General features: G+C 51.0%; 2 protein-coding genes across 2 annotated transcripts; one reads left to right on the top strand and one right to left on the bottom strand.

Annotated features, from left to right (window-relative positions):
- Nucleotides 1-27,950: 27,950 nt before the first annotated feature.
- On the top strand, nucleotides 27,951-36,534 carry LOC138800058 (uncharacterized). The gene is made up of 4 exons (XM_069981864.1): nucleotides 27,951-28,037; nucleotides 31,082-31,176; nucleotides 32,668-32,814; nucleotides 35,646-36,534. Exons 1-4 carry the CDS (start codon nucleotides 27,951-27,953, stop codon nucleotides 36,532-36,534), a joined length of 1,218 nt encoding a protein of 405 aa, XP_069837965.1.
- A 4,009-nt stretch (nucleotides 36,535-40,543) lies between these two features.
- LOC138798699 (uncharacterized) lies at nucleotides 40,544-47,936 on the bottom strand. Its single transcript, XM_069979246.1, has 4 exons — nucleotides 47,736-47,936; nucleotides 43,085-43,226; nucleotides 42,140-42,290; nucleotides 40,544-41,481 (listed from the first exon to the last, which is right to left on the bottom strand). The coding sequence occupies exons 1-4, from the start codon at nucleotides 47,787-47,789 to the stop codon at nucleotides 40,749-40,751; spliced, it is 1,080 nt and encodes a 359-aa protein (XP_069835347.1). The 5' UTR covers nucleotides 47,790-47,936; the 3' UTR covers nucleotides 40,544-40,748.
- Between the last annotated feature and the right edge of the window lie 24,153 nt (nucleotides 47,937-72,089).

Below are 72,089 nucleotides of genomic sequence, written 5' to 3'. Positions count from 1 at the left end.
GTGCCCTGCTTCCATGGTAACACCAATGGTCATCGAGCTTTTGGCTGGGGTTACCATGTGACTTCCTGTGCTACCTCAGTCTATTCCCTGCCACAGAGGGGGTAGGTCGTGAGTCGAGTCTTGTCCTCCACCATCAGGAGACAAGTTGTGCTTTTGTCCTCTCTCTCCCTGCTAAAGAGAGAGGCCTCTGTGTGCTCTGCTGCTCCAGTCCACTGGCTGTGTTCCTGTCTCAAGTCTCAAGATTCTCATCTGGGTGTCGATTCTTCAGTCATTCTTCAATTCCTCTCATCATCATCTTCTCAAATCATCAACAGCAAGTATTTCATTCAAGTCTCATTCCACCCAGCATCTCAGCTTCAGTTTCACTACTACTCCCATCATTCAGCACGCTACTCTCACAGCCTATTGCAGCATCACCCATTACTCTGCTTTATCCAAGATTGCCTTATTCCCGGTTGCATCCGGAGAGACTGTTACTACTAGTTACCACCGTTACAATAAATATACAACTACCGTTGTTTCTGAACCTTGGCATTGGTGTGTTCATTGGTGCCCTGACTAAGGACAACGAAGAATCGCACGCCCAGTATTCCCGCATGGTCAGGAGCCCGGTTTCCAGCTGTATCACCCTCGTGCCTACACCGTGACCACACTACATCCTACAGCTGCCCCGGTTCCTGCACCCTCACAACATCTGCACTGCGGAAGTGGCCCCCAGGGGCCAGGGCGTAGCATCTGGCGTCACGAACAGGATTACGTTTGCATTGTGTGCCCCAAGACTGTGCCGCAGCCCCAAAAAGACTTTGCCATATCACCATGGGGGTAATGGAGGCACTCAGGGCCCTGAACTGTACACAAGATGGCAGCCGTCTTCTTCAATTTCTAACTGCGCCATACCCCGGAGAGGAGGGGGTTAATTGCCATGCTGCCAAAGCGCGGGAATCACCCGGCGCCATAGACTTTGCATTGACTGCTCCTGATTGGCTGCCTGCGCCAGATGACGTCACTGTTACCGGGCAGACTCTGGAACCTGATTCTCCAGCCCTCTGCTCCTCCCCTTCCTGCTACAAGATCCGGTCAGAGAGCAGCAAGATGGCGACCCGCGAGGACGGTGCGTGTGTGGTTGCTGCCGCTACTCTGCCTATGCGGCCTGCAAGTCTGCCTGAACTGGATCCGGCCTGCCTGCTGGTCCCACTCCCGTCCGATGACGACTCCAGCTGGGGGTCCGCCGCATCAGACACTGCCGGTCCCAGTCGAGCTCCCAGCCCAGAGCTCGGCCAGCAAAGCGAGGACTCCTCTCCGAACCTCAGCCTCTCCCCGGAGCTAGGGCGCTCCAGCGACTCGGACTTGGCCTTTTCGACTGGGGGATCCGCTTCGCCTGACTGCGATTTCAGAGTGAGTACTGACACTCCGTGGGCCCCTGTTCCCGTCCCTAGCAAGGGAAGAAACTCCAAGGCATCCTGCTTCACAAGCCCCTGGCGGCTCCCGGGATCTAGGTCACCTCCCTTACCTCAGTGGGTGTTTCGGGATGAGCCAGCCATCCTTAAGTTGGCCGAGGAGATCCGACAGGCGCTGTCCCTGCTGCCGTCTGTTACTAAAGCTGCGCCTGCTATGGCTACCCCGGCGCCTGCAGCAGCTACCACCGCCCGGCAGTTCACAGCAGCCCCTACTGCCGGTGATACCTTCTCTCCCCAACCCGGCCTAGCACCGGAACCACCTCCATCTGTGCCTTATCCAGATTATGCTCCGCTGTGGGGTCACCCATATACCCCCTATCTGGAATCTCACGCTGCATCTGAGCGGTTGTTCATCCGCAAGCTGGAAAAGCCCCGACCCGGTGCTGCCCCCCTAGAAAGGAGGAGAGGAACCGTGACCAAATTTGACAAGCGACGGGGGTATGGCCTGGTCATGGATTCGTACACCGGGTTATTAGTGCTGGTGAATAGACGAGCAGTAATGCGGGACTACCAACCCGCCTATCTCAATAATCTGGTTCCTGGAGAAGTGATAGAGTATACCCTGGTGGGATCGCCAAAGGGTCCATGGGCTGCAGCGGTTACCCAGCCTAAGAATCCGGTACAGCGGCCCTTCCTACCAACTCCCTCAGAGAACTGGAACGAAGATTGGCAGGATTTTAAACCGCTGGGTTCTATCACTGCTGCTTCCAGGGCTCCAGGTTCAGCTACCACCGCAGCCTGCTCTGTTGCCTCTGCCGCTGTGGCTAAAGCCGCTTGTTCCACCACTACAGTCACTTACCATGTGGCGCCCATCATCTCCCCCGTCACTACAGTGACCCCCAGCGTTGTGGTTACCACCGCATCTGCGGACGCCTCTGCTCCAGGGTCCCCACGTTTCTATTACCCGTGGGAGAAGGAAAAGCAGAGGAAGGAGAAGGGGCCTAATGAGGTTCCTCCTGTCTCTTCCCAGTAAGTGGTACCAAAGTCCTTAAACTGTTTTCCTTTTCTAGTTTTGTTCACTGTTTTGCAACGTTCAAGGTTCGTGCCTGGTCCCAGGGCCGGCGTTAGGGGGGGGGGCAGACAGGGCAAATGCCTAGGGCCCCCATCCCCCAGGGGCCCCCTGCCCCAGTTACAGTATGTGTCAGGGGCAGGAGTGCACAGACAGCGTCCTGCAGCCTCTGGCAGTGATCCCTGGCTACAGCTGATGGCTATCGGGTCACATAGAGGCTGCAGGACCCGCTCTGCTCCGGAGTGTGCTTCCTCCCCTCCCCCTCCCTCCAGCTTCACTGCACCTTGTGACTTCCTCTGTGTCACATGGTGTAATATTACAGCAGTCGGGACATGGAGGAGAGGGCTGCAGGCTGCAGTGTGAGGATCCCAACCTGCTGCTGCTGCATGGACATTAGAGGATGCACCATTACTCCCAGCATGCTGCTAGTGGTAGTAAGTATACTGTATATGTAGTGTGTGTATAAATGTAGGTGTATGAGGGGTGAATGTAGTGTGTGTTGCATGTCTGTGTACTGTATGGACTGTATGGTTTTGATTTGTATGTGTTTTCATGGATGTGTTAGTGTGTGTGTATATATATATATTGTATAGTGAGTGTGTGTGTATTAGCACTGCTGACTCCACTGTCCAGCAGAAGTGTAGCAGTGAATAGACTGTATATAGGAGCTGCAGCCATTGTCCGGCCTCATCCGTCCTATGTAATTGCTGCAGGTGACCGGTGATTGGCTGCAGCTCCTATGTATAGTGTATGATGATGTCACTAAGGCAATACGGTGTGTTTTATTGAGAAAAAAATAAGGTGGTATTCAGTCCTTAGGTGGTGGTCACTGTATGGGGGTAATATTAGTCTGTATATAGTGTATATAGAGTCATTACTGCCATAGACTGACCACCACATAATATAGTTCTGTATATAATGCATACATAGAGTCATTATGTGGCGGTCAATCTATGGCAGTAATATTGGTCTGTATATAGAATGTATAGTGTCATTATGTGGTGGTCAGTCTATGGTGGTAATATTGGTCCTTATATAGTGTATATAGAGTCGTTATGCAGTGGTCAGTCTATGGCAGTAATATTGGTCTGTATAGTGTATATAGAGTCATTATGCAGTGATCAGTCTATGGTGGTAATATTGGTCTGTATATAGTGTTTATATACAGTCATTACTGCCATAGAGTGACTGCCACATAATGACTCTATATACAGACCAATATTACCACCATAGACTGATCACTGCATAATGACTCTACAGTATATACAGACCAATATTAGCACCACACCATAACCGCCACATAATGACACTATACATTCTATATACAGACCAATATTACTGCCATAGAGTGACCGCCACATAATGACTCTATGTATGCATTATATACAGAACTATATTATGTGGTGGTCAGTCTATGGCAGTAATATTGGTCTGTATATAGAATGTATAGTGTCATTATGTGGCGGTTATGGTGTGGTGCTAATATTGGTCTGTATATAGAGTCATTATGTGGCGGTCAGTCTATGGTGGTAATATTGGTCTGTATATAGAGTCATTATGTGGTGGTCAGTCTATGGCGGTAATATTGGATTGTATATAGTGTATATAGAGTCATTATGTGGTGGTCAGTCTATGGCGGTAATATTGGTCTGTATATAGTGTATATAGAGTCATTATGTGGTGGTCAGTCTATGGTGGTAATATTGGTCTGTATATAGAGTCTTTATGTGGCGTCATGGTATGGTTCTAATATTGGTCTGTATATAGAGTCATTACGCTGTGGTCACTCTATGGTAGTAATATTGGTCTGTATATAGTGTGTTTTCTTCAATAACAGTTTGGAGGTAATATTTGGTCCTGATATAGTGATTTTTTTAAATTTATTTTTTAAAACAATTCATATAAATAGTTCTTGTGTTTACAACACTAGCGGCAGTCCTGGCATGTACAGTAGCGGCAGTCCTGGCATGTACAGTAGCGGCAGTCCCGGCATGTACAGTAGCGGCAGTCCCGGCATGTAGCGGCAGTCCTGGCATGTACAGTAGCGGCAGTCCCGGCATGTACAGTAGCGGCAGTCCCGGCATGTACAGTAGCGGCAGTCCTGGCATGTAACCTTCTGAACTGACTCAATGTGAATAAGGGCCCTAATACAAGGAGCGAAAATTGTTCGAATCCGGACGATATCGCTCTGTGTAATAAAGACAACAATCATCAACTGATCGTTTTCTTTTGGCAAGTTTAAAAATCATTGGCTGATGTGCATATAAAATAATAAAGCTGTTGCTTACCTGATCATGTTCCTGGTGTCCTCAGGCTTTGTCTGTTTGTTATGGCCAGTGATTGCCTGGGCGGCCTGTCACCTCAGAGAGGGGACTAGAAGTGAGAGCTGCAGCTGCGGTGACTGGAGGATCCCACAGACAAGGCCTGAGGACACTAGGGAACAAGATCAGGTAGTATATATATATCTTAATTATTTACTATATACAGCAAGGGCTGCACAGACATCACTAATGATAGATTATATATATATACAGCCTTTGCTGCACAATAATTGAGCCATGTGGTTGGCTCTGTAAGCGAGCTCCATTCTACTAGATTGGCGCTCACTTCTCCGGAATATCAGGCCGTGTAGTACGGCCCTTATACTGTCTGTACACTTTCAGTAGCTGCTGGCTGAACAATCCTTCAGCTGACAATTCTCTCTCCCATCCGGCCCTGTCCTCCCCATACACAGGAATGTTCGGCACAGATGAGTGTTCCTGTGTCCTCTATAAGAGGGATAAGCTATAGCCAGACAGATCTGATGGTGGCTTATCCAGGGGTGATTCTAGCCTCTCTGCTGCCCGAGGCGAACTATAGAATGACGCCCCCCCCCCCCCGTCAATCCGCCCACATTATAATCCACTACTGCCCCCCCCCCCCACTGCTGTCCCCAATAAACATAATGTTTGGTCCCTTGCTGCACAGAGGATGTCAGGAGAGGAGGAGGCTGACTTTATAGGAGAGGTCCCAGCAGCACAGAGGATGTCACGAGAGGAGGGGGCTAATCCTATAGGAGAGGTCCCAGCAGCACAGAGGATGTCAGGAGATGAGGGTGCTAATCGTATAGGAGAGGTCCCAGCAGCACAGAGGATGTCAGGAGAGGAGGGTGCTAATCCTATAGGAGAAGTCCCAGCAGCACAGAGGATGTCAGGAGAGGAGGGTGCTGATCTTTTAGGAGATGGTCCCCCTCTTCCCCCCTTATAGATGGTCCCCCTCTTCCCCCCTTATAGATGGTCCCCCTCTTCCCCCCCTTATAGATGGTCCCCTCTCCCTTATAGATGGTCCCCCTCTCCCCCCCTTATAGATGGTCCCCCTCTCCCCCCTCCCTTATAGATGGTCCCCCTCTCCCCCCTCCCTTATAGATGGTCCCCCTCTTTCCCCTCCCTTATAGATGGTCCCCCTCTTCCCCCCTTATAGATGGTCCCCCTCTTCCCCCCCCCTTATAGTTGGTCCCCCTCTTCCCTCTCTCCCCCCCTTATAGATGGTCCCCCTCTCCCCCCCCTTATAGATGGTCCCCCTCTTTCCCCCCCCTTATAGATGGTCCCCCTCTTCCCTCTCTCCCCCTCCCTTATAGATGGTCCCCTTTCCCTTATAGATGGTCCCCCTCCCCCCCTTATACATGGTCCCCCTCTCCCCCCTCCCTTATAGATGCCCCCTTATAGATGGTCCCCCTCTTTCCCCCTCCCTTATAGATGGTCCCCCTCTCCCCCTTATACATGGTCCCCCTCTTCCCCCCCCTTATAGACGGTCCCCCTCCCGCCCCTCCCTTATAGATGGTCCCCCTCTTTCCCCCCTCCCTTATAGATGGCCCCCCCCTTATAGATGGTCCCCCTCTTTCCCCCCTCCCTTATAGATGGCCCCCCCCTATAGATGGTCCCCCTCTTCCCTCTCCCCCTCCCTTATAGATGGTCCCCCCCCTTATAGATCGTCCCCCTCTTTCCCCCCTCCCTTATAGATCGTCCCCCTCTTTCCCCCCTCCCTTATAGATGGCCCCCTTCCCCCCCCTACCTTATAGATGGTCCCCCTCTCCCCCCCCCCTGCACAGCAGATAAAACAAAAACAAAAAACAGCACACAACTCACCTGCCCTCCGTTCCCCCGTCGAGCCTCTCTGGTCTGGTCCCGGCTGATGTGCGGCTGCCCGGGGTGTCCCGTCCTGTCCCCGGCAGCGCGCGCATCACAGAGCTCCCCGTGCGCCTGTGCCTGTCACGGGGAGCTCTCTGATGCGCGCGCTGCCGGGGACAGGATGGGACACCCCGGGCAGCCGCACATCAGCCGGGGGACTAAGGCTGCATTCCCACGTTCCGTGATCCTGACGGATCACGGACGTGGAATGCATGTACTGGAGCCCCCCCGCCCCCGGGAAGTATCTGTAATGAGATGCTGGGAGCGGGGGGGACTGTATTCATAAGCGCCGCGCTGTAGTATCAGCACCGCGCGGCTGATTTAGTACAGCGCGGCGCTTATGAATACAGTCTCCCCCGCTCACAGCATCTCATTACAGATACTGCCCGGGGGCGGGGGGGCTCCAGTACATGGTACAGTCAGGGCCGTTTTAATACATTGGTGGGCCCAGTGCACAGCCCTCAAGAGTGGGCCCCCCCTTACCTTTCTGCACATTGTATAATGTACTGAATTTGCCCCCACACTGTATCAAGAGCCCCAATACATACAGTAGTTACCTTATAACACTATTTCCACCATACAGTGATTACATATTACATAAAAACTGCACTAAACAAAACAGAAAGATATCACCATTGATACCATTACATAATACCGCCATACCATGACCCCTATCAGTACAAGCCTATAACAGAGTGAAGTTACATCCAGTGACTCACCGGAGGCGTCTTCTCCGATCAGAGTCTGTCACCTTTTCTTTTTCTCTCCATCCAGCGTGGGCCACCTTGAAGTCTTCTCCTGGCTGTGAATCTTCTCTCCAGAATCTGCCAGACAAATATTTTAGGCTCCAACACATACAGTAGTTAGGTCCCTTGTACCCCTATACAGTAGTTACACCCCTCTGTACTCCTACATAGTTACACCCCTCTGTGCCTCCATAGTTTTAAGGTGTCCCTGTAGTATATAGACCCTCATGTGCTCCTCCAGTTATATACAGCCCTCCTGTGCGCTCCCCCATTAGTATATAGCCCCCCTGTGCACTCTCCCCAGTAGTATATAGCCCCCTGTGCTCTCCCACAATAGTATATAGCCCCCCTGTGCTCTCCCCCAATAGTATATAGCCCCCCTGTGCTCTCCAATAGTATATAGACCGCTATGCTCTCCCACAATAGTATATAGCCCCCCTGTGCTCTCCCCCAATAGTATATAGCCCCCCTATGCTCTCCCACAATAGTATATAGCCCCCCTGTGCTCTCCCACAATAGTATATAGCCCCCCTGTGCTCTCCCACAATAGTATATAGCCCCCTGTGCTCTCCCCCAATAGTATATAGCCCCCCTGTGCTCTCCCACAATAGTATATAGCCCCCCTGTGCTCTTCCCCAATAGTATATAGCCCCCCTGTGCTCCCCCTCAATAGTATATAGCCCCCCTGTGCTCTCCATAATATATAGCCCCCTGTGCTCTCCCCCATAGTATATAGACCCCTGTGCTCCCCAATAGTATATAGCTCCCCTGTGCTCCCCAATAGTATATAGCCCCTGTGCTCCCCAATAGTATATAGCTAACCTGTGCTCCCCAATAGTATATAACCCCCTGTGCTCCCCCATAGTATATAGCCCCCTGTGCTCCCCCATAGTATATAGCCCCCTGTGCTCCCCATAGTATATAGCTCCCCTGTGCTCCCCCATAGTATATAGCTCCCCTGTGCTCCCCCATAGTATATAGCCCCCTGTGCTCCCCCAAAGTATATAGCTCCCCTGTGCTCCCCCATAGTATATAGCTCCCCTGTGCTCCCCAATAGTATATAGCCCCCTGTGCTTCCCAATAGTATATAGCTCCCCTGTGCTCCCCAATAGTATATAGCTCCCCTGTGCTCCCCCATAGTGTATAGCCCCCTGTGCTCCCCCATAGTATATAGCTCCCCTGTGCTCCCCCATAGTATATAGCCCCCTGTGCTCCCCCATAGTATATAGCCCCCTGTGCTCCCCAATAGTATATAGCCCCCGTTCTCCCCCATAGTGTATAGCCCCCTGTGCTCCCCCATAGTATATAGCTCCCCTGTGCTCCCCCATAGTATATAGCCCCCTGTGCTCCCCCATAGTATATAGCCCCCTGTGCTCCCCCATAGTATATAGCCCCCTGTGCTCCCCCAAAGTATATAGCTCCCCTGTGCTCCCCCATAGTATATAGCTCCCCTGTGCTCCCCAATAGTATATAGCCCCCTGTGCTTCCCAATAGTATATAGCTCCCCTGTGCTCCCCAATAGTATATAGCTCCCCTGTGCTCCCCCATAGTGTATAGCCCCCTGTGCTCCCCCATAGTATATAGCTCCCCTGTGCTCCCCCATAGTATATAGCCCCCTGTGCTCCCCCATAGTATATAGCCCCCTGTGCTCCCCAATAGTATATAGCCCCCGTTCTCCTTCATAGTATATAGCCCCCTGTGCTCCCCAATAGTATATAGCCCCCGTTCTCCCCCATAGTATATAGCCCCCCTGTGCTCCCTGATAGTATATAGCTCCCCCATAGTATATAGCTCCCCTGTGCTCCCCCATAGTATATAGCCCCCCTGTGCTCCCCAATAGTATATAGCCCCCGTTCTCCCCCATAGTATATAGCCCCCCTGTGCTCCCCAATAGTATATAGCCCCCGTTCTCCCCCATAGTATATAGCCCCCCGTTCTCCCCCATAGTATATAGCCCCCTGTGCCCCCCCATAGTATATAGCTCCCCCTGCTATATAACATTGAAAAAAACAAACACTTTTACTCACCTGGGTCCACGCGTTCCTCTTCTCTTCCCTCCTGTGGCCGCACTTCCTGTGGTCACAAGAGGCTGCACTCCCCTCACCCTCGCGCCGACGCTCCAGTGACGTCGGGCGCTAGAGGGAGAGCGCGGCCTCTTGTGACCGCAGGAAGTGCGGCCACAAGAGTGAGTGACTGACAGGGAGGGAGCCAATGGCTCTCTCTCTGTCAGTGTCGCTGCTGCGGCAGCGCTGACGCGCCGCAGCAGCAGCGGACGGGGGCAGCGGCGGACGGGGGGGCCCTGCAGGGGGCGCCATGGAGGGGTAAGTAGATTACCCATCCATGGCGCTCCCCCATGACAGGCTGGTGGCCGGAGCCCCTTTAACCAGTGGGCCCGGTGCACGTGCACCATGTGCCCTCTGGTTAAAGCGGCCCTGGGTACAGTCAGTGGCGGATTATAATGTGGGCGGCCGCCCGAACCGCTCATATTATAATCTGCCACTGAATGCCGCCCCCATGAAGATAGCTGGTGGCGCCGCCTGAGGCAGACGATTCAGGTCGCCTCATCATTGCGGCGCCCCTGGGCTTATCTCTCTGACAACAGAGAGGTTGGGTGTTGATTTTCCATCAAGTCCGACCCCCTATGTCCACTGATGTCATTTGTCAGACTGTCCAGAGAGCCCCATACACCTTACACTGATGGCCGAACCCACCACGAGCAGCAGTTACCACCAACAAAAGTGTAAAATGTATGGGGACCTTAAATTGTTGCTACAATATTTCAGCATATGGGGCCCCACCTTCAACTTTGCCCAGGGCCACATTTAGTCTAAAACCGGCCCTGCCTGGTCCTCCTGACCAAGTTCCCTTATTATCATCCAGCTATGTGCTGATGGACACTCATTGACCAAACTGTTCTCCAGTGCCCGTCCCAGAGCCTTTACATGGACGATGTTCTATATTGCCTAAAGAGACTCTACCACACAGAGACACTTATCCATTCCTTCCTAAAGCATTTTCCAGATTATGTGATTGTCAGAGGTTTATTATTGTACTTTAGTATTGCACTTCAGTATTGCACTTCAGCATTGCACTTCAGTAGTCAAAGGTCTATTTTCTTGTCAGAGTCATATATATATATATTTTCCTACCTCTGAGTAAGCAAAAAAGTCATCAGAGTAAAGTGTGTCTTTTAAAGAAGTATTTTTTTTTCTCACAGTGTATATTTTCATGTCAGAGACAGTTTCTTCCTCCTCTGAGTAAAGAAGTCAGTCTACATATTTATATCTATAGCCTCAGAGAAAGTGTATTTTCTAAAAAGTGTATTTTTCAGAAGCATCATCTATTTTCTCCATGCATAATCTCATTGTGTATTATTATCATATCTATAGCTGGAAAGATTTAGTTGAGCCAGTTCGTATGCAGATTTTCTTCAGATTTTCATTCAGATTTCTCTCAAGGTTTCCTTCAGAGTCATGTGAGCCAGTTCTCCTCAAGACCTTGCAGTATTTGTTGTCTTTTGTGTTTCCCTTCCTTTTTGTTTCCAGTGTTTGTTCACCTCTGTCTTGTCCCAACACAGTAGTTATCACACATAGTCATACCTAACATTCACCCTTGTCCATACATATTGCACCTTGGATACCTTTTCGTGTGTTTGGCCTATTGGATAATTGTGTTGTATGATTGACCGGTATGTAAGGGGCCCCCATGTATGTTTGCTTTTATTATTTTGTTCTTTTCTCTTTCAGGTGTCCAAGTCACTTCACACAGACACGCCATGGTAGTACACAGGTTTTCACAGTTTTCTTTCCAGTAGGGTAACTCATTTCCATTGGAAACCTACTGTCAAACTGACTGGAACAGGGCCGCCATCAGGAATTTCGGGGCCCCATACAACCAAAGTGTCTGGGCCCCCCACATTAATAAAAAAAAAAAAATTGTGTGTTCGACCCACGCCTTGCTGGGAGGTATAATTTGGTTCAGATCAATTCTAGAGAACTGGCTCATATACCCCATTTTCCCCAGTGGCTTAAAATGTAACCTCTGTTATACAGTTATAAAATTGTAGAAACTAAATGTGAACAAGGTGCAATTCAAATAGACACTTACTTGTATAGCTGCCTCTTGTGCTCTGTATGCAGTGCATTATATTCACCCCTGCAACGTACAATTTATAGCGTGTCTACAAGCCCAGCGGGGCTCATTATGATGGAGACTAAAACTTATACAAGAGTGGGGTAGGGGTTCCCCTGTATTCAGAATGCTGTTGAGTACTAGGCAATGCCCCGTTTGGGGTTATTGAATTTCGAGGGTCTGGGGGGCTGTTTGATTTGTATATGTTCACCAATATCCCCCCCGGTATGCTCACTAACATAGAATATGTTGATAAGGCTAATATAATGAGGCTGTTCCATGTTAGTGAGCATATACAAATCACCCCCCCCCCAGGCAGACTAGTTTAGCTCACCCAAGCCAGTGATAGCGAATACATGGCAGTGAGAACGCTTTCTAGGAGATCCTGTTTGTGCAGCAGAGGTGTCTTTATCCTGCTCTGCATAGACCCTCGTAATTCAATAATCCCAGACGGGGCATTGCCTAGCACTCACCAGCATTCTGAATACAGGGGAACCCCTACCCCACTCTTGTATAAGTTTTAGTCTCCATCATAATGAGCCCCGCTGGGCTTGTAGACACGCTATAAATGGTACATTGCAAGGGTGAATATAATGCACTGCATACAGAGCACAAGAGACAGCTATACAAGTAAGTGTCTCTTTGAATTGCACCTTGTTCACCTTTAGGTTCTACAATTTTATAACTGTATAACAGAGGTTACATTTTAAGCCACTGGGGAAAATGGGGCATATGAGCCAGTTCTCTAGAATTGATCTCACACACAGACACCAGCACACATGTATACAGACACCAGCACACATGTATACAGACACCAGCACACATGTATACAGACATACAGACACCAGCACACCAGGGCACGATGAAGTTTGAACTTCTGCAACCTGGAGAAATCACCTGATATCACCTGCAGTCCTATGTAACACCACATAACACAGTGGTATCTCTGAGTACAGATAATGTAGTAGATTTCACCTGCAGTCCTATGTAACAGCACAGATAACACAGTGATATCTCAGAGTATAGATCATGTAGTAGATGTCACCTGCAGTCCTATGTAACAGCACAGATAACACAGTGATATCCCTCTGAGTACAGATAATGTAGATGTCACCTGCAGTCCTATGTAACACCACAGATAACACAGTGATATCTCTGAGTACAGATAATGTAGTAGCTGTCACCTGCAGTCCTATGTAACACCACAGATAACACAGCGATATCTCTGAGTACAGATAATGTAGTAGTCACCTGCAGTCCTATGTAACACAACAGATAACACAGTGATATCTCTGAGTACAGATAATGTAGTAGCTGTCACCTCGGGGCGCCCCTACTAAATGATGTTCTACAAAATAAGAAAAGTGTCATACAGGGACTCACAGGTGATGTCTTCTTTGATCTGAGGCGTCACTTTCCCTTTTCCTCTCCATCCGGCCCAGACCTCCAGGATGATTCCTTCCAGATACGTTTCATCCCCTTAGAACCTGCGAGACAAACAATTTAGGCTCCGCACATTTCTAGCAACTTCCTTTCCTTTCTCCCCCCTGTAGGCTCCCAAAGTAACTGCGCTGTGTGGGATGCCCCCTGTATGTAGGATTCCCTGCTGTGCCCCCATGAGCTAATAATGCCCCTAGAGGTACCCCCATGAGCTAATAATGCCCCCAGAGGTGCCCCCATGAGCTAATAATGCCCCTAGAGGTGCCCCCATATACTAATAATGCCCCCAGAGGTGTCCCCATATACTAATAATGCCCCCAGAGGTGCCCCCATATACTAATAATGCCCCCAGAGGTGTCCCCATATACTAATAATGCCCCCAGAGGTGCCCCCATATACTAATAATGCCCCCAGAGGTGCTCCCATATACTAATAATGCCCCCAGAGATGCCCCCATGAGTTAATAATGCCCCCAGAGGTACCCCCATATACTAATAATGCCCCCAGAGGTTCCCCCCATGAGCTAATAATGCCCCCAGAGGTGCCCCCATACACTACTAATGCCCCCAGAGGTGCCCCCATACACTACTAATGCCCCCATACACTAATAATGCCCCCAGAGGTGCCCCCCATACACTAATAATGCCCCCAGAGGTGCCCCCATATACTAATAATGCCCCCAGAGGTGCCCCCATATACTAATAATGCCCCCAGAGGTGCCCCCATATACTAATAATGCCCCCAGAGGTGCCCCCATACACTAATAATGCCCCCAGAGGTGCCCCCATATACTAATAATGTCCCCAGAGGTGCCCCCATATACTAATACTGCCCCCAGAGGTGCCCCCATATACTAATAATGCCCCCAGAGGTGCCCCCATACACTAATAATGCCCCCAGAGGTGCCCCCATACACTAATAATGCCCCCAGGGGTGCCCCCCATATACTAATACTGCCCCCAGAGGTGCCCCCATATACTAATAATGCCCCCAGAGGTGCCCCCATACACTAATAATGCCCCCAGAGGTCCCCCCATATACTAATAATGCCCCCAGAGGTGCCCCCATATACTAATAATGCCCCCAGAGGTGCCCCCATACACTAATAATGCCCCCCGAGGTGCCCCCATATACTAATACTGCCCCCAGAGGTGCCCCCATATACTAATAATGCCCCCAGAGGTGCCCCCATACAATAATACTGCCCCCAGAGGTGCCCCCATATACTAATACTGCCCCCAGAGGTGCCCCCATACACTAATAATGCCCCCAGAGGTGCCCCCATATACTAATACTGCCCCCAGAGGTGCCCCCATATACTAATAATGCCCCCAGAGGTGCCCCCATATACTAATACTGCCCCCAGAGGTGCCCCCATATACTAATACTGCCCCCAGAGGTGCCCCCATACACTAATAATGCCCCCAGAGGTGCCCCCATACACTAATAATGCCCCCCGAGGTGCCCCCATACACTAATACTGCCCCCAGAGGTGCCCCCCATACACTAATAATGCCCCCAGAGGTGCCCCCATATACTAATAATGCCCCCAGAGGTGCCCCCATATACTAATAATGCCCCCAGAGGTGCCCCCATACACTAATAATGCCCCCAGAGGTTCCCCCATACACTAATAATGCCCCCAGAGGTGCCCCCATATACTAATAATGCCCCCAGAGGTGCCCCTAAAAAAACAAACATCCTACTCACCTAATCCGCGCTGTGGCTGCAGGCAGCAGCTCTCCTTCTCCTCTTCTGGCTCCATCTTGCGAGCCGCAGGGACGGGACTTCCGGCAGGCGTGATGACGTCACATGATCACGCCTGCCGGAGAGGTCACGTCCCGGCCTCCCATAGGCTGCTGGTATGAAGTGCCGGCAGCCTATGGGAGAGAATACAGGAGGAGGACGCTGACAGGTCCTTCTCCTGTATTCTGATCGCTTCAATGTTCCGCCCGCTCAATGTGCGGGCGGAACATCAAAGCGATCAATGCATCCGGAGAAGCTGCGCGGCCGCAGCTTCTCAGGATGCTCAGAAACAGGTGGCAAGGGGGGCCGTGCGGGCCCCCCTAGCGTAGCGGTGGGGGGCGGCGGCCGGCGGGCCCGCCGGGCCCCCCCCCGTGTCTCTTAGGGTCCGGGCCCCATACGGCAGTACCACTTGTACTGCCCTATCGGCGGCCCTGGACTGGAATATTGAGGGTCGCCCGCCAGCAGTTAAGTTGTCCTGCCTTCCATGTCAGATGGTCCACGCACTAACTACCTGTAACCAGAGTACGTTAGGCACCCCTAGGTGAAGTCCTGCCACTAGGGTTTTTCTTTCTCTCTCTCTCTTGTCACCTGTGCCTTGAGCGTGGGAAACACACATCTACATATTCACTCACACTAACATTCCTTCCTCTTGTCCTGTTGTCCTGGTCCTCTATGTTCATTCGGCCACATCTACCTCAGCTTGTGGTTCGCCGAGGTCGGCTCATTTCTAGTCGGGAGGTATGCAGTGTCCCAGAACAGCCATTCTTATGCTCATATTTTTATTATAACTAGTTCTGTTCTGGAAAGCTATGGTCCACTGCAAACTGCGTGTATTGTTTCACCCTTCTCAGTATTCAGGTCTGCCATTTCAGTCATTTATTGCATGTGTATTCAGGTATCAGTGTCTAAAGGTATTATGTCGCCTCCTAGTGTTCAACGATGGTACTCCTCATGTATATTTCTCTGTATATGCCTAATGGTGTGATGATGCAATGGCTGGATGTCACGTGACTGTGCCCTGCTTCCATGGTAACACCAATGGTCATCGAGCTTTTGGCTGGGGTTACCATGTGACTTCCTGTGCTACCTCAGTCTATTTCCTGCCACAGAGGGGGTAGGTCGTGAGTCGAGTCTTGTCCTCCACCATCAGGAGACACGTTGTGCTTTTGTCCTCTCTCTCCCTGCTAAAGAGAGAGGCCTCTGTGTGCTCTGCTGCTCCAGTCCACTGGCTGTGTTCCTGTCTCAAGTCTCAAGATTCTCATCTGGGTGTCGATTCTTCAGTCATTCTTCAATTCCTCTCATCATCATCTTCTCAAATCATCAACAGCAAGTATTTCATTCAAGTCTCATTCCACCCAGCATCTCAGCTTCAGTTTCACTACTACTCCCATCATTCAGCACGCTACTCTCACAGCCTATTGCAGCATCACCCATTACTCTGCTTTATCCAAGATTGCCTTATTCCCGGTTGCATCCGGAGAGACTGTTACTACTAGTTACCACCGTTACAATAAATATACAACTACCGTAGTTTCTGAACCTTGGAATTGGTGTGTTCATTGGTGCCTTGACTAAGGACAATGAAGAATCGCACGCCCAGTATTCCCGCATGGTCAGGAGCCCGGTTTCCAGCTGTATCACCCTTGTGCCTACACCGTGACCACACTACATCCTACAGCTGCCCCGGTTCCTGCACCCTCACAACATCTGCACTGCGGAAGTGGCCCCCAGGGGCCAGGGCGTAGCACCGCCACTTGCTCCTGGCTGTGTGAGCGCTCCTGAACCTCCCTATGTCCGGTCCCTTGCAATAGCGCTCACCTGCTGCTCGCTCCTGGGGAGGTGAGCGCTCCTGTCCCTCATCATCTAGTCGCCTGATCCCTTGCAGGAGCGCTCACCAGCCGCCCGGTCGTGGTGCGGTGACCACTCCTCCACCTTCTCCATGTGCACCAGTCCCCCCTCAGATGCCCTGCTGCTAATGCACAGCATAGAAGCTGGATCGGGCGCCGGGGAGCTGATCACTGAGGCGCAGCCAGGACAGACTCCGTGCCCCATTGCGCCTCAGTGATTAGCTCCCCGGCGCCCGGTCCAGCTCCTATGCTGTGCATCAGAAGCAGGGCATCTGAGGGAGGACTGGTGCACATGGAGAAGGTGCAGGAGTGCTCACCGCACCGCGACCGGGCGGCGGGTGAGCGCTCCTGCAAGGGACCAGGAGACTAGATGAGGAGGGGCAGGAGTGCTCACGCCGCCAGGAGTGAGCAGCGGGTGAGCGCTATTGCAAGGGACCGGACATAGGGAGGTGCAGGAGCCCTCACCCAGCCAGGAGCGAGCGACGGGTGACCGCTCCTGCACAGGACTGGGTGAGCTCAGAACTGTTTGGGGGGACTGCTGACCCAGCTGGGACCGGGCGGCGGGGGCCTCCGCAGCGGGGTGAGGGAACCGGGCAGAAGGTATAGTAGGACCGGGGAGGCAGGGAGAGAGACAGGCAGTGTGATGGGATGGAGGGAGAGGGTACATTAGAGCACTAGGCAGCACAGGGAGGGAGAAGGCACTGATTCAGCTACATAGATGCATACATGCGCCCCCTGCTGGACACTACACTTGAGACGTGACGTCACTTTTTTTTTTAAGGAAGTAAAGCCTGCCTGATCTACTAAATTGAGGGAAATAGCACTATATGTGCATTTCCCATAATTAGTGTATATTAGGGATTTGTATAACTTTCCTTATGTAATAACATATTAAAAATACATTTTCCCCTGAGTACCCAAATCTGAAATCCTGCTTTAGCTGTGACTCTAACCCGGGTCGCAAGGATAGGAAACATGCATGATACCCCTACACTACTAGCGCTTGGGTTCATGTGCACTTCTGAGGTCCTTTTGGCAGAACTCATTAGGAGAAAAACAAAAAGCTAGTATTAGTTATTTTGAAGGAAGAGAAGTGCTTGCATTTAAATGGTTGAAAGTCGCATTTCCCAAGGCTTGACCTTTGAGGTAAGACCGGGAATCGTGCACAATATCCCATCCACTATCTCACAGCATGTGTGGACCTTCCTAGCTCCTTTTGTTTAAATTCAGAAAATCTACAACCAGCAGTCACCCATGTGGGATGGGAAACTTTCGGGATACGTCTACATTACCAGTGCCTTTCCCCATCTTTCGATTCAACTAAGCAGGCTCTTTTTGACCAAATTGAGTAACTGGACCTAGGAGAAGCATTTCTCTTTGTGAGTTTTCACTTTAGGCTGGGTTCGCACTACGTATATTTCAGTCAGTATTGTGGTCCTCATATTGCAACCAAAACCAGGAGTGGATTAAAAACACAGAAAGGATCTGTTCACACAATGTTGAAATTGAGTGAATGGCCGTCATTTAATGGCAAATATTTGCTAGTATTTTAAAACAACGGCTGTTGTATTGAAATAATGGCCGTTATTTACTGTTATATGGCAGCCATCCACTCAATTTCACCATTGTGTGAACAGAGCCTTTCTGTGTTTTCAATCCACTGCGATCCCGCAGCTGACTCTCATTAACCCCTTAGTGACCACCGATACGTCGTCACTAATGGGCCGGCGCCGCCGCTGCCTTTCATCTCCCCCCACCGTAAACCCCATGGCGGGGGGAGATGAAATAAGTGAAATCAGACCCCAGATCAGCCCCCCTAGTGGGCGATCACTAACCCTCTCCCTCCCCCGGCGGCCATCAGATCCAAGATGGCCGCCACCATCGCTGTGAACAGACTATGTCTGTTCACAGCGATGGAAATGTAAAAATGAATCAAAGTGATCAGGGACCCCCCTGTGGGGTCCCGGTACAAGCGATCAGCGGTATATACTATATACCGCTGATCGCTTGTGCCATGTGCTGCCTGGCACTTTTTATCCCCTGTCACCATAAATGATTGGTGGCAGGGGATAAAAAGTGAAGTGTCCTGTCCCCCAAGTTGCCCCCCAGTCACCACCCGTCCCCCAGTCACCCCCCTACCCATTATAGTTACCTGATCCAGGGAGGTCCTTCCTCCTTGACGTCCTGACTGCTTCTGAAGTGCGCATGCGCTCCAGAACCAGTCATCTCTGAATTTGGTCTCTGTCACTGAACTATGATAGAAAATATCACAGTAATCATAGTAATATAGTGAAAATGACTATGTAAAGTACAAAAAGTGACAAACATACAAAAAAATAAAACACACACATTTTATTATAGTAATAATTGCAGTTTACTCCCAAATTACCCCTAACCCCCCCCAGATTACACGTAACCACCGCAGGTTGCCCGTAACCACCCCAGGTTGTCCGTAATCACACCAGATTGCACGTAACCACCGCACGTTGACCGTAACCACCGCATGTTGCCTCTAACCACCGCACGCTGCCAGTGACCCCCTCCAGATCGTCCGTTATCACCCCAGATTGCCTGTAACCACCCCAAATTACATGTACTCACCCCAGATTACCTATAAGCACTTCAGTTTATCCGTAACAATCCTAGATTGTCCGTAACCCCCCAGATTGCACGCAACCACCGCAAGTTGCCTCTGACCAACGCAGGTTGCCTCTTACCACCGCACATCGCCTTGGACCACCGCAGGTTGCCTCTGACCACCGCATGTTGCCTCTGACCACCGCACCTTGCCTCTGACCACCGCAGGTTGCCTCTGACCACCGCACCTTGCCTCTGACCACCGCAGGTTGCCTCTGACCACCGTAGGTTGCCTCTGACCACCGCAGGTTGCCTCTGACCACTGCACCTTGCCTATGACAACCGTACCTTGCCACTAACAACCGCACCTTGCCACTGACAACCGCACCTTGCCACTGACCACCGCACGTTGCCTCTAACCACCCCAAATTGCCAATGACCCCCTCCAGATTGCCCGTAACCACGCCAGATTACAGATACCCACCTCAGATTACCTATAAGCACTTCAGTTTATCCGTAACCACCCCAGATTGTCTGTAACCACCCCAGATTGTCCGTAACCAACCCAGATTGTCTGTAACCACCCCAAAATGCCCGTAACCCCACACGTTGCCCGTAACCACCCCATGTTTCCCGTAACCACAGCAGGTTGCCTGTAACCACCCTAGACTGTAACCACAGCAGGTTGTCCGTAATCACCCCACATTGCCTGTAACCACCCCAGGTTGCCCGCAACCACCCCAGATTTCCTGTAACTACCCCAGGTTGCTGTAACCACAGCAGGTTGCCTGTGATCACCCCATGTTGACCGTATCCACCCCAGATTACCCGTAACCACTCCAGGTTGCCCGTAACCACCTCCAGATTACCCAGAACCACCCCAGACTGTCCGTAACCACCCCACTTTACCTGTAATCTCATTTTTTTATTTTATTTTAGTAACTGCGCTATTCTAATAACTATTACTAGCTGCGGTTTTGCTCCAGCTAATTGGCACTCCTTCCCTTCTGAGCTCCGCTGTGTGCCCATACAGTGGTTTATGCCCACATATGGGGTACCCTTGTACTTAAGAGAACCTGCGTTACAGATTTTGGGATACATTTTTTTCCTCCTGTTCCTTGTGAAATTTAGAAATTTCAAACTAAACCAACATTTTATTGGAAAAATTCGAGTTTTTCATTTTTACTGGCCAATTTTGAATACTTTCCTCTAATACCTGTGCGGTCAAAATGCTCATCCTACCCCAAGATGAATTCTTTGAGGGGTGCACTTTCCAAAATGATGACTTTTGGGGGGATTCTATTCTGCTGACACTACAGGGGCGCTGCAAACGCACCTGGCGCTCAGAAACTTCTTCAGAAAAATCTGCACTGAAAATGCTAATTGGCGCTCCTTCCCTTCAGAGCTCGGCTGTGTGCCCATACAGTAGTTTATGCCCACATATGGGGTACCGTTCTACTCAGGAGAACCTCTGTTACAGATTTTGGGGTGAATTGTCTTGCCTGTTCCTCGTGAAATTGAGAAATTTCAAACTAAAGGAACATATTATTTGAAAAATTCGAGTTTTTAATTTTTACTGTCTACTTTTGAATACTTTCCTCTAATACCTATGGTGTCAAAATGCTCACCACACACCAAGATGAATTCTCTAAAGGGGTGCACTTTCCAAAATGGAGTGACTTATGGGGAGATTTTACTCCGCTGGCACTATAGGGGCACTGCAAACGCACCTGGCACTCAGAAACTTCTTCAGCAAAATCTGCATTGAAAAGGCTAATTGGCGCTCCTTTCCTTCTGAGCCCTGCTATGTGCACATACAGTGGTTTATACCGACATATAGGGTACAGTTGTACTCAAGAGAATCTGCGTTACAAATTTTGGCGTACTTCTTTTTTCTTGTTCCTCGTGAAATTAAGAAATTTCAAACTAAACGAACATATTATTGGAAAAATTTGAGTTTTTCATTTTTACCGTCTAATTTTGAATACTTTCCTCTAATACCTGTGGGGTCAAAATGCTCACCACACCCCAAAATGAATTCTTTGAGGGGTGCACTTTCCAAAATGGGGTGACTTATGGCGAGATTTTACTCCACTGGCACTACGGGGCACTGCAAACGCACATGGCGCTCAGAAACTTCTTCAGCAAAATCTGCATTGAAAAAGCTAATTGGCGCTCCTTTCCTTCTGAGCCCTGCTGTGTGCCCATGCAGTAGTTTATGCCCACATATGAGGTACCTTTTTACTCAGAAGAACCTGTGTTACAAATTTTAAGGGACATTTTTTCTCTTGTTCCTCGTGAAATTGAGAAATTTCAAACTAAATTACATATTAAATTATTATTATTGGAAAAATTCGAGTTTTTCATTTTTACTGTCTAATTTTGAATACTTTCCTCTAACAGCTGTGGGGTCAAAATGCTCATCCTACCCCAAGATGAATTCTTTGAGGGGTGTACTTTCCAAAATGCGGTGACTTATAAGGGTTTTTCTCTCTGCTTACACTACAGGGGCTCTGCAAACGCACCTGGCGCTCAGAAACTTCTTCAGCAAAATCTGCATTGGAAAAGCTATTTGGTTCTCCCTTCCTTCTGAGCCCTGCTGTGTGCCCATACAGTGGTTTACGCCCACATATGGGGTACCGTAGTACTCAAGAGAATCTGAGTTACAAGCTTTGGGGTGCTTTTTCTCTCATGTTCATTTTGAAAATAAGAAACTTTAATCTAAACGTATATAGTATTGGAAAATTAAAAATTTTTCATTTTTTTACGGCATAATGGTGAATACTTTCCTCCAGCCCCTGTAAGGTTAAAATGCCCATTATACCCCTAGATTAATTCTATAAGGAGTGTAGTTTCCAAAATGGGGTCACTTATGGGGGTTTCCAGTATACAAGCTTCCTAAATCAACTTAAAAAAAGAACTGGTCCCTAAAAAAATCTGTTTTGGAAACTTTCACGAAAATGTGGTAATTTGCTGATAAATTTCTAAGTACTGTAACACCCTAAAAAAGTAAAATATGTTTATGAAATGAAGCCAGAATAAAGAGGACATATCGGTAATGTGACTTAGTAGCTAATTTATGTGATACGACTTTCTTTTTTTAGAAGCAGGGAATTTCAAAAATCATAAAATGCTAACTTTTTAAAATTTTTCATGATATTTTGATGTTTTTCACAAAAAACACACAAAGTAGTGACCAAATTTTGCCACTAATATAAAGTGCCATATGTGACGAAAACACAATCTTTAGAATCGCTAGCATACGTTAAAGCATAACTGAGCTATAAGCGCATAAAATGAGACAGGTCAGATTTTGAAAAATGAGCCTGGTCATTAAGGCCCGAATAGGCTTAGTCTTGAAGGGGTTAAAAATCTGAAATAGTGCACTAGCTGGGATTTGAACCCAGATCCGTGAATGGGAATCTTGCATGATACCCCTACACTACAAGCACTTAGGATGAGCACTTCTGAGGTCCTTTTGACAGAACTCATTATGAGAACAACAAAAAGCTGTTTATCTTTGAACTTTCATCATGAGCCTAAAGAATGTGCCGGTTATTTGATTAAGATTCGCAACCACACATCCTTACCAGTACTAGTTAGTTTGCAGGAAGAGAAGTGCTTGGATTAAATTGGTTGAAAGTCGCATTTCCCAAGGCTTGACCTTGGAGGTAAGACCAGGAATCTTGCACAATATCCCATCCACTATCTCACAGCATGTGTGGACCTTCCTAGCTCCTTTTGTTTAAATTCAGAAAATCGACCTACAACCAGCAGTCACCCATGTGGGATGGAAAACTTTCAGGATACGTCTATATTACCAGTGCCTTTCCCCATCTTCCGATTCAACTAAGCAGGCTCTTTTTGACCAAATTGACTAACTGAACTGAGGAGAAGCAAAAATTATTATGTTACTTTGTTTTCCATGAGCCCCACTGGCATCACAACAGATGGGTTTAACTCGCCACTGCGAGCCTTTGGGACGAAGGAATATTTTAATGAACATAATTAGCCTAAGCTTTTAATCCCCTCCTACGGAAGTATAAATAGGCCCCGCCTCCTAAATATCATCAGTGAAATAACAAGAACATAAAGGGAGGGAGCCTTGTGATGCCAATGGGTCTCAGGGAAAACAAATTAACATAATAATTTTTGCTTCCCTATCATCCCATTGGCATCACAACAGATGGGGAATTAGCAAGATATCCCCAGGGTGGGTTACTCCAGAGCAGCGGCACTGAGCACAGATCTGGCGAAGGCTGTTCTGGCCTCAAATTTGGCATTCAATCTATAATGCCTGACGAATGTAGATAAGGATGACCAGGAGGCAGTCTGGCAAATGCTTTCCAAGGGTACGGATGACCTTTCAGCCCAGCTGGAAGCAACTGCTCTTGTAGAATGCGCTTTTGTGAATTCAGGAGGAGTTTTGTCTGCCGCCAAATAGCATGTTTCAATTGCATCGCAAATCCAGCGAGATATAGAAGGCTTGGAGGCTTTCTTCCCCTTGTTTTTACCAGCAAACAAGATCAGAAAATTTTCGTCCTTACGGAAATCTGCGACTCTAGACAAATAAATTCTAATTGTTCTAGAGACATCCAAGAGGGAGAGATCCACCTCATCTTGGGAATGACTTGTGGGAGAAAAAACTGGAAGGACCACTGGTTCATTCAAGTTCACAAATGAAGGCACTTTAGGTAGAAAACCTGGCAAAAATCTGAGGGTTACCTTATCTTCAGCGAAAATAATATAAGGAGGAGCTGAACCAAGGGCTAGAAACTCCCCTACATGTTTGGCTGAAGTTACGGCCAACAGCAGAGTAACCTTGAAGGAGAGAAATTTCAAGTCTACCTCCTCTAACGGTTCAAATGGCGGAAGGCAAAGGCGCCTCAGTACGAATGAGAGGTCCCATGAATCCACTTGTCTGGTTATTCTTGGCCTCAACCTTGTAATGGCTTTAACGAAGTTGTAACTTCCAGAAATTGAAACAGTCTACAATTTAAGTGAGCTGATAAAGCTGCAATTTGTACCTTGATGGAGCTTGGCATTAAGCCCTTGTCAAATCCTTGCTGAAAAAACTCCAACAGCTGGGGAGTACAAGGCTTCAGAGTGTCAATCTGTCTTGCAGAACACCATGATTGGAAAATGTTCCATATACGATCATAGGATTTGTTTGTAGCAGTACTTCGAGCATGAGATAGTGTACGTAATACATTCGCAGAGAATTGCTCCGATCCTAATACGTCATCATCATCCAAAGGTGATGTCCCTGCGAGATTAAGTCTGGATCCAATAGAAGTTTCCAGAATTCCCCCCTGCTCATATTCATGAGCAGGGTGAACCAGGCTCTTTTCGGCCAGAAGGGCGTGATGATGATCACCGACGCCTGGTCCAACCTGATCTTCATGAGAACTCTCGGAATCATGGAGATTGGGGGAAAGATGTATGCTAGTTTGAAGTTCCATTGAATTGACATCACATCCACGATTGACAGTCTGTCTGCTGTGTACAGAGAACAAAAATTCCTCAGTTTGGCATTCTCTGCTGATGCCATTAAATCTATCTGAGGCAGTCCCCATCTCCGGGTTAACTTAATGAATACTGTTCTCGATAGAGACCATTCTCCCGGGACCGTCAATCCTCGGCCGATCCGCCAGAGTGTTGTGGATACCCCTGATGTGCATGGCAGTTAATCTGGACACTCTGGGTTCCGCCCATCTGAAGATACATTCCACTTCTCTGAGAAGTAGAGATGTTCTGGTACCTCCCTGCTTGTTGATGTATGCCACACAAGCAGTGTTGTCCGTCCTGATCCTTACCGCCTTCTGGGATAATATTGGAGAAAAATGTAGAAGAGCTAGATAGATAGCTTTGAGCTTCCGAACGTTCGAGGGGAGCAATGACTCCTGCACGTTCCATACTCCCGAGACCATCTTCTCCTCCAAATGAGCACCCCAATCTGTGCCTGAGGCGTCGGTTGTGATCGAGATCCACTGAGGCTCGATTATTGAGGCTCCATGTCTGACCTGTCTCCACCAGGTTAGAGACTGTCTTGTTTTCGTGGACAGTACATGAAGCGCATCCAGATCCTCTATGCTGTGATTCCATGTCTTTAGAACTTCTTGCTGCAGATATCTCATATGCCATATAGCCCATGGCACCGCATCTGCAGCTGAGGAGAGAAGGCCCAGAAATCTCATGAGTGTCCGAAGAGACAACTGACGAGGTGGGATGAGAAATTGGGCCCCTCTCTGTATGCGAATCACCCTGGGTGTTGATAAAAATAGTTTCATCTGGATGGAGTCTATGACGAATCCCAGGAATGTCTTCGTTGTGGACGGAGCGAGATCTGATTTCTCCTGGTTGATTAGCCATCCCAATTGATGAAGTATGTCCAGGACATAACTCAACTGAGACATCAGAAGAGTCTGAGTCTGTGCCATAATCAACCAGTCGTCTAGGTAGGGAATGATCTTTATTCCCTGCAACCTGAAGAGTACCATGACGGCTGAGACGATCTTTGTAAACACAAAGGGGGCTGAAGTTATCCCAAAGGGAAGGACCTTGAATTGAAGGTGCCTTACCACCCCCTGTAACTGAGTAGCTATGCGTAGATACTTCCTGTGGGCTGGCAAGATAGGAACATGAAGATACGCATCCTGAAGATCTATTGATACCATAAAGTCCCCCTCCTGCAGGATGGTCTTTACCGACTTTATGCTCTCCATATGAAATTTTTTCTTTGTTATAAACTGATTTAGATACTTTTAGATCTATAATAAGCCTACACTTTCCAGATGGCTTCGGAACTAGAAAAATTGGAGAATATACTCCTAGACCGATCTCTGACCGAGGTACTTCCTCCAAAGCTTCTATCGCCAATAGATGCAGGATTTCTTCTTCTAGCACCGGATGTTTCACCCGACCTAGATACCGTGATGCCAGAAACCTGGGGGGAGGAAGAGGAGACAAAGGAAGCACGTAACCGCAGCAGATAATGCTTATAATCCAGGTCTCCTTTATTAACTTTTCCCAACTTGGGAGAAAATGAGATAGACAACCCCCCACAGGTATACCTCTGGCGTCAGAAGTCGGGCTTTTTTGTGGAATCCTTATTCTGCTTTCCTCCTCCTCTCTTGTTGTAGTATCTACCCCTGCTCTTGACCTGGTATCTACTCTTTCCTCTCTGAGGGGACCTTCCCCTACGAAAGGAACCACGGGGTCTATACGAGCCACTGCTGAAGGTCAACGGAAGAGATTTTTCCTTTTTATCTGACATTTCTTTCATCAATTTGTCCAGTTCAGAACCGAAGAGTCTACCAGGTTGGAATTCCATATTACACAATTGAAATTTGGAATTGGCTTTGCCCACCCAAGGTTTTAACCAAAGGGCCCGGCGACCAGCTGTGGATAAGGCCATAGCCTTAGAGGCAAGCCTAGTCCCCTGTGATGCAGCATCACAGAGAAAATCAATGGCCATATTTACCTTTTTAAAAGAACGCAGGACCTTGTCCCTGTTCACACCAGATTTCAGGTCCTCCTGGACCTTGGCCAACCACCTCCTAAGGCTCCTAGATACCTCAAAGGAGGAGATAGCAACTGCCCCTTGGGCTGCTGCAGCAGTATATGACCTTTTATCCACCCTTCTGTCCATCTTCGGCGGGTAAAACTATGTTCTTGGACAGTTTAGCTATGGCTGTATCTACCTTAGGAGGTTCGTTCCAATCCTTAGTTTGGTCCTCCTTGAGGACGTATAAGGTTTTAAATTTTTTACTTAGAACCGGAGCTTTTTCCGGTTTCTTCCACTCAGCTTTTATCATGGACATAGATGTCTCCCCTACAGAGAAAGCCCTAGGCTTTTTTGCAGGAGAAGCACCTCCTTCTAATTCCTCGGGGTGAATTTCGGCTTGGACAGCCCTACGCAATTTGTAAATGCTGTCCATGGGAAAATAACTTCTAAAAGTCTCCTTCTCGTCTTCAGATGGAGAAGATAATTCCAAAGAGGAGGAGGACTTCACCTCATCAATAACCGTAAATGCTGACCCCTAGGGCAGAAAGGAATGCTTAGCTTGAGGAGAGCATAATAACCCAGCCCAATATTACTCCCAATACTTACAGGCTGGGAAACAGAAGGAGAAATGCTACGTTTGGATTTCTTTTTATGACATGAATGGTGAGACTCTCTGTTAGCGAAAGCTTTCTCAACATAGTCTTTCACCCAAACTACAACGTCCTGTACGTCAGGCTCCTCAGTATTCGGTTTAGGGCGACATGAAGCACAATGAACTAAAACATATAAATCCATATAAGCATATTATGTAGAAAAAGGAACCTTATCTTGCTTGTAGGTTAAGGCGTACGGTATTCATAACCATCGGGCAGAGGTGTTTCGCATTCAGCGCAAGTAAAATGCTTGCGTTTAGTTGGTCTCTTTCCAGACGGGCTGGTCTCCATTGCTGACATCTACAGAAATATGTGTATAAGTCTTACTTATAACAACACAGAATGCAGAAAATGCAGGCAATGATTATAATGAATACACAGGCCTAGCCTGTAATCATAGATGTAGTAAAACAAAAAATCCACTAGATGGCAGCAGAGTACAGAAAAGTTATACACTTACAATCCACTTGAATAGAAGGGCAATTCGTAGAAACAAGCAGGCGAAAAGCACTGTAGGGATACAGACAGACAATCCTCTAACTCTTAGGAGAGAGAGAGAGCATTCCTGAAAACCGGCACCAGAAATACCCGAGCGCACGATGAGCCGCTGGCTTGTGACATCATCACGCAGCGCCGGCGTGTGGCGCAGCACGCAACGACGTCACGGCGCGATGACGTGGACCCCTGAAGTCATCCGGCCCGGTGACACGAAAGGCCTAAGCCCTGCGTGTCACAGCAACAGAGGAACCGGCGGCCCTGTATCCACAGCAATACACACAGGAGCGAGATGCTCCTATGCATAACAACCATGGCAGATGATAATCTTAAGAAAGATAGAAAACAGATAAGGTAGGAGGGGGCAAGGTCCCCTAGGGCTTACAGAGTAACGAAGTAAAAAAGACTAATGATATTGAGGAGGCGGGGCCTATTTATACTTCCGTAGGAGGGGATTAAAAGCTTAGGCTTATTATGTTAATTAAAATATTCCTTCGTCCCAAGGGCTCGCAGGGGCGAGTTAACCCCATCTGTTGTAATGCCAATTTGTAGGTAGGGAAGCATTTTTCTTTAAGGGTACAAACCCACTTGACGTATTTGTTGCGCGAATCAGTCTAAAAATACGCAGGCAAAACGCAGGTTGGTTTTATGCGATTGTCTTGCGTTAAAATACGCAACTGCGTATTTTTGAAGCGTTAAGCTACATGCGTTTTTCGCGCAGGTTGTTAACAACTGATGCTTTGCATTAAAGTTTGTTGATGTATGTGATGAGGGTGGAATAAAGATTTGTTTAAAAAAACTCACCTTTTCTGACTGAACTATATAGCTGAGGTATTCTGAGGTGAAAAGGATCCCCGGTTTTCATAGAGAAGTGTGGAAATGTCGACCAGGCAGCCAATTCGTCTTAGACGACCATATTTAAATTTACTTTTGCACCTGGCCTTAAGGCTGGCTAGACGACACGAAGAGGTATAAATATTAAACCATAACGTACAGTTAAATATGGTGGGGTTCATGAGGTAAATCGTTCTGGTGGGTTGAGATTGAGAAACATATTTCTCTCACATTGCTTAAAAAAGGACTATTATTACATTGGTTGTTAGCGGAGCAAACGAGCGCTTGTATAGCTCATTTGCTCCTCGTTCCCCGCTCGCTGCTGCCGCTATACAACGCTGCTGGGAGAATCACTGATGGTCCGGGCAGGCCTTAGGATATAGCAGCGTCTGCTGCAGACACTCCTATTTAACGGAGCGACGGCAGCAGATCGCTGCTATATTAGTCGCTTGATTGTCGACATTTTAAAAAACAAGCGCCTGTAACGATCAGCCGACCACAACATTGTCGGCTGATCGTTGCAGTTCATTCCACTGGACGAGTATTGTCTGTTGCGGCCGATATCAGTCAAATACGGACAATAATCGTTCCGTGGGATAGGGCCTTAAAGGGGTAGTCCAACCAAAAAATTTCTTATTTCATAATCAACAGGTGCCATAAAGTGCCAGAGATTTCTAATTCAACTTCTATTAAAAAATCTTAAGTCTTCTAGTACTTATCAGCTGCTGTATGTCCAGCAGGAAGTGGTGTTTTCTTTCCTGTCTGACCCAGTGCTCTGTTTCCTCCTCTGTCCATGTCAGGAACTGTCCAAAGCATGAGCAAATCCCCATAGAAAACCTCTCCTGCTCTCCAGACTGGAAATTATACAACTTCCTGTTGGGCATACATCAGCTGATAAGTACTGGAAGGCTTGAGATTGTTTAGTAGAAGTAAATTACAAATCTCTGTCACTTCATGGCAGCAGTTGATTTGAAAGAACTGTTTTTTGGCTGGACTACCCCTTTAAGGCATAGTTTCAAGCACACTACAGATGGGATTCGACAATCCTGAGAGGCTACTGGTATAGTCAGAGGCGGATTAAATGTACCCAGGGCCCCGGACTGTCCACCCAACCTGGCCTCCCCTCCCTGCTGGCCCCAATAAAGATAATGGTTGGTCCCTTGCTGCTCCCAGTAAGCTCTGTCCACCCCACCTCCACTGCCCCAAATAAACATACTCCCACCTGTTTTCACGAGAGGATGGAGCTGATCTTATAGGGGAGGTCGCCGGGTCACAGCAGCACAGAGGATGTCAGGAGTGGAGGGTGCTGATCTTATAGGGGAGGTCACAGCCGCACAGAGTAGGTCAGGAGTCGAGGATGCTAATCCTATAGGAGAGGGCTGATCTTATAGGGGAGGGTCACAGCATCACATAGGATGTCAGGAGAGGTGGGGGCTCATCTTATAGGGGAGGTCGCACCGTCCCAGCAGCACAGAGCATATCAGAAGAGGAGTGTGCTAATCGTATAGGAGATGGTCACCCTCTTCCCACCTTATAGATGGTCAACTTTCCCCCTCCCCCAATAGAGATGGTCCCCCTTTTACCCCCCCCCCCCCTTTATAGACGGACCCCCTATTTTCCCTCCTTATAGATGGTCCTCCTATTCCCCCCCCCCCTTCTAGATGGTCCCCCTCTTTTTTCAACCTCTTATTGATGGTCCCCCTCTCCCCCCCCCCCCCTTATAGATGGTCCCCCTCTTTCAACCCACCCCCCTCCCCTCCGTGCAGGCAGATATTAAAAAAAACAAAAAAACAACTCACCTTACAACCCGTTCCCCCATCGAGCCTCTCTGTTTGTCCCCTGGCTGATGTGCGGCTGCCGGGGGTGTCCCGTTCTATCCCCGGCAGCGCGCGCATCACAGAGCTCCCCGTGCACAGAAAGTCACAGCGGCAGGCGCACAGGGAGCTATGTGATGCGCCCGCTGCCGGGGGATAGAACGGGACACCTCCGACAGCTGTGTAACAGCCGGGGGACAGTAAGAGCAGGACTCTTGTGCCCGCAAGCAAAACAATGATTGCGGTCACAAGAGCCTGTAGTGGTGAGGGGGGGCCGGGCCGCAGCAGCATTATAATGTGGGCGGCGTGGCATGGGCCCCCCGGAGCCTCGGGCGGCCACCCAAACTGCCCACATTATAATCCGCCATTTACCGGGGGGTGGGCTGGGGGGGTCATGTCACATTTAATCCGCCACTATATATAGTACGGGGAGAGAGTGAACAGGGGGGCTAAATACTACTGGGGGAGCAAGAGAGAGGCAATATACTACTGGAGGAGCAACAGGGTGGGGGCCATATAATACTGGGAAATCAACAGCGGGGGGGGGGGGGGGATTCCCATTATACCTATGTATACACATATTCATATTTGTATATTTTTATATATCACATGTGTGTGTGCACGCAAATGCTAATGGAAATCTTTTTTCAACACGATAGAGGAAAAAAAAAAGACATCGCTATTGGGTTCACCCAATTCTACAGGATCGTGAGCAGACAGGTGTATTCACCAATCTGTATCAAGATTTACGACGGTATGTGACAATTAATCTCCCCGTAAAAATGAACAAGAATAATTGCTTAAAAATTTTAAAGGTTCAGTGTGACGCACACCAATTTATTCCAAAATCATACATTACAAAGTTATACAAATGTATAATGTTACGTTACATTTGTTAAATGCACCCTTCTCTGGTTTACCCCCACATCTGCACGTGTAACTTGAAGTGTGTTATGCGATACATACCTGGCGCGTGTCCACCCCTGTCTTCTATCAATGATGTAATCAGTGGGAAGCCCGTCACCCTACTTCTGCTGTTCTGCATGCTGGCCCCCATCTGCAGCGTCATCAGCTGTTCTGCCACCATTTTCTCCCAATAACCTGCCTTAGTCAATTGTGGTTGAGGACATTTATGACGCGGCTGAGGTGGGACGGCAGGAGGGACCGCAGAAGCAGGTTGCCACATCTCCATAAATTGATGTCTTACCTGAAAATAGCTGAGGGGAACGTTTTCCAATCATCAGGTATGTATGGCGCACCACACTTGAGCGATGGCGCTGACATATTTGTCACACCTAACCATTATGGTGATACAATTAATATAGCCAACAGATACTGATAAGCTAGGCTTCTAAGATTTTTTAAGGCAATCAAAATATGTGTACAAACCATCCGCCTACCAATCTTAGGGCCCTATTCCACAGTAATGATATTTGGCCGGATAGGGCCCTTTTGGACTGATTTGGCTGATTATCGTTCAGTGAAATAGAGAGAACAATCAGCTGATGATCGTGTCATCGGCTGATCGTTCATTTATAGGCAGACCTAAAATCAGTGTTCCCCGATCGCGCATCACTACGGGTGAATATCGGTGCCCGGTGGGCGAACGACAATTTGAGGAGGAGAAGCAGCAGCAATACATTACCTGTCCAGCCTTCTTCTCCTCCGCTCTGTCCCCGGGTCTTTGGCTGTCAAACGTCAGAATGGTTGGCCATCTGACGGAGCGCTCAGCAAATCACAGGACGGGACCACCGCGGCCTGTGATTGGTTGAGCACTCTGTTATCTGATCGGCCAGTCAGAAGTAAATCTGAAACATTCGTGAATATCTGTCACAACCAACAAATCAAGTTCTTAAAAGCTGGTACTTTATTATCCTAAGGTCAAAACAATAGATGTCTGGTTTATTAAAAAAAAAAAATAATAAATTTGTGAATGGCAAAATTATTTTAAGCTATTTATTTAATTTCTATATTACCAAATATTCTGGTTAATAACACTAGTAATCTAAGTGATTTTGAAATTAAAACTGTAGCGACCCAACAAATTTAGTTTGAGCTGTGTGCCGATGAAGGTATAACTTGAAAACTACAGCTCTATAAATTGAAGCTAACCCAGTAATTTTATTACTGCTGGAAAAAATATGAGTTTTAGCTTTTGACACAAAATGGCTTATTCTGATTAAGACGGTCACATAATAAAAATTATTTTTCACACAATTGATGACGCAAATACTTTCTACTATAGATATGAAGACAAATTTAAGGCCTTCTGCCGGCTTACTGTGGCCCAATTTGACTCGTTATTACAACTTGTGGCAGTGGATCTGACTTTTGAGGATACCCCCATGAGAAGAGCTATTAGTGCAGAGGAAAGGCTACTCATCACCTTGCGGTTAGTTGACATTTGCGTTTGGAGTTGATGACAGTTTATCTGCCTCCAATTTTTTGCCGTATTCTTACAGGTATATTTACATGGACAGACTTGTACCAAGATTCTCGTTGCGGCCTCAGCAGGTCCTGCCAGTTTCCACACACTACATAATAGCTAACGTCTGAACGATTGCACTGAGTAAGTAATTTCATCATCCTTAACCCCTTCAGCCCCTGCCCGGCTCCCCCGCTTTACGCATCCATTACCTCTCTTTGCTGCAGGGGTCTGGTGTTCTGCTCATCCATTCGGCCAATCAGTGGTTGCGGCTGGGCAACACACTATTTGGCCAGACGGGATACCAGGATGCCGTACTCATGCAGCAAGGAGACTGAATGTATGCCTACATCGGGGAAGCCAGCCAGAACCAAAAAGGGGTTAAGGACGGTTCAACTACATACTTGCTGCGGTCGCTCAGGCTGCTGCAAGTACGTAGTGTGTGGGAACAGGCAGGACATGTTGAACTGCCAGTGAGAAGCTCGCTGCGAGTCTGTCAGTGTGAATAAACTACTAACAGATTTAATTATAATTTTATGTTATCTGTGCATTTGGAAGCACCATGGGCCTGTACTCTTGCTACAGGGCATTGGTGGTGCAGCTATCCGGGCCACACATGCAGGTCTACATTCAATGCAAGGTTGTAAAGTCACTCTTGTTGCAATAAATGTCGGTGCTAGATCAGTTCAATTAAATATGCCGTTGCTGTGCATGTAAAATATTAGTTGCCCCCCCCCCCCAAACCCACAAATTAAAAATTGTCACAGCTAATATCATTGGCATTTCATAAATCATCTTTCACGCGCATAGAGTTGCATGTGTGTCCGGAATAAATAAAAAGGAGAAAGCTATTGTGACTAGTTATGTCACTCCAAAACTGCACATACTTACCTATCCTTTACTTCTATCACCTTTTCTGGAATTAGCCTCATTGACAGCACACTCAACCAAACAGAATTTAAGACGGCACAGTGCCCAGATAAGCAGAACATGAGTCAGTCATCTGGGTAACTGAGAATTAGGCGGCATATATCACACTGAGATGGATATGTTCCCCTGCTTTACAATAAAAAACACCGTTTAGTATAGATACAACAATCCATTTGGCCATGAACATATTCCACATGTAGACATAAAACTCACACCATGTACTCAAGTCGGCTCCATTTATGTAGCCAGATAACAACTCTACTCGGTAATAAGCAGATATTTTTCAACAGTATAGTAAATAAAAAGCATAATATCTGTGAATATCAAAATGCTAGTTAGTGACAAACCACCTTTTATGAAAGTTGCTACCTCTGCATATAGACAAATAGCTCATCTTGTGGCCAGAAAAATGATGAGGAGGTGAAGGGGGAAGACTAGCAGAGGGGTTATTTTAAAAGATGGGGTTAAGAGGAGAAGATGATGTAGAGAAGAGAAGATAAAGGCGGTGAGAGGACAATATGATGTTCCCATTTACAATAAAATGATATGGGTTAGAGAAGCAGATAAGGTGGGTCCTATAGAATGTGAGTAAAGGGAGAGAGGACAGTATATGAAACAATTCTTTTACGTACATGATGGGGAAAAGTTTAGAAGAGGAAGGAATTAAATTTAGATATTCGAGAATAGAGAATGAGATGGTGTGGGCCAGAGACAAGTTGATTGGTGGGGGCCAGAGGGGACAAGTTGAGAGAGAGATGGAAGATGATGATGGGGGAGCAATAGGAGGTGAGGAGAAGATTCTTTTGCCTAAAGCATGGGGGGAGGTGAGAGTGGTACGACCAGATAGTTAAATGCTGTTAGAGAACCAAGGTGGAAATAAATGATGGTGCATATAACTCCCCCATCCATTGCTGTGACAGGAGTGCAATGTGCTTGGACAGAATATTGGGAAGCCCTGTTGCCAACGACCAACAGGCACAATAAGGTCCATCAGGCATGGATTACGCGACTGCCCTATCTCCTGCACCACCACATTCCACTCCTGCCAATGGCCAGTACTGGGAGTTTACATGCCTTAGGGCTAATTGTCTGGGCAACTTTCTTAACGCTGGCTACACCCCCCAGTTTATACTACTCTCACAACCCCACACGCTTAGTCAAATCCCATCAACAGCTAACTGTAAACCAGGTTAGTGATACCGTCATTTTATTATTCAGCTGATGCAGGGGCACATTGCGCTGGTGAGCATGTTTACCCAGATCACCCAGACTTTCACAATCTTTCTTCTTGCCCCCTAAAGAATGTTACTGGAATGCTGATGGGGGAATGTATGAGAAATCTGCCGTATTTCAAAGTGGCTGAACAAGTCTGCTTGATAGTACTGTTCAGGCACTGGAATACATAATTAATATGTTTGCCCAACCTCCTGCGTACCCCCTCTACCAGTTGAACTGACCATCTGGGGTTCGCATAATATAGTTAGACTAACAATAAGCTACAACACGACATACAGCACAGGCAAAATGGTAAAAGACATATATTGCTTTTTTTCTCCATTACAACATTATGTACACAACAAAGAGATGAAATAAATTGGCTAGGTTTTATAACCATGGGATCGTTGTTATGTTATCATTTAAGCGTTATTACCTATAACCTGTGGGGTTTAGGTTTTATAGTAGCTAGGGATCCAGACTCACAAATCTGTGGGACTTGTGTTTTTTGAAATGTATTTATAATAGTTAAGCACATACATATTGATAAAATCCGAGAGATAACGCAAACACTAATATATAATTTTTTTGTTTTCTTTTATGTTGTATGTCTTCTATACTATTCCACCTGACTGTTCTGTCATTCCATACAGTTTTTTAGCCACAGGCGAGAGCTATGCATCCCTGCACTTCCAATTCCGAGTTGGTGTAACAACCATCTCGCGAATTGTGAGGTGTACATGCGTCGTCATCTGGCAGAAATTGCAGCCCAGGGTGATGCCGAGCCCATCCGAGGAGACTTGGCGGCAGGTTGCAGCAGGCTTTCAGACTGTTGCCAATTTCCCACACTGCCTAGGTGCAGTCGATGGTAAACATGTCAGGGTGCAACAGCCACCGCACTCAGGATCACGCTTTTACAATTATAAAAAATATTTTTCAGTGGTCCTGATGGCGGTGGCTGATGCAAACTGCAAATTTGTTGCCATCGATGTTGGTGCCTATGGCAGTACTGGGGATTCTCGGGTGCTGCAAACATCACAGATTGGGCTGCAAATTCTCCGAGCGGGCGATCAGCTCCCAGCAGCCGAACCTTTGCCTGGCTCCACAGATCCTGTACCGTTTGTGATGATATCGGATGAAGCATTTCCGCTATTACCAAACCTGCTGCGCCCATATCCACGAAGGGAACTGGATACCAGGAAAAGAATTTTTAATTTTCGGCTGGCCAGAGCACGTAGAGTTGTGGAATGCACCTTTGGGATCATGAGTAGTCAGTGGAGGATCCTGGGTACTACAATCAAATTGGATGTGAGAACAGTTGACAACATTATCAAGGCTTGCTGTGTTCTCCACAATTATACTCGTCCTGAAACAACTGATGAGATAATGGAGAACCAGCAAGCCACTATTGATAATGTTGTCAACTGGGATTTTCCATCTCCATCCAATTTGGGAGTAGCTATTCGGGATCGTTACGCTGACTACTTCATGTCCCCTGAAGGTGCCGTGCCCTGGCAATATACCTGTGTTGGTGATGAGTAGTCGCTTCTGCACAAGGGGGCCCAAGAAGATCGCATGATGATCGTCCCATCAAGCATCATACTATCTTGGGAAACATAAAATAGACCATCTATTATAATTAAGGTAATAACATACGTTGATTAAACATTTGACATTAAACTTAGCTAAGTGCAAATATTTATATTTATATAACCCCTTAAGGACAGAGCCAATTTTGATTGTTGCTTTTTTGTTTTTACCTCCTTGTGCATTTAAAGGCCATAGCACTTGCATTTTTCCACCTAGAGACCCACATGAGGCCTTTTTTTTTGCATCACTATTTAAACTTTGCAATGACAGGCTGAATTATTTGCATAAAGTACACTGCGCAACCAGAAAAAAATTCAGTGTTGTGAAACTGAAAAAAACCCCATTTTGTTTATTTGAGGGAAATGTGTTTTTTAACTCCATTAGCCCTGGGGTAAAACTGACTTGTTATATATGTTCCACAAGTCGTTACAATTGAAATTATATTTTAACATGTATATTTTATATTGTATTGGATGGCCTGTACAAAAAGCAAACCGTTGTTAAGAACTATACGTTACTTAAAACCACACGATTATCAGGCCTATAGCGCTTTTATCCTTTGGTCTATGGGGCTGTGTCAGATGTCATTATTTGCTACATGACGTGTTCTTTCTATAGATACCTTGATTGCGTAAATACGACTTTTTGATTACCTTTTTATTAAATTTTTACTGGATATGATGCGACCAAAAATGCACATTTTTGCACTTTGGAATAGTTTTGAACTTATGCCGTTTAACGTGCAAGATCATTAATTTGATTAATTAATAGTTCGGGCAATTACGCACACAGTGATAGCAAACATGTTTGTTTATTTAATTTTAAATTTACTTTTATTTATAACCTGGGAAAAGGGGGGTGATTTAGACTTTTATTAGGGGAGGGGGCTTTTTAATGACAACAACACTATAATTTTTTTTTCACACATGTACTAGAAGGCCCCATAGGGAACTTCTAGTATATACACTCTGATCTCTCATTGAGATCTCTGCAGCATAGATATGCTGCAGAGATCCATGAGATTGGTACTAATTTGCTTTCGGCTGCTGCAGCCGGACACAAATGAGTGCCGAGCCAGGGGCGGCGCCATCTTGGAGCGGTCTCTGGCCAGCTTCAGAAGCAGAGATCGCTCCTCCTGGATAACATCCCATAGGAGCGATCTCCGCCACCATACACCAGAGATACGCAGTACCCGGTAATCGGATGCAGATGTCATGTTTGACAGCTGCATCTGCTTACTGTATTAGCGTCCACGGCGATCGAACCGTGCCCGCTAATACCTACGGTCCCGGGCTACACACTGCACCTGGTGACCGCGGTGGATCCGAGCGGGGCCGCTTCGCAGCCCTGCTCTGAACACCATTACCGGCAATAGGGCGTACCTATACGCCCTTTGTCGTTAAGGGGTATGGTCTTCATAATAAATTTATAGTGTGTTTGCTATTAACTCACACAGCAGTACAGCATAATATGACTTTCTATTTTTTTTAGGAAGACTATCTGCAAACATTTTCTGTGACCACAGAGTCTAAAATGTTGTTTAATTAAAACCACCATCATAAAAAGAAATGTGACACCAGTCGTGCCCATGTACCTTAGTAAGTAAATAGATTTACGCTACTAGAATCCATGTTTGTCCACTAACATTGTTAAAGTCTGCAATCTAACAATTTAGCCACGACACCTTTATTGTTTGCAAAACTTTTTATTTAAAAAATAGAAACTTTGCTGTACAAAAGGCCACTTCACACCTTACCACTTATAAATTGTAGTTGTCATGTATTTCCAATATACAGCAGCCAACATAAATAATTTTTTTTTCTTAAATTGTAAACAGGTTACATTCCTCTTTTATTGGTATACATAACATTTTGGAAATGGAACACAAAAAAAAAACCATTCATTTTAAAAAAACAACCACCTTTAAATACAGGTAAACATATTTAACAACTATAAACATACAGTGCTAAAGGCCACCGGGGTTGTATATTAAAAGTTGTATGTTGGTTACAAATCCACCATTGTGTTAATATGTGCTCTGGCCACAATGTGCTCTTTCATGGCCATGCTCATATGCACCAAATGTCAAACCTCCTTTTTAGGGTTGCCCACGTTCCTTCATGTACTACCTAAGGGCCCTATTCCACGGGCCGAGTGCCAGAGGAACTATGTTAAATAGTGATGATCTCCTAGATGGGCCCTTCTGTTTTGGGCCAATTCAACGTCCTAATGATTGTTGAGGAAGGGCAACATGTACATCTTTGTCAATGTCCTTGCAGCCCTTGCAGCAATACATTATCTGGATGAAGGTCTTGTTCTCCGCTCAATCTCCTCCCCGGGTCCTAGGCGCTCTATTTTTCTTAAGGCTGGTCAGATGACAGGCCAAACTCAGCCAATCACAGGCCATGGATTTTCCGGCCTGTGATTTGCTGAGAGCTGCATCAACTGACCAACCATTCAGAATATAGATTAGGCAGGACGGGGGGATGAAGAAAGCGGTGAGAAGAAACCCTGCTGGCAGGTAATGTATTCTGCTGTGGCTTATTCTTGTATCTTTGTTCGCCCACTGCACACACCTATTTAACCATAGTGTTGGGCCGTGGGTGAACAAGGATTTAAGATCAGGCCATAAATGACCAATTAGCCAATGACCCGTTCATCAGTGGCTGATTGTTCTCTCTATTGGTGCGTTTACACAGACAGATTTATCTGGCAGATATTTGAAGCCAAAACCAGGAACAGACTATGAAAAGGGATCAGGTCATAAAGGAAAGACTAGGATCTATCCTCTTTTGAAATCCATTCCTGGCTTTGGCTTCCAAAATCTGTCCGATAAATCTTTCTGTGTGAACGCACCATATTTCACCAAAATATAATAGACAGACTTGGGCAAAATTGGCCCCATTTGGTCAATTATTGTTAGGTGTAATAGGGCCCTTAACATGGGCTTGCGGTTAACGGATTGTGGAAAGTGAGAATGTCTACTATACCGTCTTGAACTATGTTGAAGTGAGGCTTGAACATAGCATTACTCTAGGCGGCATGGGTGTAATATAAACCTAAGGATTTGCAACATACATTCCTGAGGGTACTGTTAATACAACCAATAGCATATCATTTGACATTGGCAACAGTATGGGTTAACAAAGTAGAAAAATTACACAAAGCACTCTTTACACAAAAAAATGGTAACTGTCCAACATGGAAGCATAGTTTTTTAAAATTGGCAGAATCTTAAACTGCACCATTTTAACTAAAAAAATGTAAACAAGCAACTCCACCATTGTTTTCGCACTATTTTAATTTTTGTTTGGGGAATTATGATTTTAAAGGGGTTGTTTGGTGATAAAAAATTATTCTCAGAATAACACACATTACAAAGTTATACAACTTAGTAATGTTTGTTATGTCTGTGAATGACCACATCCCCCGTGTCCCACCACCCCCACCCGTGTACCAGGAAGTGTGTTGCGCTATACATTACCTGTCACGTGCCGACCATGGTCTCCGATCCTCAGCAGTGACGTCTTCTTCGGGAGGCTGGCGGATCTTCATGAGTGCCGGACGCCCTCTGTAGCGTCATCCGAAGCTCAGCCGCGATTGGCTGAGCATAACTGTGCTCAGCCAATCGCGGCTGAGGACGCGGCCACGTCATCAGCTGCTCAGCCGCGATTGGCTGAGCATAGTTATGCTCAGCCAATCGCGGCTGAGCTTTGGATGACGCTACAGAGGGCGTCCGGCACTCGTGAAGATCCGCCAGCCTCCCGAAGAAGACGTCACTGCTGAGGATCGGAGACCATGGTCGGCACGTGACAGGTAATTTATAGCGCACCACACTTCCTGGTACACGGGTGGGGGTGGTGGGACACGGGGGATGTGGCCATTCACAGACATAACATACATTACTAAGTTGTATAACTTAGTAATGTGTGTTATTCTGAGAATAATTTTTTATCGACGGACAACCACTTTAATGTTTAACTTGAAAAAAAAAGTACAAAAAAAAAAAAATACTCTTGACATGAGGGCGACATACTTCCGCAAATATCATGTGTATCAACCATCACAAAGTCGGTATGAAATATGTTGCACATAGTGCTAAATGTTATTGATCATTTTTAATAGTGGCAAAACATATGGCAGTGTGTATTAGCTAAAAGAGCATTTTATAAATGGGGGAAATGCTCTTGGGTGTCATTAGTGGCTTGGCGATGCGCTACTTCTGTACTTGTAGTGGAGTAGGTATTCTGGGTCAGTGGAGTTGAGGTGCTAGGAGGTGTATTTAGTAAGCTTAGGAAGCTTTGCTGGGATGAAACCCCTGACCTGAGTAAACTTTCTTCTTCAGATTCAACACGATGGGGCAAGATGTCTGTTGGAGCTCTATGTCCACTATGTGGAATACTAGTGTTTGGAGGATGATGATAAAAATGTGGATAGTGGTAACCACTTGGGGTAAGATTTGGGCAAAATATTTTTTTTAAACCAATGATAATTTCACCATTTTCTGGTATAGGATGTGGGCTCTCATAAAAGGTCATCATCTCTAAAATAGCAGGCACACAAACCCATTGCCGATGGGTTGGCATTTGGCGAATGCGTGCAGCTAAGGAAGAGCCGATCTGATCCCAGTGATCCTCCTTTTCGACACGTTGGATTAACTCTAGTGTCTCTCTTTCCACAGCACGCGGTAAACTTTGTCTTGAAGTGGACCTGGCCCTTGATGCATGTGACCTTGAGAACCTAGAACCACGCTCTAGAGGTTGGCTCCCAGTGGGGGTGGAAAAAGTAGACGGTCCAGCTATCGCCTCATTGGAAACTGCTGCCTCACTTGCAGAGCCAGATGAAGTTAGCTGCACATCCTCCACCTCCGTCTCAGTGGGAGCTATGTTACCTTCTGTCCTGTTTAGGCAAAACATTATCATTACTCTATGTGTTATTACATTGTATAGCGAAAAAATTATGATGGCCATTATGTTTACAAAAAACATTTAATGTTGCCCTGAAATGGGGCCTCACAGTAAAACATTTGAGAACCTTAATTGAGTATGGATTAATTAGTGTAACAACAAGTTTCTTAACTTTTTTCATGGATTTTAATTATCCAAAATTTTGGGTTTTAGTGTGATGTAGTAATGGATATATCTGAAAAAGCATAATTTTTGGGCTTACTTTTGAAAGATTTTAGTTTTTGATAGGTACTGTATAAAAGAAAATTAATTTTTCTTTTAAATTTGTCGTATAACAAGCACTAACGAAGTAATGAAATATAGTTAAAATTTAATAATTAATTGAAATTGTAAGAGGTTATATTTGCTCCATTGATGAGTTATGTACACCCTTACATGTTAATTTTATTTATTTCACTAGCAAATTAGTTTATAATATTTTGATAAAAAAAGTTTTTTATTGAATATTAGTGACCAATGATAAAAAAAAAAAAAAAAAAAAAAAAACCTTCATCATTGCAATAATTCAATTCTTAGCAATAGCAACATTTACTAGCAGTAAATGATGTGAAATGTTCTTTTTTCTAGAAAATTACAAACATACTACTTACTCACGCAACTCTCTTCCCATACGTAGAAATAACATTTGATCATAATGGACAAATTGCCGCCTACTGGGAGATGTTCCACTTCGTCCTTGATCATTGTCATGGCGGCGAAATTGATCGCGTACAGAACGCCAACGGTTACGCACATCTCGAGCTAAGCAATAATAAAAAATTAAAAATTTAAGCTACAAAAACACACCACAAATAATTGAAGGGGTAGTGCGGCAGTAATGAATTAATCACAGAATTACACACATTACGAAGTTATACAACTTTGTAATGTCTGCTATGGCTGTGAAGGGCCCCCTTCTCTGTGTTCCACCACCCCCACTCGTGTACCCAGAAGTGTGCTGGGCTATAATAACCAGTCACGTGCCGACTACCGTCTCCAATCTTGAGTTTGTTCATTGTTCTTCCGACGACCGTCGAAAAGCTGCCACTCTCCCGAATGCCGTCCACCCTCTGCCGCGTCACCCGATGCTCTGGCACAATTGGCAGAGCATAACTGTGCTCAGCCAATTACTGCTGAGCGGCTGATAATGTGGCTGCATCATCTGAAATGCAGCCGCATTTGGCTGAGCACAGTTATGCTCTGCAAATCTCGGCTGAGCATCGGATGAAGCGGCAGAGGGTCGACGGCACTTGGGAAGATTGAAGAGCTTGTACGGACGGCCAAAGAATCCGTTGTGGAACAAGATGAGGTAGGGCGCAGCACTGATCAGGTAATGTTTAATGCAGCAACACTTCAGGGTACACGTGCGGGGGTGGGGGGACACAGTGAAGGGGCAGATTGACACACATAACATACATTACTAAGTTGTATAATTATTTGTAAAGAGTGTTATTCTATGAAAAATCCATTAGAGCCACACTACCCCATTAAGTAATCTCATTATCCATTATAGGTCAGGGTGGTTGGTATTCTCAAGAGGATAAAAAAATACTCACATATCTGCTTTTGTAGACGTGGTTGCAAAGTATCCAGTTCAGGATAGAGAGAGCGAATTATGCGTGTCCATTCATCATGTTTGAGATGGCGATCATTGTATCTAGGGTGTGTGAGGTCCCACAGACAAGGACACCCTTCCACCTGTTAAACAACCAGATTATTAATAGAACACCATTATAGACTGCATGTAGACTCAGTCAGCAAGCACACAAATAAATACATGCTACTCCTCAAGAATGCGTGTGGCTAATGTGGACTGGCTTTTTAAAAATTTAAACATTTTACTTATAACATCATGTGATGAGAGGATCCAAATGACCGTTGCAATAATATGGGCAACATCTTATTTTACTATCACGGGATTTTCTATAATAAAACATAACATCAACACCCTTCCATTATCATATAATGAATGTTGGTGTGTCATTTGGATGTTCTAATTAGAACAAAATGACTTGTGTCTGGGTACATGCGTGTGATGTTGCTCACAGGCAGTGAGCTTTTCGCACAACATCATAGACAGGTCACTCCACAGACATACCTTCCGCAACCATCATCCAAACCAAATAGACGATGAAAGGAAGAATAATTATAGGCAGAGATGCCAGTCACACATCAGTGGGCCAACCCGAAACAGCCTACTGGGAGGAGGAGCATGTGGAAGTAGCTCGAGTTTGTGGGGTGACAGGCTGAAGGCTGTAATGGAGGAAAGCAGCAACTGGCCAGGGGTATTGAAGTGCGACACGCGGGATGGATGGCCACAGGCACAATCACACTGGTAGTGGGCCGACTGGCTGGTGACAACCGAGGGGGGAGCGGGTTTTTGTGCTGGGCAAATTTATCATACAACTATACTCACCACTATTAGTGCCCCCCACAATAGGAGTATCTGACCACATGTTTGCTCCTAGGGTCCGGGGCCCCTGGCCCACATTACTACAGCATACCCTGGCCCCATATTACCTATGACACTGCACAATAGTCAGGGCTTAAAGGGAACCAATCACCAATATTAAGGTATGTAAAGGCAATAATAAGTGCTACTGCACTGTCTAACACACTTCACACACATATCTGTAGCTTCGGTGCCTGCCACACACACCCCAAAAATCATATTTGGATATTGTCCCCGCCATATGTTAACTACAGGAATGTAGTCATGTTGGCGTTAATGTACATAAAGCATTTAGCGCCTCATTCGATGTAATCACGCCTCTTTTGGCATCATACACAGCCCCTGTCACTGCTGCATCTTGCCGGGCCGGGGCCTGGAAATGTGTAACTGAGATCTAGTTATCCCCACAGTATGCGTCATACGTATGGCCTCTCATAAAAGCTGCTGGTATGATTGCAGCCAGCAGTACAAACCAGATCGATATTATTCCTGTGCTGCTGACTGCTGAGGCGTTAACATCATTAATTCTGCAAAACTCCTATCCCCCCTCCCAGGGGCGTAACTAGAAATGGGTGAGCCCCATAGCAAACTTTAGATGCGCCCCCCCTCTCGATCATCCACTACGCCATCAGCACACCCAGCTGTACACAGGTCCAATACAGCATATAAATTACAGTACAGTCATATCAGTTGACATACAGGGGATATCTTCTATAATCTAAGTTCATCCCTTTTCATTGAATTCTCCATCTCCTTCTAAAAAGCCACAAATTCACAGATTTTGACTGTAAACATATGAGTCTCCTCACACTAGCACCAGTGCCTCTAGTGACCGCTCCAGTGCAGCTATATACAGGGAGAGAAAGCACAGGGGGGGCTATATACAGGGAGAGACAGCAGGGGGGGGGGGGGGTGCTATATACAGGGAGAGAGAGCACAGGGGGGGCTATATACAGTGAGAGACACCACAGGGGGCGCATATACAGGGAGAGACAGCACAGGGGGGGGGGGGGCATATACAGGGAGAGACAGCACAGGGGTGGGGGGGCATATACAGGGAGAGACAGCACAGGGGGGGGGGCAATGTACAGGGAGAGAGAGCACAGGGGGGGGCTATATACAGGGAGAAAGAGCACAGGGGGGGCCTATATATAGTGAGAGACACCACAGGGGGGGCCTATATACAGTGAGAGACACCACAGGGGGGGAAATATACAGGGAGAGACAGCACAGGGGGGGGGGGGGGCAAAATACAGGGGGAGAGAGCACAGGGGGGGCTATATACAGTGAGAGACACCACAGGGGGGGCATATACAGGGAGAGACAGCACAGGGGGGGGGGCATATACAGGGAGAGACAGCACAGGGTTGGGGGGGCATATACAGGGAGAGACAGCACAGGGTTGGGGGGGCATATACAGGGAGAGACAGCACAGGGGGGGGCAATGTAGAGGGAGAGAGAGCACAGGGGGGGGGCTATATACAGGGGGAAAGAGCACAGGGGGGGCTATATACAGTGAGAGACACCCCAGGGGGGGCTATATACAGGGAGAGACAGCACAGGGGGGGGGGGGGCTATATACAGGGGGAGAGAACACAGGGGGGCTATATACAGGCGGAGAGAGAGCACAGGGGGCTATATACAGGGGGAGAGTGCACAGGGGGGGGAGAGCCCAGGGGGGGCTATATACAGGTGGAGAGAGCCCAGGGGGGCTATATACAGGGGGAGAGTGCACATGGGGGCTATATACAGGGGGAGAGAGCACATGGGGGCTATATACAGGGGGAGAGAGAGCACAGGGGGGCTATATAAAGGGAGAGAGAGCACAGGGGGGCTATATACAGGGGGAGAGAGAACATGGGGGCTATATACAGGGGGAGAGTGCACAAGGGGGCTATATACAGGGGGAGAGAGCACATGGGGGCTATATACAGGGAGAGAGAGCACAGGGGGGCTATATACAGGGAGAGAGAGCACAGGGGGGCTATATACAGGGGGAGAGAGAGCACAGGGGGGCTATATACAGGGGGAGAGAGAGCACAGGGGGGCTATATACAGGGGGAGAGAGAGCACAGGGGGGCTATATACAGGGAGAGAGAGCACAGGGGGGCTATATACAGGGAGAGAGAGCACAGGGGGGCTATATACAGGGGGAGAGAGAGCTAAGGGGGGCTATATATAGGGGGAGAGAGAACACAGGGGGGCTATATACAGGGGGAGAGAGAACACAGGGGGGCTATATACAGGGGGAGAGAGAGAACACAGAGGGGCTATATACAGGGGGAGAGAGAACACAGGGGGGCTATATACAGGGGGAGAGAGAACACAGAGGGGCTATATACAGGGGGAGAGAGAACACAGAGGGGCTATATACAGGGGGAGAGAGAACACAGAGGGGCTATATACAGGGGGAGAGAGAGCACAGGGGGCCTATATACAGGGGGAGAGAGAACACAGAGGGGCTATATACAGGGGGAGAGAGAACACAGGGGGAGAGAGAACACAGGGGGGCTATATACAGGGGGAGAGAGAACACAGAGGGGCTATATACAGGGGGAGAGAGAACACAGAGGGGCTATATACAGGGGGAGAGAGAACACAGAGGGGCTATATACAGGGGGAGAGAGAGCACAGGGGGCCTATATACAGGGGGAGAGAGAACACAGAGGGGCTATATACAGGGGGAGAGAGAACACAGGGGGAGAGAGAACACAGGGGGGCTATATACAGGGGGAGAGAGAACACAGAGGGGCTATATACAGGGGGAGAGAGAACACAGGGGGGCTATATACAGGGGGAGAGAGAACACAGGGGGGCTATATACAGGGGGAGAGAGAACACAGGGGGAGAGAGAACACAGAGGGGCTATATACAGGGGGAGAGAGAACACAGAGGGGCTATATACAGGGGGAGAGAGAACACAGGGGGGCTATATACAGGGGGAGAGAGAACACAGAGGGGCTATATACAGGGGGAGAGAGAACACAGGGGGGCTATATACAGGGGGAGAGAGAACACAGAGGGGCTATATACAGGGGGAGAGAGAACACAGGGGGGCTATATACAGGGGGAGAGAGAACACAGAGGGGCTATATACAGGGGGAGAGAGAACACAGAGGGGCTATATACAGGGGGAGAGAGAACACAGAGGGGCTATATACAGGGGGAGAGAGAACACAGAGGGGCTATATACAGGGGGAGAGAGAACACAGAGGGGCTATATACAGGGGGAGAGAGAACACAGAGGGGCTATATACAGGGGGAGAGAGATTGTGAGAGGAGGGGGAATTGGAGCTTTGCAAAAGGAATTGTGTTAACCCCTCAGCAGCCAGCAGCTCAGGACTAACGGTGCTCCGGTGTGTGCTGCTGGCTGCAATCATACCAGCAGCTTAGTAACACATACAGCCAGCGGTTCGCACCAACTAGGCGCCAAGAAATTATAAACAATAAACATAGTCAGACCAAACGGCGCCAGTAATGCTCCATGTGAAAGAGTAAAATTAGGGCAAAAAAATAGCAGCCCCAACTAGTGAGCATGTTCTAAATGCCTGACCTGAGCGCCAAAGTAGCCCCAATCATCGGTGTGCCTGCTCACACCGCCACACAAACTTAATATTTGCCTCTCAAATCCCCTACACCAACATGGTAGTCCAGCACACATAGCCCCCCAAAAACAAATTGCACCCCCCCCAAACGACAAAAGAAAGTACACACAGAGATACACATTACACACACCAGAAAACACATACACTTACCAAAGATATCAGCCTGGTAACGTTTATCCCCATCCTACTGTAGGTCGTCGTCATTGTCGCAGTCCCGATGAACCTCAGCCTTCAGGAGGACAGACCTGCTCCTTCTTCCTCAGGATCCTCTCAACACTGGAACGTTGTTGACGTTTGTACGTCATGACGTTCTTGAACAAACTTTAATCAGTCGCGACAAACAACAAAAAAAACGCAGCAACATACGCAGCTACCTAGTGCACGATAAAATACGTCGTCAACATGCTGCGCTTTTTCTTATCCATTGAAGACTATTGAGATCTATCCACTTGCGTATTTTGTTGCGCGAATAGGTTTAGACTGATTCGCGCAACAAATACGTCGTGTGGGTTTGTACCCTAAGAGTTTTCACTTTAGGATTGCATGGATTATAATCCTGTGTTACTAATATATAGCGTTAATGGAAATGTATTTTCTCAATTGAGGCACAAAGTTCAGTAGCTTAAAAATCTGAAATACTACACTAGCCGGGACTCGAACCCGGGTCGCAAAAGTGGGAAACTTGCACGATACCCCTACACTACTAACGCTTGGGTTCATGTGCACTTCTGAGGTCCTTTTGACAGAATTCATGTGGAGAACAACTACAAGCTGTTTATCTTTGAACTTTCATCATGAGCCTAAACAATGTGTTGGGTATTTGATTAAGATTCGCAACCACACATTCTTACCAGTACTAATTATTTTGCAGGAAGAGAAGTGCTTGGATTAAAATGGTTAAAAGTTGAATTTCCTTGGAGGGAAGACCGGGAATCTTGCACAATATCCCATCCACTATCTCACAGCATGTGTGGACCTTCCTAGCTCCTTTTGTTTAAAGTCAGAAAATCGACCTACAACCAGCAGTCACCCATGTGGGATGGGAAACTTTCAGGATACGTCTACATTACCAGTGCCTTTCCCTATCTTCCGATTCAACTAAGCAGGCTCTTTTTGACCAAATTGAGTAACTGGACCTAGGAGAAGCATTTCTCTTTGTGAGTTTTCACTTTAGGATTGTAATCCTGTGTTGCTAATATACAGATGTAGCCCCTCTTAACTTGATCCCACACGCGATAAACTTTTCTTTTAATGCGTTAGGATGTTGGTACAGCAACTTCGTTAAAAATGATCTAACTGTAATTCAAGACATGGCCAGTAGGTGGCAGTATAACAGCTATAATGAATTACAATGGGATTTCACTCTGACAAATCCCTAATGCCGAGAAATTCCTCCCAGTGCGGTCTGACTCTACCGCTCACTCTAACAGTTTATATTTCATTAACAAAGCAAATTTTCGTTCTAATCATGTTATTTTTCGTTTACAATAGCCAGGCTGAAACTAAACATGCTGTTTTAAGTAAATATATTGTTAATACATTTCCTGCTGCAGGACATTTATTAACAATATATTTACTTAAAACATCATTTTTTCCATTTCAGCCTGGACTGGCAGGGGTGGAATGTGAACCGGGAGATGTGGCTGCCGCTGCTGCTTCTACTTGGTGGCCCTGGATGCCGGAGCTGCCGCATCTCCCGGTCCACATTCCACCCCTGTCACAGCCCGAGACGGGGGAGCCCCCCGCACCACGACTCATCGCTGGCCCGGTTCTCTGGCAGCTGGCCGGACGCCTCTCACGTCGGAATAGGACCCTCCCACCCCAATTGTACCGCCGATGTTTAATCCACCCCCATCATCCCCTCACCTCCTCTGTGCCCCCATCACCTGCTCTGTGCCCTCCTCACCTCCTCTGTGCCCCAACACCTGCTCTGTGCCCTCCTCACCTCCTCTGTGCCCTCCTCACCCCCTTTGTGCCCCCCCTCACCTTCTCTGTGCCCCCCTCACCTCCTCTGTGCCCCCCTCACATCCTCTGTGCCCCCATCACCTGCTCTGTGCCCCCCTCACCTCCTCTGTGCCCCCATCACCTGCTCTGTGCCCCCCTCACCTCCTCTGTGCCCCCAACACCTACTCTGTGCCCTCCTCACCTCCTCTGTGCCCCCAACACCTGCTCTGTGCCCTCCTCACCTCCTCTGTGCCCTCCTCACCTGCTCTGTGCCCCCCTCACCTCCTCTGTGCCCCCCTCACCTGCCCTGTGCCCTCCTCACCTCCTCTGTGCCCCCAACACCTGCTCTGTGCCCTCCTCACCTCCTCTGTGCCCCCAACACCTGCTCTGTGCCCTCCTCACATCCTCTGTGCCCTCCTCACTCGCTTTGTGCCCCCCTCACCTCCTCTGTGCCCCCATCACCTGCTCTGTGCCCCCCTCACCTCCTCTGTGCCCCCCTCACCTCCTCTGTGCCCCCATTACCTGCTCTGTGCCCCCCTCACCTCCTCTGTGCCCCCCTCACCTCCTCTGTGCCCCCATCACCTGCTCTGTGCCCCCATCACCTGCTCTGTGCCCCCCTCACCTCCTCTGTGCCCCCCTCACCTGCTCTGTGCCCCCCTCACCTCCTCTGTGCCCTCCTCACCTCCTCTGTGCCCCCCTCACCTCCTCTGTGCCCCCATAACCTGCTCTGTGCCCCCTCACCTCCTCTGTGCCCCCACAACCTGCTCTGTGCCCCCATCACCTGCTCTGTGCCCCCCTCACCTCCTCTGTGCCCCATCACCTCCTCTGTGCCCCCATCACCTCCTCTGTGCCCCCATCTCCTCCTCTGTGCCCCCCTCACCTGCTCTGTGCCCCCTCACCTCCTCTGTTCCCCCATCGCATCCTCTGTGCCCCCTTACCTCCTCTGTGCCCCCTCACCTGCTCTGTGCCCTCCTCACCTCCTCTGTTCCCCCATCGCATCCTCTGTGCCCCCTTACCTCCTCTGTGCCCCCTCACCTCCTCTGTTCCCCCATTGCATCCTCTGTGCCCCCTTACCTCCTCTGTGCCCCCTCACCTCCTCTGTTCCCCCATTGCATCCTCTGTGCCCTCTTACCTCCTCTGTTCCCCCATTACATCCTCTGTGCCCCCTTACCACCTCTGTGCTCCATCACCTCCACTGTGATGGGTATAATACTTAATAAATCTTCCCCTTGATGTCAATAGGGTCTGTGGCGTGATGGCTAAGGTGACTGCTCTTCTATGTGAGAGGCTGTGGGTTTGAACCCCGGTGAAGTTTATTAATGAAAGCTACTTCTGAAACCACAAATCAATCACAATAAATCTTTAAGTGGTGAGAATAAAATAGGAAGTTATTAATTAGAATGTTATACTTTTTAAAATAAACATTCAATCAATTTATAATTGAATGTTCTTATTAATAACTTCCTCTTTCATTGTCACCACTTAAATAATTATTGCAATCATTTCGTGGTGTTAGCAGAGGCTTTCAGTAATAAACTTTACCAGGAATTGAACCCACAACCTCTTGATGAGAATGACTGTCTCCTAAGCCCTCACACCACAGGCCCCACTGTCACACCACAGGTCGGTACTGTTGGCAACATGCAATGCTTACTGCCACCTCTTCAGCAGACGCAACACTTTTTTTCTTTTGGCGCTGGGGCCGCTGTTACTTCTCATGGCATTGCACTGCCATTTTGTATTTTTAAACAAGCCCCCGCAATGGGGGCGGGGCTTACCGGCTTAAGCCGGTACAGTTGGCAACATAAAGTGCATGGCATAGCGTCGGAGCCGGGGGCGGGGCTTACCGCGATGGGGGCGGGGCTTACCGGCATAGGCCCTGTACAGCTGGCAAAATGCACTGCATGGCATAGCGTCGGAGCAAGGGGCGGGCTTACCGCGATGGGGGCGGGGCTTACCGGCATAAGCCCGGTACAGCTGGCAACATGCACTGCATGGCATAGCGTCGGAGCCGGAGGAGGGGCTTACCGCGATGGGGGCGGGGCTTACCGGCATAAGCCCGGTACAGCTGGCAACATGCACTGCATGACATAGCGTCAGAGCCGGAGCTTACCGCGATGGGGGCGGGGCTTACCGGCATAAGCCCGGTACAGCTGGCAACATGCACTGCATGGCATAGCGTCGAGCCGGAGGAGGGGCTTACCGCGATGGGGGCGGGGCTTACCGGCATAAGCCCGGTACAGCTGGCAACATGCACTGCATGGCATAGCGTCGAGCCGGAGGAGGGGCTTACCGCGATGGGGGCGGGGCTTACCGGCATAAGCCCGGTACAGCTGGCAACATGCACTGCATGGCATAGCGTCGGAGCCGGAGGCGGGGCTTACTGCGATGGGGGCGGGGCTTACCGGCATAAGCCCGGTACAGCTGGCAACATGCACTGCATGGCATAGCGTCGGTGCCGGTGGCGGGGCTTACCGCGATGGGGGCGGGGCTTACCGGCATAAGCCCGGTATAGCTGGCAACATGCACTGCATGGCATAGCGTCGGAGCCGGAGGAGGGGCTTACCGCGATGGGGGCGGGGCTTACCGGCATAAGCCCGGTACAGCTGGCAACATGCACTGCATGGCATAGCGTCGAAACCGGAGGAGGGGCTTACCGCGATGGGGGCGGGGCTTACCGGCATAAGCCCGGTACAGCTGTCAACATGCACTGCATGGCATAGCGTCGAAGCCGGAGGCGGGGCTTACTGCGATGGGGGCGGGGCTTACAGGCATAAGCCCGGTACAGCTGGCAACATGCAGTGCATGGCATAGCGTCGGAGCTGGGGGCGGGCTTACCGCGATGGGGGCGGGGCTTACCGGCATAAGCCCGGTACAGCTGGCAACATGCACTGCATGGCATAGCGTCGGAGCCGTAGGAGGGGCTTACCGCGATGGGGGCGGGGCTTACCGGCATAAGCCCGGTACAGCTGTCAACATGCACTGCATGGCATAGCGTCTGAGCCGGAGGCGGGGCTTACCGGCATAAGCCCGGTACAATTGGCAACATGCACTGCATAGCATAGCGTCGGAGCAAGGGGCGGGCTTACCGCGATGGGAGCGGGGCTTACCGGCATAAGCCCGGTACAGCTGGCAACATGCACTGCATGGCATAGCGTCGGAGCCGGAGGAGGGGCTTACCGCGATGGGGGCGGGGCTTACCGGCATAAGCCCGGTACAGCTGGCAACATGCACTGCATGGCATAGCGTCGGAGCCGGAGGAGGGGCTTACCTCGAAGGGGGCGGGGCTTACCGGCATAAGCCCGGTACAGCTGTCAACATGCACTGCATGACATAGCGTCAGAGCCGGAGGCGGGGCTTACCGCGATGGGGGCGTGGCTTACCGGCTTAAGCCCGGTACAGTCGGCAACTTGCAGTGCATTGCATAGCGTCGGTGCCGGGAGCGGGGCTTACCGCGATGGGGGCGGGGCTCACCGGCTTAAGCCCGGTACAGTCGGCAACATACAGTGCATTGCGTAGCGTCGGTGCCGGGGGCGGGGCTGACCGCGATGGGGGCGGGGCTTACCGGCTTAAGCCCGGTACAGTTGGCCACATGCAATGCTTACTGCCACCTCTTCAGCAGACGCAACACTTCATTTCCTTTGGCGCTGGGGCCGCTGTTACTTCTCATGGCATAGCACCGCCACTTGTTTTTTAAACATGCGGGGGCCGGGTGGCGGGGCTTACCGCGATGGGGGCGGGGCTTACCGCGTCATGCCAGGTACAGTGTGCAACTATGGCAACATGCAATGCTTACTGTCACCTTTTCAGCAGACGCAACCCATCACTTCCTTTGGCGCTGAAGCGGCTGCTACTTCTCATGACATAGCACCGCCACTTGTTTTTTAAACATGCCCCCATTTAAATTGCACTGGAGTAGAGGCAGCACGGTGGCTCAGTGGTTAGCACAGTAGCCTTGCAGCGCTGGGGGCCTGGGTTCAACTCCCACTAAGGGCAAAAACCAAATTGCATTGCAGTGCATTACATAGCATTGGGTCGGCGCAGGGGGCGTGGCTTACCGGCTTAAGCCTGGTATGATTGGCCACGTGCATTGGCTGGGGGCGGGGACTACCGGCTTAAGCCTGGTATGATTGGCCACGTGCATTGGCTGGGGGCGGGGCCTACCGGCTTAAGCCTGGTACAGTTGACAACATGAAATGCTTACTGCCACCTCTTCAGCAGACGCAACACTTCGTTACCTTTTGCGCTGGCGCCGCTGTTACTTCTCATGGCATAGCACCGCCATTTGTTTTATTGAACATGCCCCCCGCGATGGGGGCGTGGCTTACCGGCTTAAGCCCGGTACAGTCGGCAACTTGCAGTGCATTGCGTAGCGTCGGTGCCGGGGGCGGGGCTTACCGCGATGGGGGCGGGGCTTACCGGCTGAAGCCCGGTACAGTCGGCAACTTGCAGTGCATTGCGTAGCCTCGGTGCCGGGGGCGGGGCTTACCGCGATGGGGCGGGGCTTACCGGCTTAATCCCGGTACAGATGGAAACATGCAGTGCATTGCATAGCGTCGGTGCCGGGGGCGGGGCTTACCGCGATGGGGCGGGGCTTACCGGCTTAAGCCCGGTACAGATAGAAACATGCAGTGCATTGCATAGCGTCGGTGCCGGGGGCGGGGCTTACCGCGATGGGGGCGGGGCTTACCGGCTTAAGCCCGGTACAGTCGGCAACATACAGTGCATTGCGTAGCGTCGGTGCCGGGGGCGGGGCTGACCGCGATGGGGGCGGGGCTTACCGGCTTAAGCCCGGTACAGATGGAAACATGCAGTGCATTGCATAGCGTCGGTGCCGGGGGCGGGGCTTACCGCGATGGGGCGGGGCTTACCGGCTTAAGCCCGGTACAGATAGAAACATGCAGTGCATTGCATAGCGTCGGTGCCGGGGGCGGGGCTTACCGCGTTGGGGGCGGGGCTTACCGGCTTAAGCCCGGTACAGTCGGCAACATACAGTGCATTGCGTAGCGTCGGTGCCGGGGGCGGGGCTGACCGCGATGGGGGCGGGGCTTACCGGCTTAAGCCCGGTACAGTTGGCCACATGCAATGCTTACTGCCACCTCTTCAGCAGACGCAACACTTCATTTCCTTTGGCGCTGGGGCCGCTGTTACTTCTCATGGCATAGCACCGCCACTTGTTTTTTAAACATGCGGGGGCCGGGCGGCGGGGCTTACCGCGATGGGGGCGGGGCTTACCGCGTCATGCCAGGTACAGTGTGCAACTATGGCAACATGCAATGCTTTTAGGCCCTATTCACACATCCTGTTCCTGTCCGCAATTGCGGATCCGCAGAAAGATAGGACCAATGTATTTCAATGGACCCATACACACATCCGTGTCGTGTACTGGGCTGCAATCCGTTCCGCAAAAAAAAAAGGACAGACCCTAGTACGGACAGTAACTGACACATCCAATACAACTCTATGGGGTCCGTATTTTACGGATGCAATACGGATGCAATACGGATGCAATACGGATGCAATACGGATGAAAATTTGCGGATTGCTTACGGATTCAAAATTGCGGATTGGAAAATATACTGACGTGTGAATAGACCCTTACTGTCACCTTTTCAGCAGACGCAACCCATCACTTCCTTTGGCGCTGAAGCGGCTGCTACTTCTCATGACATAGCACCGCCACTTGTTTTTTAAACATGCCCCCATTTAAATTGCACTGGAGTAGAGGCAGCACGGTGGCTCAGTGGTTAGCACAGTAGCCTTGCAGCGCTGGGGGCCTGGGTTCAACTCCCACTAAGGGCAAAAACCAAATTGCATTGCAGTGAATTACATAGCATTGGGTAGGCGCAGGGGGCGTGGCTTACCGGCTTAAGCCTGGTATGATTGGCCACGTGCATTGGCTGGGGGCGGGGACTACCGGCTTAAGCCTGGTATGATTGGCCACGTGCATTGGCTGGGGGCGGGGCCTACCGGCTTAAGCCTGGTACAGTTGACAACATGAAATGCTTACTGCCACCTCTTCAGCAGACGCAACACTTCGTTACCTTTTGCGCTGGCGCCGCTGTTACTTTTCATGGCATAGCACCGCCATTTGTTTTATTGAACATGCCCCCCCCCCCGCGATGGGGGCGGGGCTTACCGGCTGAAGCCCGGTACAGTCGGCAACTTGCAGTGCATTGCGTAGCGTCGGTGCCGGGGGCGGGGCTTACCGCGATGGGGCGGGGCTTACCGGCTTAATCCCGGTACAGATGGAAACATGCAGTGCATTGCATAGCGTCGGTGCCGGGGGCGGGGCTTACCGCGATGGGGCGGGGCTTACCGGCTTAAGCCCGGTACAGATAGAAACATGCAGTGCATTGCATAGCGTCGGTGCCGGGGGCGGGGCTTACCGCGATGGGGGCGGGGCTTACCGGCTTAAGCCCGGTACAGTCGGCAACATACAGTGCATTGCGTAGCGTCGGTGCCGGGGGCGGGGCTGACCGCGATGGGGGCGGGGCTTACCGGCTTAAGCCCGGTACAGTTGGCCACATGCAATGCTTACTGCCACCTCTTCAGCAGACGCAACACTTCATTTCCTTTGGCGCTGGGGCCGCTGTTACTTCTCATGGCATAGCACCGTCACTTGTTTTTTAAACATGCGGGGGCCGGGCGGCGGGGCTTACCGCGATGGGGGCGGGGCTTACCGCGTCATGCCAGGTACAGTGTGCAACTATGGCAACATGCAATGCTTACTGTCACCTTTTCAGCAGACGCAACCCATCACTTCCTTTGGCGCTGAAGCGGCTGCTACTTCTCATGACATAGCACCGCCACTTGTTTTTTAAACATGCCCCCATTTAAATTGCACTGGAGTAGAGGCAGCACGGTGGCTCAGTGGTTAGCACAGTAGTCTTGCAGCGCTGGGGGCCTGGGTTCAACTCCCACTAAGGGCGAAAACCAAATTGCATTGCAGTGAATTACATAGCATTGGGTCGGCGCAGGGGGCGTGGCTTACCGGCTTAAGCCTGGTATGATTGGCCACGTGCATTGGCTGGGGGCGGGGACTACCGGCTTAAGCCTGGTATGATTGGCCACGTGCATTGGCTGGGGGCGGGGCCTACCGGCTTAAGCCTGGTACAGTTGACAACATGAAATGCTTACTGCCACCTCTTCAGCAGACGCAACACTTCGTTACCTTTTGCGCTGGCGCCGCTGTTACTTCTCATGGCATAGCACCGCCATTTGTTTTATTGAACATGCCCCCCCCGCGATGGGGGCGGGGCTTACCGGCTTAAGCCCGGTACAGTCGGCAACTTGCAGTGCATTGCATAGCGTCGGTGCCGGGGGCGGGGCTTACCGCGATGGGGGCGGGGCTTACCGGCTTAAGCCCGGTACAGTCGGCAACTTGCAGTGCATTGCGTAGCGTCGGTGCCGGGGGCGGGGCTTACCGCGATGGGGCGGGGCTTACCGGCTTAATCCCGGTACAGATGGAAACATGCAGCGCATTGCATAGCGTCGGTGCCGGGGGCGGGGCTTACCGCGATGGGGCGGGGCTTACCGGCTTAAGCCCGGTACAGATAGAAACATGCAGTGCATTGCATAGCGTCGGTGCCGGGGGCGGGGCTTACCGCGATGGGGGCGGGGCTTACCGGCTTAAGCCCGGTACAGTCGGCAACATACAGTGCATTGCGTAGCGTCGGTGCCGGGGGCGGGGCTGACCGCGATGGGGGCGGGGCTTACCGGCTTAAGCCCGGTACAGTTGGCCACATGCAATGCTTACTGCCTCCTCTTCAGCAGACGCAACACTTCATTTCCTTTGGCGCTGGGGCCGCTGTTACTTCTCATGGCATAGCACCGCCACTTGTTTTTTAAACATGCGGGGGCCGGGCGGCGGGGCTTACCGCGATGGGGGCGGGGCTTACCGCGTCATGCCAGGTACAGTGTGCAACTATGGCAACATGCAATGCTTACTGTCACCTTTTCAGCAGACGCAACCCATCACTTCCTTTGGCGCAGAAGCGGCTGCTACTTCTCATGACATAGCACCGCCACTTGTTTTTTAAACATGCCCCCATTTAAATTGCACTGGAGTAGAGGCAGCACGGTGGCTCAGTGGTTAGCACAGTAGCCTTGCAGCGCTGGGGGCCTGGGTTCAACTCCCACTAAGGGCAAAAACCAAATTGCATTGCAGTGAATTACATAGCATTGGGTCGGCGCAGGGGGCGTGGCTTACCGGCTTAAGCCTGGTATGATTGGCCACGTGCATTGGCTGGGGGCGGGGACTACCGGCTTAAGCCTGGTATGATTGGCCACGTGCATTGGCTGGGGGCGGGGCCTACCAGCTTAAGCCTGGTACAGTTGACAACATGAAATGCTTACTGCCACCTCTTCAGCAGACGCAACACTTCGTTACCTTTTGCGCTGGCGCCGCTGTTACTTCTCATGGCATAGCACCGCCATTTGTTTTATTGAACATGCCCCCCCCCCGCGATGGGGGCGTGGCTTACAGGCTTAAGCCCGGTACAGTCGGCAACTTGCAGTGCATTGCATAGCGTCGGTGCCGGGGGCGGGGCTTACCGCGATGGGGGCGGGGCTTACCGGCTGAAGCCCGGTACAGTCGGCAACTTGCAGTGCATTGCGTCGAGTCGGTGCCGGGGGCGGGGCTTACCGCGATGGGGCGGGGCTTACCGGCTTAATCCCGGTACAGATGGAAACATGCAGTGCATTGCATAGCGTCGGTGCCGGGGGCGGGGCTTACCGCGATGGGGCGGGGCTTACCGGCTTAAGCCCGGTACAGATAGAAACATGCAGTGCATTGCATAGCGTCGGTGCCGGGGGCGGGGCTTACCGCGATGGGGGCGGGGCTTACCGGCTTAAGCCCGGTACAGTCGGCAACATACAGTGCATTGCGTAGCGTCGGTGCCGGGGGCGGGGCTGACCGCGATGGGGGCGGGGCTTACCGGCTTAAGCCCGGTACAGTTGGCCACATGCAATGCTTACTGCCACCTCTTCAGCAGACGCAACACTTCATTTCCTTTGGCGCTCGGGCCGCTGTTACTTCTCATGGCATAGCACCGCCACTTGTTTTTTAAACATGCGGGGGCCGGGCGGCGGGGCTTACCGCGATGGGGGCGGGGCTTACCGCGTCATGCCAGGTACAGTGTGCAACTATGGCAACATGCAATGCTTACTGTCACCTTTTCAGCAGACGCAACCCATCACTTCCTTTGGCGCTGAAGCGGCTGCTACTTCTCATGACATAGCACCGCCACTTGTTTTTTAAACATGCCCCCATTTAAATTGCACTGGAGTAGAGGCAGCACGGTGGCTCAGTGGTTAGCACAGTAGCCTTGCAGCGCTGTGGGCCTGGGTTCAACTCCCACTAAGGGCAAAAACCAAATAGCATTGCAGTGAATTACATAGCATTGGGTCGGCGCAGGGGGCGTGGCTTACCGGCTTAAGCCTGGTATGATTGGCCACGTGCATTGGCTGGGGGCGGGGCCTACCGGCTTAAGCCTGGTATGATTGGCCACGTGCATTGGCTGGGGGTGGGGCCTACCGGCTTAAGCCTGGTACAGTTGACAACATGAAATGCTTACTGCCACCTCTTCAGCAGACGCAACACTTCGTTACCTTTTGCGCTGGCGCCGCTGTTACTTCTCATGGCATAGCACCACCATTTGTTTTATTGAACATGCCCCCCGCGATGGGGGCGGGGCTTACAGGCTGAAGCCCGGTACAGTCGGCAACTGGAAGTGCATTGCGTAGCGTCGGTGCCGGGGGCGGGGCTTACCGCGATGGGGCGGGGCTTACCGGCTTAATCCCGGTACAGATGGAAACATGCAGTGCATTGCATAGCGTCGGTGCCGGGGGCGGGGCTTACCGCGATGGGGCGGGGCTTACCGGCTTAAGCCCGGTACAGATAGAAACATGCAGTGCATTGCATAGCGTCGGTGCCGGGGGCGGGGCTTACCGCGATGGGGGCGGGGCTTACCGGCTTAAGCCCGGTACAGTCGGCAACATACAGTGCATTGCGTAGCGTCGGTGCCGGGGGCGGGGCTGACCGCGATGGGGGCGGGGCTTACCGGCTTAAGCCCGGTACAGTTGGCCACATGCAATGCTTACTGCCACCTCTTCAGCAGACGCAACACTTCATTTCCTTTGGCGCTGGGGCCGCTGTTACTTCTCATGGCATAGCACCGCCACTTGTTTATTAAACATGCGGGGGCCGGGCGGCGGGGCTTACCGCGATGGGGGCGGGGCTTACCGCGTCATGCCAGGTACAGTGTGCAACTATGGCAACATGCAATGCTTACTGTCACCTTTTCAGCAGACGCAACCCATCACTTCCTTTGGCGCTGAAGCGGCTGCTACTTCTCATGACATAGCACCGCCACTTGTTTTTTAAACATGCCCCCATTTAAATTGCACTGGAGTAGAGGCAGCACGGTGGCTCAGTGGTTAGCACAGTAGCCTTGCAGCGCTGGGGGCCTGGGTTCAACTCTCACTAAGGGCAAAAACCAAATTGCATTGCAGTGAATTACATAGCATTGGGTCGGCGTAGGGGGCGTGGCTTACCGGCTTAAGCCTGGTATGATTGGCAACGTGCATTGGCTGGGGGCGGGGCCTACCGGCTTAAGCCTGGTATGATTGGCCACGTGCATTGGCTGGGGGCGGGGCCTAACGGCTTAAGCCTGGTACAGTTGACAACATGAAATGCTTACTGCCACCTCTTCAGCAGACGCAACACTTCGTTACCTTTTGCGCTGGCGCCGCTGTTACTTCTCATGGCATAGCACCGCCATTTGTTTTATTGAACATGCCCCCCGCGATGGGGGCGTGGCTTACCCGCTTAAGCCCGGTACAGTCGGCAACTTGCAGTGCATTGCATAGCGTCGGTGCCGGGGGCGGGGCTTACCGCGATGGGGGCGGGGCTTACCGGCTGAAGCCCGGTACAGTCGGCAACTTGCAGTGCATTGCGTCGCCTCGGTGCCGGGGGCGGGGCTTACCGCGATGGGGCGGGGCTTACCGGCTTAATCCCGGTACAGATGGAAACATGCAGTGCATTGCATAGCGTCGGTGCCGGGGGCGGGGCTTACCGCGATGGGGCGGGGCTTACCGGCTTAAGCCCGGTACAGATAGAAACATGCAGTGCATTGCATAGCGTCGGTGCCGGGGGCGGGGCTTACCGCGATGGGGGCGGGGCTTACCGGCTTAATCCCGGTACAGTCGGCAACATACAGTGCATTGCGTAGCGTCGGTGCCGGGGGCGGGGCTGACCGCGATGGGGGCGGGGCTTACCGGCTTAAGCCCGGTACAGTTGGCCACATGCAATGCTTACTGCCACCTCTTCAGCAGACGCAACACTTCATTTCCTTTGGCGCTGGGGCCGCTGTTACTTCTCATGGCATAGCACCGTCACTTGTTTTTTAAACATGCGGGGGCCGGGCGGCGGGGCTTACCGCGATGGGGGCGGGGCTTACCGCGTCATGCCAGGTACAGTGTGCAACTATGGCAACATGCAATGCTTACTGTCACCTTTTCAGCAGACGCAACCCATCACTTCCTTTGGCGCTGAAGCGGCTGCTACTTCTCATGACATAGCACCGCCACTTGTTTTTTAAACATGCCCCCATTTAAATTGCACTGGAGTAGAGGCAGCACGGTGGCTCAGTGGTTAGCACAGTAGTCTTGCAGCGCTGGGGGCCTGGGTTCAACTCCCACTAAGGGCAAAAACCAAATTGCATTGCAGTGAATTACATAGCATTGGGTCGGCGCAGGGGGCGTGGCTTACCGGCTTAAGCCTGGTATGATTGGCCACGTGCATTGGCTGGGGGCGGGGACTACCGGCTTAAGCCTGGTATGATTGGCCACGTGCATTGGCTGGGGGCGGGGCCTACCGGCTTAAGCCTGGTACAGTTGACAACATGAAATGCTTACTGCCACCTCTTCAGCAGACGCAACACTTCGTTACCTTTTGCGCTGGCGCCGCTGTTACTTCTCATGGCATAGCACCGCCATTTGTTTTATTGAACATGCCCCCCCCGCGATGGGGGCGTGGCTTACCGGCTTAAGCCCGGTACAGTCGGCAACTTGCAGTGCATTGCATAGCGTCGGTGCCGGGGGCGGGGCTTACCGCGATGGGGGCGGGGCTTACCGGCTGAAGCCCGGTACAGTCGGCAACTTGCAGTGCATTGCGTAGCGTCGGTGCCGGGGGCGGGGCTTACCGCGATGGGGCGGGGCTTACCGGCTTAATCCCGGTACAGATGGAAACATGCAGCGCATTGCATAGCGTCGGTGCCGGGGGCGGGGCTTACCGCGATGGGGCGGGGCTTACCGGCTTAAGCCCGGTACAGATAGAAACATGCAGTGCATTGCATAGCGTCGGTGCCGGGGGGCGGGGCTTACCGGCTTAAGCCCGGTACAGTCGGCAACATACAGTGCATTGCGTAGCGTCGGTGCCGGGGGCGGGGCTGACCGCGATGGGGGCGGGGCTTACCGGCTTAAGCCCGGTACAGTTGGCCACATGCAATGCTTACTGCCTCCTCTTCAGCAGACGCAACACTTCATTTCCTTTGGCGCTGGGGCCGCTGTTACTTCTCATGGCATAGCACCGCCACTTGTTTTTTAAACATGCGGGGGCCGGGCGGCGGGGCTTACCGCGATGGGGGCGGGGCTTACCGCGTCATGCCAGGTACAGTGTGCAACTATGGCAACATGCAATGCTTACTGTCACCTTTTCAGCAGACGCAACCCATCACTTCCTTTGGCGCAGAAGCGGCTGCTACTTCTCATGACATAGCACCGCCACTTGTTTTTTAAACATGCCCCCATTTAAATTGCACTGGAGTAGAGGCAGCACGGTGGCTCAGTGGTTAGCACAGTAGCCTTGCAGCGCTGGGGGCCTGGGTTCAACTCCCACTAAGGGCAAAAACCAAATTGCATTGCAGTGAATTACATAGCATTGGGTCGGCGCAGGGGGCGTGGCTTACCGGCTTAAGCCTGGTATGATTGGCCACGTGCATTGGCTGGGGGCGGGGACTACCGGCTTAAGCCTGGTATGATTGGCCACGTGCATTGGCTGGGGGCGGGGCCTACCGGCTTAAGCCTGGTACAGTTGACAACATGAAATGCTTACTGCCACCTCTTCAGCAGACGCAACACTTCGTTACCTTTTGCGCTGGCGCCGCTGTTACTTCTCATGGCATAGCACCGCCATTTGTTTTATTGAACATGCCCCCCCCCCGCGATGGGGGCGTGGCTTACCGGCTTAAGCCCGGTACAGTCGGCAACTTGCAGTGCATTGCATAGCGTCGGTGCCGGGGGCGGGGCTTACCGCGATGGGGGCGGGGCTTACCGGCTGAAGCCCGGTACAGTCGGCAACTTGCAGTGCATTGCGTCGAGTCGGTGCCGGGGGCGGGGCCTACCGCGATGGGGCGGGGCTTACCGGCTTAATCCCGGTACAGATGGAAACATGCAGTGCATTGCATAGCGTCGGTGCCGGGGGCGGGGCTTACCGCGATGGGGCGGGGCTTACCGGCTTAATCCCGGTACAGATGGAAACATGCAGTGCATTGCATAGCGTCGGTGCCGGGGGCGGGGCTTACCGCGATGGGGGCGGGGCTTACCGGCTTAAGCCCGGTACAGTCGGCAACATACAGTGCATTGCGTAGCGTCGGTGCCGGGGGCGGGGCTGACCGCGATGGGGGCGGGGCTTACCGGCTTAAGCCCGGTACAGTTGGCCACATGCAATGCTTACTGCCACCTCTTCAGCAGACGCAACACTTCATTTCCTTTGGCGCTGGGGCCGCTGTTACTTCTCATGGCATAGCACCGCCACTTGTTTTTTAAACATGCGGGGGCCGGGCGGCGGGGCTTACCGCGATGGGGGCGGGGCTTACCGCGTCATGCCAGGTACAGTGTGCAACTATGGCAACATGCAATGCTTACTGTCACCTTTTCAGCAGACGCAACCCATCACTTCCTTTGGCGCAGAAGCGGCTGCTACTTCTCATGACATAGCACCGCCACTTGTTTTTTAAACATGCCCCCATTTAAATTGCACTGGAGTAGAGGCAGCACGGTGGCTCAGTGGTTAGCACAGTAGCCTTGCAGCGCTGGGGGCCTGGGTTCAACTCCCACTAAGGGCAAAAACCAAATTGCATTGCAGTGAATTACATAGCATTGGGTCGGCGCAGGGGGCGTGGCTTACCGGCTTAAGCCTGGTATGATTGGCCACGTGCATTGGCTGGGGGCGGGGACTACCGGCTTAAGCCTGGTATGATTGGCCACGTGCATTGGCTGGGGGCGGTGCCTACCGGCTTAAGCCTGGTACAGTTGACAACATGAAATGCTTACTGCCACCTCTTCAGCAGACGCAACACTTCGTTACCTTTTGCGCTGGCGCCGCTGTTACTTCTCATGGCATAGCACCGCCATTTGTTTTATTGAACATGCCCCCCCCCGCGATGGGGGCGTGGCTTACCGGCTTAAGCCCGGTACAGTCGGCAACTTGCAGTGCATTGCATAGCGTCGGTGCCGGGGGCGGGGCTTACCGCGATGGGGGCGGGGCTTACCGGCTGAAGCCCGGTACAGTCGGCAACTTGCAGTGCATTGCGTAGCGTCGGTGCCGGGGGCGGGGCTTACCGCGATGGGGCGGGGCTTACCGGCTTAATCCCGGTACAGATGGAAACATGCAGCGCATTGCATAGCGTCGGTGCCGGGGGCGGGGCTTACCGCGATGGGGCGGGGCTTACCGGCTTAAGCCCGGTACAGATAGAAACATGCAGTGCATTGCATAGCGTCGGTGCCGGGGGCGGGGCTTACCGGCTTAAGCCCGGTACAGTCGGCAACATACAGTGCATTGCGTAGCGTCGGTGCCGGGGGCGGGGCTGACCGCGATGGGGGCGGGGCTTACCGGCTTAAGCCCGGTACAGTTGGCCACATGCAATGCTTACTGCCACCTCTTCAGCAGACGCAACACTTCATTTCCTTTGGCGCTGGGGCCGCTGTTACTTCTCATGGCATAGCACCGCCACTTGTTTTTTAAACATGCGGGGGCCGGGCGGCGGGGCTTACCGCGATGGGGGCGGGGCTTACCGCGTCATGCCAGGTACAGTGTGCAACTATGGCAACATGCAATGCTTACTGTCACCTTTTCAGCAGACGCAACCCATCACTTCCTTTGGCGCAGAAGCGGCTGCTACTTCTCATGACATAGCACCGCCACTTGTTTTTTAAACATGCCCCCATTTAAATTGCACTGGAGTAGAGGCAGCACGGTGGCTCAGTGGTTAGCACAGTAGCCTTGCAGCGCTGGGGGCCTGGGTTCAACTCCCACTAAGGGCAAAAACCAAATTGCATTGCAGTGAATTACATAGCATTGGGTCGGCGCAGGGGGCGTGGCTTACCGGCTTAAGCCTGGTATGATTGGCCACGTGCATTGGCTGGGGGCGGGGACTACCGGCTTAAGCCTGGTATGATTGGCCACGTGCATTGGCTGGGGGCGGGGCCTACCGGCTTAAGCCTGGTACAGTTGACAACATGAAATGCTTACTGCCACCTCTTCAGCAGACGCAACACTTCGTTACCTTTTGCGCTGGCGCCGCTGTTACTTCTCATGGCATAGCACCGCCATTTGTTTTATTGAACATGCCCCCCCCCGCGATGGGGGCGTGGCTTACCGGCTTAAGCCCGGTACAGTCGGCAACTTGCAGTGCATTGCATAGCGTCGGTGCCGGGGGCGGGGCTTACCGCGATGGGGGCGGGGCTTACCGGCTGAAGCCCGGTACAGTCGGCAACTTGCAGTGCATTGCGTAGCGTCGGTGCCGGGGGCGGGGCTTACCGCGATGGGGCGGGGCTTACCGGCTTAATCCCGGTACAGATGGAAACATGCAGCGCATTGCATAGCGTCGGTGCCGGGGGCGGGGCTTACCGCGATGGGGCGGGGCTTACCGGCTTAAGCCCGGTACAGATAGAAACATGCAGTGCATTGCATAGCGTCGGTGCCGGGGGCGGGGCTTACCGGCTTAAGCCCGGTACAGTCGGCAACATACAGTGCATTGCGTAGCGTCGGTGCCGGGGGCGGGGCTGACCGCGATGGGGGCGGGGCTTACCGGCTTAAGCCCGGTACAGTTGGCCACATGCAATGCTTACTGCCTCCTCTTCAGCAGACGCAACACTTCATTTCCTTTGGCGCTGGGGCCGCTGTTACTTCTCATGGCATAGCACCGCCACTTGTTTTTTAAACATGCGGGGGCCGGGCGGCGGGGCTTACCGCGATGGGGGCGGGGCTTACCGCGTCATGCCAGGTACAGTGTGCAACTATGGCAACATGCAATGCTTACTGTCACCTTTTCAGCAGACGCAACCCATCACTTCCTTTGGCGCAGAAGCGGCTGCTACTTCTCATGACATAGCACCGCCACTTGTTTTTTAAACATGCCCCCATTTAAATTGCACTGGAGTAGAGGCAGCACGGTGGCTCAGTGGTTAGCACAGTAGCCTTGCAGCGCTGGGGGCCTGGGTTCAACTCCCACTAAGGGCAAAAACCAAATTGCATTGCAGTGAATTACATAGCATTGGGTCGGCGCAGGGGGCGTGGCTTACCGGCTTAAGCCTGGTATGATTGGCCACGTGCATTGGCTGGGGGCGGGGACTACCGGCTTAAGCCTGGTATGATTGGCCACGTGCATTGGCTGGGGGCGGGGCCTACCGGCTTAAGCCTGGTACAGTTGACAACATGAAATGCTTACTGCCACCTCTTCAGCAGACGCAACACTTCGTTACCTTTTGCGCTGGCGCCGCTGTTACTTCTCATGGCATAGCACCGCCATTTGTTTTATTGAACATGCCCCCCCCCCCGCGATGGGGGCGTGGCTTACCGGCTTAAGCCCGGTACAGTCGGCAACTTGCAGTGCATTGCATAGCGTCGGTGCCGGGGGCGGGGCTTACCGCGATGGGGGCGGGGCTTACCGGCTGAAGCCCGGTACAGTCGGCAACTTGCAGTGCATTGCGTCGAGTCGGTGCCGGGGGCGGGGCTTACCGCGATGGGGCGGGGCTTACCGGCTTAATCCCGGTACAGATGGAAACATGCAGTGCATTGCATAGCGTCGGTGCCGGGGGCGGGGCTTACCGCGATGGGGCGGGGCTTACCGGCTTAAGCCCGGTACAGATAGAAACATGCAGTGCATTGCATAGCGTCGGTGCCGGGGGCGGGGCTTACCGCGATGGGGGCGGGGCTTACCGGCTTAAGCCCGGTACAGTCGGCAACATACAGTGCATTGCGTAGCGTCGGTGCCGGGGGCGGGGCTGACCGCGATGGGGGCGGGGCTTACCGGCTTAAGCCCGGTACAGTTGGCCACATGCAATGCTTACTGCCACCTCTTCAGCAGACGCAACACTTCATTTCCTTTGGCGCTGGGGCCGCTGTTACTTCTCATGGCATAGCACCGCCACTTGTTTTTTAAACATGCGGGGGCCGGGCGGCGGGGCTTACCGCGATGGGGGCGGGGCTTACCGCGTCATGCCAGGTACAGTGTGCAACTATGGCAACATGCAATGCTTACTGTCACCTTTTCAGCAGACGCAACCCATCACTTCCTTTGGCGCAGAAGCGGCTGCTACTTCTCATGACATAGCACCGCCACTTGTTTTTTAAACATGCCCCCATTTAAATTGCACTGGAGTAGAGGCAGCACGGTGGCTCAGTGGTTAGCACAGTAGCCTTGCAGCGCTGGGGGCCTGGGTTCAACTCCCACTAAGGGCAAAAACCAAATTGCATTGCAGTGAATTACATAGCATTGGGTCGGCGCAGGGGGCGTGGCTTACCGGCTTAAGCCTGGTATGATTGGCCACGTGCATTGGCTGGGGGCGGGGACTACCGGCTTAAGACTGGTATGATTGGCCACGTGCATTGGCTGGGGGCGGGGCCTACCGGCTTAAGCCTGGTACAGTTGACAACATGAAATGCTTACTGCCACCTCTTCAGCAGACGCAACACTTCGTTACCTTTTGCGCTGGCGCCGCTGTTACTTCTCATGGCATAGCACCGCCATTTGTTTTATTGAACATGCCCCCCCCCCCGCGATGGGGGCGTGGCTTACCGGCTTAAGCCCGGTACAGTCGGCAACTTGCAGTGCATTGCATAGCGTCGGTGCCGGGGGCGGGGCTTACCGCGATGGGGGCGGGGCTTACCGGCTGAAGCCCGGTACAGTCGGCAACTTGCAGTGCATTGCGTCGCGTCGGTGCCGGGGGCGGGGCTTACCGCGATGGGGCGGGGCTTACCGGCTTAATCCCGGTACAGATGGAAACATGCAGTGCATTGCATAGCGTCGGTGCCGGGGGCGGGGCTTACCGCGATGGGGCGGGGCTTACCGGCTTAAGCCCGGTACAGATAGAAACATGCAGTGCATTGCATAGCGTCGGTGCCGGGGGCGGGGCTTACCGCGATGGGGGCGGGGCTTACCGGCTTAAGCCCGGTACAGTCGGCAACATACAGTGCATTGCGTAGCGTCGGTGCCGGGGGCGGGGCTGACCGCGATGGGGGCGGGGCTTACCGGCTTAAGCCCGGTACAGTTGGCCACATGCAATGCTTACTGCCTCCTCTTCAGCAGACGCAACACTTCATTTCCTTTGGCGCTGGGGCCGCTGTTACTTCTCATGGCATAGCACCAAAACTTGTTTTTTAAACATGCGGGGGCCGGGCGGCGGGGCTTACCGCGATGGGGGCGGGGCTTACCGCGTCATGCCAGGTACAGTGTGCAACTATGGCAACATGCAATGCTTACTGTCACCTTTTCAGCAGACGCAACCCATCACTTCCTTTGGCGCTGAAGCGGCTGCTACTTCTCATGACATAGCACCGCCACTTGTTTTTTAAACATGCCCCCATTTAAATTGCACTGGAGTAGAGGCAGCACGGTGGCTCAGCCGTGCCGGGGGCGGGGCTTACCGCGATGGGGCGGGGCTTACCGGCTTAAGCCCGGTACAGATAGAAACATGCAGTGCATTGCATAGCGTCGGTGCCGGGGGCGGGGCTTACCGCGATGGGGGCGGGGCTTACCGGCTTAAGCCGGGTACAGTCGGCAACATACTGTGCATTGCGTAGCGTCGGTGCCGGGGGCGGGGCTGACCGCGATGGGGGCGGGGCTTACCGGCTTAAGCCCGGTACAGTTGGCCACATGCAATGCTTACTGCCTCCTCTTCAGCAGACGCAACACTTCATTTCCTTTGGCGCTGGGGCCGCTGTTACTTCTCATGGCATAGCACCAAAACTTGTTTTTTAAACATGCGGGGGCCGGGCGGCGGGGCTTACCGCGATGGGGGCGGGGCTTACCGCGTCATGCCAGGTACAGTGTGCAACTATGGCAACATGCAATGCTTACTGTCACCTTTTCAGCAGACGCAACCCATCACTTCCTTTGGCGCTGAAGCGGCTGCTACTTCTCATGACATAGCACCGCCACTTGTTTTTTAAACATGCCCCCATTTAAATTGCACTGGAGTAGAGGCAGCACGGTGGCTCAGTGGTTAGCACAGTAGCCTTGCAGCGCTGGGGGCCTGGGTTCAACTCCCACTAAGGGCAAAAACCAAATTGCATTGCAGTGAATTACATAGCATTGGGTCGGCGCAGGGGGCGTGGCTTACCGGCTTAAGCCTGGTATGATTGGCCACGTGCATTGGCTGGGGGCTGGGCCTACCGGCTTAAGCCTGATATGATTGGCCACGTGCATTGGCTGGGGGCGGGGCCTACCGGCTTAAGCCTGGTACAGTTGACAACATGAAATGCTTACTGCCACCTCTTCAGCAGACGCAACACTTCGTTACCTTTTGCGCTGGCGCCGCTGTTACTTCTCATGGCATAGCACCGCCATTTGTTTTATTGAACATGCCCCCCGCGATGGGGGCGTGGTTTACCGGCTTAAGCCCGGTACAGTCGGCAACTTGCAGTGCATTGCATAGCGTCGGTGCCGGGGGCGGGGCTTACCGCGATGGGGGCGGGGCTTACAGGCTGAAGCCCGGTACAGTCGGCAACTTGCAGTGCATTGCGTCGCCTCGGTGCCGGGGGCGGGGCTTACCGCGATGGGGCGGGGCTTACCGGCTTAATCCCGGTACAGATGGAAACATGCAGTGCATTGCATAGCGTCGGTGCCGGGGGCGGGGCTTACCGCGATGGGGCGGGGCTTACCGGCTTAAGCCCGGTACAGATAGAAACATGCAGTGCATTGCATAGCGTCGGTGCCGGGGGCGGGGCTTACCGCGATGGGGGCGGGGCTTACCGGCTTAAGCCCGGTACAGTCGGCAACATACAGTGCATTGCGTAGCGTCGGTGCCGGGGGCGGGGCTTACCGCGATGGGGGCGGGGCTTACCGGCTTAAGCCCGGTACAGTTGGCCACATGCAATGCTTACTGCCTCCTCTTCAGCAGACGCAACACTTCATTTCCTTTGGCGCTGGGGCCGCTGTTACTTCTCATGGCATAGCACCAAAACTTGTTTTTTAAACATGCGGGGGCCGGGCGGCGGGGCTTACCGCGATGGGGGCGGGGCTTACCGCGTCATGCCAGGTACAGTGTGCAACTATGGCAACATGCAATGCTTACTGTCACCTTTTCAGCAGACGCAACCCATCACTTCCTTTGGCGCTGAAGCGGCTGCTACTTCTCATGACATAGCACCGCCACTTGTTTTTTAAACATGCCCCCATTTAAATTGCACTGGAGTAGAGGCAGCACGGTGGCTCAGTGGTTAGCACAGTAGCCTTGCAGCGCTGGGGGCCTGGGTTCAACTCCCACTAAGGGCAAAAACCAAATTGCATTGCAGTGAATTACATAGCATTGGGTCGGCGCAGGGGGCGTGGCTTACCGGCTTAAGCCTGGTATGATTGGCCACGTGCATTGGCTGGGGGCGGGGCCTACCGGCTTAAGCCTGATATGATTGGCCACGTGCATTGGCTGGGGGCGGGGCCTACCGGCTTAAGCCTGGTACAGTTGACAACATGAAATGCTTACTGCCACCTCTTCAGCAGACGCAACACTTCGTTACCTTTTGCGCTGGCGCCGCTGTTACTTCTCATGGCATAGCACCGCCATTTGTTTTATTGAACATGCCCCCCGCGATGGGGGCGTGGCTTACCGGCTTAAGCCCGGTACAGTCGGCAACTTGCAGTGCATTGCATAGCGTCGGTGCCGGGGGCGGGGCTTACCGCGATGGGGGCGGGGCTTACCGGCTGAAGCCCGGTACAGTCGGCAACTTGCAGTGCATTGCGTAGCGTCGGTGCCGGGGGCGGGGCTTACCGCGATGGGGCGGGGCTTACCGGCTTAATCCCGGTACAGATGGAAACATGCAGTGCATTGCATAGCGTCGGTGCCGGGGGCGGGGCTTACCGCGATGGGGCGGGGCTTACCGGCTTAAGCCCGGTACAGATAGAAACTTGCTGTGCATTGCATAGCGTCGGTGCCGGGGGCGGGGCTTACCGCGATGGGGGCGGGGCTTACCGGCTTAAGCCGGGTACAGTCGGCAACTTGCAGTGCATTGCGTAGCGTCGGTGCCGGGGGCGGGGCTTACCGCGATGGGGCGGGGCTTACCGGCTTAATCCCGGTACAGATGGAAACATGCAGTGCATTGCATAGCGTCGGTGCCGGGGGCGGGGCTTACCGCGATGGGGCGGGGCTTACCGGCTTAAGCCCGGTACAGATAGAAACATGCAGTGCATTGCATAGCGTCGGTACCGGGGGCGGGGCTTACCGCGATGGGGGCGGGGCTTACCGGCTTAAGCCCGGTACAGTTGGCCACATGCAATGCTTACTGCCTCCTCTTCAGCAGACGCAACACTTCATTTCCTTTGGCGCTGGGGCCGCTGTTACTTCTCATGGCATAGCACCGCCACTTGTTTTTTAAACATGCGGGGGCCGGGCGGCGGGGCTTACCGCGATGGGGGCGGGGCTTACCGCGTCATGCCAGGTACAGTGTGCAACTATGGCAACATGCAATGCTTACTGTCACCTTTTCAGCAGACGCAACCCATCACTTCCTTTGGCGCAGAAGCGGCTGCTACTTCTCATGACATAGCACCGCCACTTGTTTTTTAAACATGCCCCCATTTAAATTGCACTGGAGTAGAGGCAGCACGGTGGCTCAGTGGTTAGCACAGTAGCCTTGCAGCGCTGGGGGCCTGGGTTCAACTCCCACTAAGGGCAAAAACCAAATTGCATTGCAGTGAATTACATAGCATTGGGTCGGCGCAGGGGGCGTGGCTTACCGGCTTAAGCCTGGTATGATTGGCCACGTGCATTGGCTGGGGGCGGGGACTACCGGCTTAAGCCTGGTATGATTGGCCACGTGCATTGGCTGGGGGCGGGGCCTACCGGCTTAAGCCTGGTACAGTTGACAACATGAAATGCTTACTGCCACCTCTTCAGCAGACGCAACACTTCGTTACCTTTTGCGCTGGCGCCGCTGTTACTTCTCATGGCATAGCACCGCCATTTGTTTTATTGAACATGCCCCCCCCCCGCGATGGGGGCGTGGCTTACCGGCTTAAGCCCGGTACAGTCGGCAACTTGCAGTGCATTGCATAGCGT

Source organism: Dendropsophus ebraccatus, chromosome 8, assembly GCF_027789765.1.
Source record: "Dendropsophus ebraccatus isolate aDenEbr1 chromosome 8, aDenEbr1.pat, whole genome shotgun sequence".
NCBI classification, from domain to species: domain Eukaryota; kingdom Metazoa; phylum Chordata; class Amphibia; order Anura; family Hylidae; genus Dendropsophus; species Dendropsophus ebraccatus.
The sequence above is the reverse complement of the archived record's forward strand: the minus strand, read 5'-3'. Positions and strand labels throughout refer to the sequence as shown.

What these genes read in the sequence shown, in the direction of transcription:
- LOC138800058 (XM_069981864.1), top strand. Translation starts at nt 27,951, where the DNA reads ATGACGTGGACCCCTGAAGTCATCCGGCCCGGTGACACGAAAGGCCTA. An exon ending in CTGTATCAAGATTTACGACG is followed by an intron (nt 31,177 to 32,667) that starts GTATGTGACAAT and finishes TTTCTACTATAG; the next exon opens with ATATGAAGACAAATTTAAGG. An exon ending in AGGCTACTCATCACCTTGCG is followed by an intron (nt 32,815 to 35,645) that starts GTTAGTTGACAT and finishes CATTCCATACAG; the next exon opens with TTTTTTAGCCACAGGCGAGA.
- LOC138798699 (XM_069979246.1), bottom strand. Translation starts at nt 47,789, where the DNA reads ATGACGACGACCTACAGTAGGATGGGGATAAACGTTACCAGGCTGATA. An exon ending in ACGTCTACAAAAGCAGATAT is followed by an intron (nt 42,291 to 43,084) that starts GTGAGTATTTTT and finishes ATTATTGCTTAG; the next exon opens with CTCGAGATGTGCGTAACCGT. An exon ending in ATGGGAAGAGAGTTGCGTGA is followed by an intron (nt 41,482 to 42,139) that starts GTAAGTAGTATG and finishes TTGCCTAAACAG; the next exon opens with GACAGAAGGTAACATAGCTC.